The sequence below is a fragment of the Heterocephalus glaber genome, unplaced genomic scaffold (genome assembly GCF_053883595.1).
Source record: "Heterocephalus glaber isolate CG9 unplaced genomic scaffold, H.glaber_assembly_v1.0 deba00000546, whole genome shotgun sequence".
In the NCBI taxonomy this organism is placed as follows: domain Eukaryota; kingdom Metazoa; phylum Chordata; class Mammalia; order Rodentia; family Bathyergidae; genus Heterocephalus; species Heterocephalus glaber.
The window spans coordinates 26,182,140-26,254,228 of record NW_028258147.1 but is presented as its reverse complement, the minus strand read 5'-3'; positions in this window follow the sequence as shown (position 1 = coordinate 26,254,228).

Here is a 72,089-nt window from a genome sequence, read left to right as displayed (position 1 = left end):
TAAAGATACAGACACTAAGTTTTGCTAAATTTTGCAATAAACAGATAAGAACTTAAATTGCTACAAGTATGTTCATGGAAATAAAATTGGACATAATAAGAAAATGGAAATCTCAGAGGAATGAATAACACAAAGTACAGGTAAAATCAGAATTAAAAGTAGGGTCATAATGAAAAATTTGCTAGATGTATTTAAGAGTAGATTGGCTACTACAGAAATAAATATATTTAATTTGGAATAATATGAAAAATGAGAAAAAAGATTGGAAACAATTGGTACTTCAGTGACATCTGGAATAATATTAATTTTTCTAATACATGAATCACTGTAAATGTAGAAAGAAAAATAGAATGTGGCAGAAAAAAGCATTTAAAATGGGAAAGTAGTTCCTCATTTTTGTGAAAATTATCAACTTACAAACTGCTATCCCCAACTATATGTAATCTTGCCTCAGTTTCCAGAGGGATTGTTAAGAAACCCCAAGAACCCCAAACTCTAGGCATGCTCAAGGCCCTTATATAAAATCACACAGTACTTACATATAACCTGTGCACATCTTCTCATATATTTGTTTTTGTTTGTTTGTTTTCAAAAGAGGAAAGGTTTATTTTGATTCAAGTTTTGGCAGTTCCAGCTGTGATGAAGCAGACCATCACTGTTAGGCCTCAGTTTGGGTGCCAGAGAGGCTCAGTGAAGAATAAATGGTGCAGAAAATTCTCTCATAGGTTTTAAAACATTCTTAAATTAGCTGTAATACTTAACAAAATGTAAATGCTATATACATAGGTGCTATTATCTATTGTTTAGGAAACAATAACAGAAAAAAACCGTACATGTTTGGTGCGTACACAACTTTTGTAAGTCTGCTTGCATGGGACACAATGAGACAGGAGGTGAGCCATTATCAACAACAGGTGCAGGAGAACAAAGATCTGTGAACACCATGCTGTGCTTATCCATCACCTCATCCACATGGATTAAGATAGTTCTGAGTGTCCAACAAATGCAAGCTTTGCTTCTTGGAATTTTTAGTAATTTTGTATATTCAATCCATGGACTTGTCGAATGTCCAATTGTGGAATTGACATCTATGGAGGACTGAGTATATACATGGGAGGAAACAATAAACATGACATACTGAAAAAAAGAGAGAGCAAAATCTTAAAAGCACCCAGAGTAAAAAGATGCCTTATGCTTTGTCTGTGGGGAGATGCTAACCAAAATTATAAATGTTTGATGTCTCATCAGAAACAATGTAGACAGGGACAAAGCAGAACTAAATGTTTAAAATGATAGAATGAAAAAATTCCCTGTCAATTCACTTCTATACCAAATTTAAAAGAAATTCTTTAGAAATGAAAATGAATTATATAGAAATTTATATAAATTAAAACTGATGGCATTTCTGCACGTTCTATACTAACAAAAAATAGTAAAGGAAGTTCTTTAGCCTGAAGAAAATTAATATCTAAAAGAAAACTGAATCTACAGAAAAGAATGAAGATGAGTGATAATGGTAAATGTGTAGATAAATAAACCAGTATTTGGTATTCTAACCTTAGTACTTTAATAAAGAATTATTTTAGGGCCGGAGATTTAGCTCAGCGGTTTCGCCGCCTGCCTGTCTAGCGCAAAGACCCGAGTTCGATCCCCGGTACCAAAAAAAAAAAAAAGAATTATTTTAATAAAAAATGCTTTGCAGCTTTCAAAACACTTTAGAATAAAATTAATAACAAAATAATACTCATAAATTTCTTACCATTTATCTGAACTATTATTACACAATTTACATATAGAGTGGACTTACGAACTCAATTCATTCATGAGGGCTGGTTGTAACTCAAGTTGGTCAATTGAAGGCTCAGGCTTTTCTACACAGCCTTCAAAGTCTCTCTCCTATATGCAGGCAGATTCCAGTGTCCTTAGACATTGACCCAGGATTTCTCAATTAACTCCATACAGGAAAGGATATTATAATGCTCCTTCTAGAACTCATTCGGGTTCAATTGGTATCTGAGATCATCTGCAAGCACAATTGGCTGACGACATTTGGGTCATAACTCGAGACTTTGTTTCTAAGTTAAAACTAAAATTCTGGTCATAACTCAACTTGTTTGTATGTCAGGCCTGTCACGCCTTGAGGGTCCAATGTAATCTGTGACATTTTAAACTGACATATGGTAATTTCTATAAGAAATTCTTATAATAGATGAAAGAATAGAATAGAATGTCTAAAAATATTTGTTTTAACTGAAGGAAGGTGGAAAAAGTACAAAAAGTAATAAATGCAAATCTAATGGCCAGATGATAGATAAACATCAATTAAAAGAAAATTGTCACACTGATGAGGAATGGATCATGCATTTGCAATCTTTAAGAAGTGTTTTTTAGATATGAATACACAGGCAGATGGAATGTAAACATGGAGAGAAAGTATTCTAGTAAAATACATACATAAAAATATAAGGAAAAGCAGAGTCAGGACAAAATATATTACAGGGATAAGATGGAAAATTTCATAATTACAAATGCATCAATTCATAAGAAAGAAATAAAAATTATATAAGTAGTTTAGAATTTCAAAGTAGATGAAGGAAAAACTGACATAACTAAGAGGAAATTAGTTAAATTCACAAACATGTAGTTAAATTTTAATATCTATCTCTCAGTTGTAACCTTTGTTGTAGATTGGAACCCCCACCTCGAAGTAATACAGATCCACTTCATCTTTAACTTCAATAGCTCAAACAACAATACTGAAATGGTTAGACATTGTATTAGCCTTTAAGAAAATTGTAGTCTTCTTTTATCTACTCTTTGATTCCTAAAAAACCCTGTTGAGATATGGCTCGGACACAATGAACATAGTCATTTAGATTTTCTGGTGGTATGAGAATCAAATGTTCTGCTGGACTGAATATTCTGGGTATTTGAGAAACAGAACACTCATGTACTTTTCCGTGGGTACTGATAAATAGTGTGTGTGTGTGTGTGTGTGTGTGTGTGTGTTTGTCTGTGTGGTGAAGGGCTTTAGTAAGAAAATTGGGGGAAATTTTTACTTGGTTTAGAAATTTTCCTACTCAAACCCAGTAGTGCATGTAATTCAGTTTAATCAGCTAGGGTTAAAATTACAATCATAAATAAAAAATAAATCTTTTTATTAGGTAAAATACATAAAATACAAAAACAGTTGGTAATGCTTTCCTTGACTGATACAGTAACAGTCATCAAGGCTATAGAGAAAAGCTAAAGTATTTATTTGACATTTATTAAACAGAGTTTAATGGAAGTGACATTTTAATCTAATTCATCAATTTAATAGTTTTCATGAAAATGCTCCATTTACTTAGATGCTCTCACTAATCATTTTTGTTCATTTGCTATTGAAGTAAGTTGTCTTGAAATACTGCATTACAATCAGAAGAATATAGCTTCATAAAACATCATCATTAACAAACTATCTAGATTAAGAAGTAGTAAGTAATTACAATTTTACAGGATTATTTTTTCATTTGTCTCAACGATGGTAAATCATTAAGCTTGTGAAACCTTCTGTATGGATCTATAAATACATGCCAGAGGTCATCTTTGGAAACATTATCATACATTATTATGAAGTCCCAATTTATAACTAGTTTGCTTCTTTTAAAAATCTTTAATAGTAATCTCTTCTAATGAACATGATTAATTTGGTAATAATCAAGGGATTTTTAGCTTCAAATTTCTTTACCAAATCAGTAGAACCTCTAAGAGGAAACAGCAAGTAGACAAATGATGTTATTCTGATCCTTAGAGTCAATATTTTGTACTTAATGTGTTTCTGATGTTGACCTTACAAATTTAAGTATCCAAGTTTATATGTAATTAATCAGTAAGGTGGTGGCACTTTGCAGCTTTGAGCCTATGTGGATTGTTTTGGCTGATTGTTTTCACTGCCTGAGTAGAGACTGGGTAAAAGTATAAAGCCATGTTTCTTTAAGCTCTTCAGGGCCTCATCAGTGGTCATATTAAAAAGAGATGATTTTAAAATATGGGTTTCACTACTGTGACTGTCATATGCTACAAGAAAAATTTGTAGTATTATTCATTTCTGTCAACTTTGTTGAAATTGGAAGACCTTTTAGTACAATTGGGTTGGTCTGAGGAAATACTGCTTCCTGATCATCCTAGATTAAAGGCTTCTGAAGGATCTTAGGTGTTTTGGTCAGAAGAGTAAAGACCAACCACCTGGTTCTGAACTTCAACACATGACAGGCTTCTTTGCTGAGGCTCCTGTATAAATGTAAGATTCTTAGTTTCTAGGATATCTTGGACTTAAGAATTGATAATAATCATTATTAAATTATCATAAATTAGAATAACATTTTAATCACTTAAACTAAGGAGTCTTGCCACCTGGTAGAATGAATATTAGGTGGTCCACTATCATTCTCTTATTTTTAAAAAAACCTTATGAAGCTCAAATATCAGAATTTTAAAACAAAGCAAAAGGAATGAATATATGAAAATTTTCAGAGTTGTATGCATAAATTTACATCAATTAACCTCCACAACAAAGATAGAAGGCCCAAGCAGATACTGAATTTTTCTATGTTGCCTGTTGGGAAAATTCCTTCTGGTCATGTTTTGTTGAGGTTTCCCAGCATCCAGGGGATTGTGGATAAATATTTAACAAGCAGCCCTTTAAAAATCCTAATTTGTAGTATTTGCCAACATATATTGTATAAATATTACCCCCATGGTGAAATTCAAGCTACAATATTACTAAAGAGGAAGCTGGGTTACATACAAAGTCATCCCTGCCAGGGATATAGCTTAGTGATGGAGCACTTGCCAAGCACACAATGTCATGGTCTAAACCAGCCTCATGATGCCATTACAATGCCTACACTCTATATACTATTTTATGTGTTTACACTATTCAAAAACTATTATTTCTTTTTATATATTTTCTTTAAACCTAGTAATACATCAGATTATAATGTCAGTTTTTGAAATATGAAATGAATTTTAGTTTGAATTATGATATATCATATCCTAATCCAATTTTGTAGCTTAATTTTCTTAAGTATTTCTTATTTCCAAGTTCTTGGGAAGGTTGTTGGTCAGTCTTTCACGTATTTTGTATTCCAGACATTTTTGCATTGTCTACATCAGAATCTCTGAAAAAAAGAATTGGGAATCAGTCTTTTAATACACTTCACTGGAAAGAGATAGTTAATTGAAAATTCTTTTCTAAAACACCCGTCTTTTACCTTAAAATAAAAATTTCTCTTTATAAAATATTGAATTTTTCATTTTGACACAATGTAGTCAAAAGTTTGGGATTAGGAAGTAAGAAATGGTAAGAAATTAGTTATAAAAATTCATTAAATGTTTTATCCTCTGGTAACTAGTTTATATATGGTGGTAGTTGTCAATCTTCAGGTGTAGTGCAATCTCCTGGTAAGGTTAAATTTGTATTTAATTACTCCATATGATGCTAATAGCAACTAAAATTGAGAAACAGTTCTAGGAGGAATCCCAAATTGTCTTGGCTCATAACATCCACAGTGAGGTTTTTTTGTTTTGTTTTGTTTTTTAAGGAGAACTCCCAGGTCAACAAATCAAACAAAAATTCTATGAGTTCTCTTTGTGCATTAATTTGAAATGTATTAGCATTATGTTATGTCTTAACAAGTTAGTAGCAGTTTGAAAATTAATATTTATAATATGAAAGTATAATAACAGTATTTTAATTTCTTTCTTAAATAACTGAAATTATTGACTTATGAAATGTGTATAGCTACTTATGAGCAAGTTATGTGGGAGTAGTACAAAACATCTAAAACTGTGCAATCCATCCTTCTTTTCTTTTCAACAATAATTTCCTCATTTTACTTGCCTTTCTGGGAAATAACTGTTAAAACACAAGCTTTGAAGAGATGATATCACTGAAAAATGTCTTATTTATTTTCTCCTTGCTGAGGCATAATATCCAAAAGCCCCAATTTAAAAGAAGAAAGGTTTATTTTTGTTCCCAGTTTGTAGAGGTTTCAGTTCATAGTTGGCTGGCTGCAAGACAAGAAGACATGGCAGAGGAAGAAGTGCTCATTGCATGGTGAGTAGGAAGCAGCACTGAGATCAAGGAATAGTAGGGATATTGGAGTACATACTGAGGAAACTCTAACTCTCCAAGCCATGCCCACAGTGACCCACCTCTTCCCACTAGGCTTCACCTCCCAACATCATATGCAGCTATAAACCTGTAAATGAAAATCCAGTATCACACACCCATGATTCAGGCCCCTCCCAAAAGCCCCACCTATGAGTGCCTGAGGCTTTAGAGGGACATCCAGACCTAGGGTGTAACAGGTGTAGTGTGATCCTGAGCTAGCAGAGCCTTTTTATTTTGAAATCTTGAAATATTTCATTGTGTTCTTGTCTCTACAACAATCCAGCATATTTTTATACCTGACTTAAAGACCATGGACTTCTAGAACAAATGTTGCATGAGAGACAGCAGCAATGAAAAAATTTCCAAAATAGAGTGCTAAGGACAAAAAGAAATCATTTTAAAAATTTTCTCACTATTTTAGTGATTATTTTTATGGATGAAAATGATGACGGAAATAATAAAACTAACTAGCATTTCATAGATTAGATATGTATTACTCCTTGCTGACAGTGCATTTTATACATTATTCAATTAATTTTAATAAAAAAATCAGGCAAATATTATAATGCTTCCGTGCGTGTGTGTGTGTGTGTGTGTATGTGTGTGTGTGTGTGCGCGTGTGTTATTAGGGCTTGAATTTAGGCTGTTTACACCTTGGTACATTCATTAAATTTTTTTGGCAGCATCTCACTAACTCACTAATTTGCCCATGCTGAGCTCAAACTTGCCATCCTCCTGCCTCAGACTCCCAGAGTGCAAGGATTACAGGTGTACACTACTACACCTTACTTATTATGTCCAATTTTGGGGTGTGGAAATGAAATTCTTATAACTCAGTTAATTCTTTAGCTATTACATGGCACAAATGGACAAAAAAAGGTGTTTTACTTTACTGTATAGGTTATGATTGATTGACAAAAGGAACCTGAATATTCAGGAATGAAAATTGGTAGGAAAAGTGGTGCTATGAGAAAACAAAGAACTTATGGCACAGACACGTCTTATAAAACTCAGTGAGATTAAAAAAAAAATGCCAAATCCCAGGAATTTAAGTAGTGGAAGCCTGGTGTGTGTGTGTGTGTGTGCATATGTGTGTGTACATACAAGCACTCATAATTCCTGAACAGCATTTGGCTATCATGCTATTATCTGAATACTTTAGTGTCTCCGAGATGAAACCTATCTAGCCAAGAATGTTTAGGTCAAATTTGTTCTGCTTAAGGAAAATTAACTAATGATTATTGAAAGAACCATCTTTGAACTCTACTTCTTGTACTTCTACTATATCAGCCATTCTGACCTACATGCTTGTAGCAACTTACCTTCAAGCTGAGGATGGGATTTTCCATAAGAGTTACAATTTGTGGCAAATATATGAAAGTTCTGTTGCTCACTATGAAGTAGAGCTTGCTAAAGTGTATCTCACCATGTGACACTCAAAATTTACTTCATAGTCTACAGATAGATACATATTTTAAGTTATTACTCTTTAAAGTAACTCTTTGGGGTAGGATATTACTTTTCTCTTAGAGGCTAATCAGATTACTTTTTGGAAAGGTAATTACTATTTTTCTCTTGTGTGTATATATACATGTGTGTATATATACGTATATGTAAATGCCCTAAAAAAGTATAATTTAAAAATATACATCTATGGGGCCGGGGATTTAGCTCAGTGGTTCCACCACCTGTCTTGCAAGCAGAAGGACTCGAGTTTGATCCCTGGTACAAAAAAAAAAATACATCTATTTATAAATGTTATGGCTTATAGCTAAATGTTCCCCCAATCCTCATCCTGGATCATTGAATAAAAAGGGAAAGAAGAAAGAAATCTGTTTGCCTTCTGCAGCCATGCCATGGACTGTTTCTTCTGTCCCATTTGCCTCTGTCATTTCTGTCCTGCTTTCAAGCCGACTATGGACTGAATCCTCTACAAACTGAAAGCCAAAATAAACATTTCCTCCTTTAAATTGTGGGTGCTGGGTATTACACCCCAGGAGCAAGAATGTAGCAGTGTGAAAATCTCTGATTTTCTTTAATCTTTTTTATTTCCTTTCAATTTAATCCTTGCTCCTACTAACACTGCTTTCTTCAGATGTTATTTCTCATGGTCGGTGAAGTTTGTAAAATCAGCAGGCTACCAGGTTTGTTGAATATATAGTCTCTATTTCTTTAAAAAAATACATAGTTTTAGAGATCTTGCTTTGTAAATAAGAGAAAATTGGCAGGGGAAGTTCAATTTATTGCTGTATGCAGCCCAACTGATAACAATGTGTTTTAATGTAGCTTGAAGACAATTGTCCTCCCTGATGTATATTTCTGCACATTTCTTTTGTGTATGATAATGTCACTCTTGGGTAGTGGAGGCAGCGAGGGTAACTGAATAGCTAATGATGCTAATTTACCTCTTTGAGGAATAGCACACAAATGCCCTCTGCATTTACTGCGTTAAAAGAGGAAAGTGATGTGGGAGTTTGCTTTAGAAATAAATGGTAAGAAAGAAAATTGATCTTTGTCTGTATTTGTCCTCTTTTGTTGATGTGGGAACAATATTGAATGGTTTCTGGCAACTACTAATCAATTGCTATCTTCATCCTAACAATCTTTGCTGTCATTGTTTGATACTCTTTTATCTCTTTTCTCAGAACATCCTATATTATTAGTACTATTCATTCCCTCAAACATTTGAGTGCTTACCTGTAGTTCACATTTTACTAGGTATTACAGGCAGTAAATATAAGTACAGAAGAAGAAAAAACTGTGGTTTCTGTCCTAAAGAATATATAAATTCTTTGTACTCAAAAAATGACCTGTTGAAAGTGCTTCAATGTCCATATATAGGATGAAAATAATATATTAATTTCCATCTAAAGAGAAATGAATATAGCATTTTTATGCAGAAATCTTTCTATAAAATATCTGCCATCACTTCCCAAGTTTTGGACAAACTGTTCCTTATTTCTTTAAACTAGAAGACTAAAATTTAACATTCCTTAAGGTAATGAAGTATTTTTAATTCTATTATTATTTGTTCATCTTAAAGTGTTTCATTAAAATTAACTTCTTATCCTCTATTGTAAAGCATCATCCATTTTATGAATCATGACACTTGTTTTTATGGTGGGATTTTAAATGCATTTTCACTCCCTTTGATGACAGAATATCAGGTGATGTTAAAGTTTTTGTTGCTTTTTGGAATTTATGGGTTCATGAGAGAATTAGAAGGAATCTCTGGCAGTGAGTGAGCCTTGTACCAAAGAAACAGACTACTGGAAAAGAGCAGGGCAAAAATATGTATTGGTTCGAATTTGAATATGATGTTTTACAAAGTAAAGTACAAAAAAGCAAAGAATTAAAGGCAACCGATGCACAAACTGAAGAAGTAGATGGGGTAAGAATTATGTTTAGAACTGCCTAGGAGTATATTAGCACTAATCCTTCTTCATTCCATCCTGACTTCAACACTGGAGCAGCATCAGAAAATATTTAAATTATTTTTCATTGAATTTCAGAAGAAAATTAGGGTGAATAGTTATAAGGTAGTATCACAATGTTTGAGAGATATTTGGATACCAAAATATAGAAAATCGTGCCAGGAATGTGATACAAATTAGGCACCTATATCTCTCTGTGGCTACTTATTTGGCAACAAACTGTCAACCTCTTATTTCTAAAAAAAAAAGTTTAGAGAAAGAGCAACCATTCATTAAAACTCTCTTATTTTAAACAAATATAAAAAATAACTAGATCTCAACTGCAAACATGTTAATTTAATACCCTTGGATGTGGCCCAAGCAGTTCTTTTTTCAAAGGTCCTCAGGTGATTATAGCAACATTGCCAAATCACTGCTCAGTAGCTTTATGGCGGATTCCACATCTGGGAGTAATTTTGGCAAAGATACTGTAATGACAGGTTAGCAACTATGCTTGATATCAAATGGCAGTGGAAGAGGTGTAGATGTGCCTATTAAAAAATAAACACTCTAAACATATTAAAAAATATGCTCTCTAAAACAAATATTTTAGGAGTTGTCATCTGTCTCTTAATTAATTACATTACACATGCACTTTCTTTTACTTGTAAAGACTAAAAATGACCTTATAATTTCTGTCTTTAAGAACGTCTTTAATCACATTACTTATTTCAAAAATTATATAGGTATTTATTTGTACTTCTTTATGACATTTTTCTATATATCCATTGGCCTTTGACTTTGTGCAAGTTGGGAAGAGTTGTATGAGCTGAGAGAAAGGAGGGCTAATTATTATTAGATTGTAATATTAATATTATTCTACCTTTAGGAAATGAACTCACATGCTTTGCAAATATTTATGTGTGCTAGAATAACAAAAATATATATTTTTTAGAAAGATTCAATTAAATATCTAGTAAGCCAATACAACTCTTTTGTGGTATCTTTCTATAACCATTTTTCAAGTTTCAATTCTCATAGTATTCAAATATTCTCACTATTAATCAATTGAATTAACTGCATTTTACCATACCATACATATTTTCAAATATTATAATTTTTAGCCAATAGCAAATAGGAAATCATAAGCACCGTGTGATTTTAACATTATGCATTTTTATTTTCATTCTTTCTCTTATTTTCATGTTTTTTTGCTTTAATGTTTGTCTCTAAGATTTTAATTTTTATTTTACTACAGGACATATTGGCAGGAAATGAAATGTGCATTCATCTTGGGGACTGGGTACACATACATCAAACACCTTTTTATTTTTTTAATCTCCTTCTGCATCCTACCCACATCTGTCCCTCCATCTCTAAATCCTCTTTCCCTATTTACATTCTTGCTATTTTTCTTATATTTAGCTCATGTTTAACACGTGTAGTGTTTGCATTCACTGTGGGTGTTTGGTACCTTTATATAGTGTATATCAGCTGTTTGCTTTTCATTTTATTGATCTTGTTAGAGAACTATATTTTAGTTACTGTTTACTGCATTTCTTCTATACAGTAATTCATTAAAAATCCTGCATCTTAACAGTATTTTTACTTCTACAAACTTCTCTTTTTGGTACTCGGGATTGAACTCTGGTCCTTGTGCTTGTAAGGCAGGCATGGTGCCACTGAGCTAAATGCCTGGACCATCCACAAACTATTAATAGGTATTGTCCCCATGTTTATAAATTCTTTGGCAATTTTAGTAGTTTTTTTGATTAGTTATATATAAACTGATTTAATCTTAATGGTTTTTATTACTCAAATGTATTTTATATTTTGATATATGCATATGTGAATATGCACATAAAATGAATTAACTTTTTAGGTGATACATTCAAATAAGGATTATTTTGTGGTTTGACTGAACTTACTATGAAGTTACAATTGATATTTTCTGACCACAAACAATAGACTATGAAATTGGAAAGCATAAAGATCAATTTTTATCTTTCATATTTGTATTTGTGTAAGTGCTTTATAAACACCTCTTAATAGTTTGTTTGTTTATACTTGTGTTCATTTCTTGCTACCAAATAATGTTCATTCCTTCCACCATTTTCGTCTTTTTGTACTACTCTGATTTGTTAGTTAATTTCTTAGTTAATGATATGTTACTCTAAATCAGTTCTTCTAAACCCAGTAACTCACAAGCATGTTACATATATGCACAAAAATGTGCAACGTTAAAACAGTGATGTTCCATCTTGGTGTAGTTTCCAAATACCAGCAGTCCACAAAAAAAAAGGTATAGTTCAATGTTTTGTTTAGCTCTGAAAATGTTAAGAGTCAAAAACTTTGATTTACTCACCCAGTATTATACTCTGTGTGGTCTGAGTACCAGAATAAAGTCTCTCTGGTTTTTAAAAAATATGTTTTTTAAAAGTAGGAGAAATGTATTGAGAGAAAGGAAGCTTCTGTCTAAGAGAGACAGAAGGGGGACCAGAAAGTGGGTTGCCTGCTCACCCAACTTCTCAACAGTGTTTTTTTCTTCTTTTTTTTTTGTATTAAATTCTTTTATTGGTACATTGTAGGTATACAACACAATTACATTTCTCAATGGGAATTGTATCTTTATATAATGCATCTTGGTTCTTATTTTTTCCCCATTCCTAGCCCTCCCTTCACGCCCTCCACCCTTCCCTATTTACAAAGACTTTATTTCTATTTTTTCCATTTCTCATCATTTTTTCCTTTCCCTTCTTTCCTTTCCCCTGCCCCTCCACTACCCCTACCCCTTTGGACCTTTTCTTCCTATTTTACAATTTTGATTATTCATTCTAATCATTGGTACCTTTTAGGTATACAATATAATGACATTCTTCATTGGAAATTTGCACCTTTACATAGTCTCTCTTGGTTCTTATTTTTCACCTTTGCCCAGCCCTCCCTTCAACCCCTCCAGTCCTCCCTATTGACAAAGATTTTGTTCCTATTTTTCCATTTTCTCTTATTAATCACATTCCCTTCTATCCTTTCCCCTAGCCCTCCCACTTCCTTCCCCTTTGCCCCTTTGCTTCCTATTTCACATTACCTATTATACATTTAGTCCTTATTTACACTTTCAGTTTCTCACACCAGAGACACATGTGTGTCCTATTTATTTCACTTAAGATTATTGCCTCAATGTGCATCCACTTAGCTATAAATGTCTCTAATTTCTCATTTTTTATGGCTGAGTAGTACTCCATTTTATAAAAAAACCACATTTTCTTTATCCAGTCTCCAGTTGATGGGCATTTGGGCTGTTTCCAAGTTTTAGCTATTATAAACTGCGCTGCTATGAACATGGGGTCAACAGTGTTTTATGGGACAAAGCCATGAGGTGAGGTAGGTTCAAGGGAGGACAAAATTATAGTCAATCTAGTAAGATTACAAATACACTCACTTAGGTAATATTGATCCAAAGAGAAATCTCAAGGTGAACAATTAGAAATGAAACTTTATGTAAAATTTTCTTTTTATATTCAAATAATATCCCTGTATTTCCAATCAAATGAATTTCAACCACAATGCCTTCAGATTTCTTTTTGCTTGTTATCATCTTGGAATTTCATTGACTTCTATTTTCTGAGTTTGGCCCTTGACATGCAATTTTTAATCCAGTTGATAATTATATTCCTCAATCTGAATACTCATTTAACATTTTGATATCAATAAACTGAAAAGGGCACAGCTTTGTATCATGACATGAGGCTTATGTCTTTGGCTTCCATCAGTATTATTAAGATTCACTTAAGACAACTGAACTTTGTTTCCATAAACAGAATCAAACCTCTTTATCTGGTTTCTGCACCCAATCTTTGATCAAAAATATTGCAAGCAATTATTTCATCTGCCTTGAACATACACAGACATTTTTCTTGTCACTCTGTAAACCATACAGCATAATAACTATTTATATAATGTTTACATTTTATTAAATATTATATGAAATCTATTGATAATTTAAATTATACAGGAGGATTTGACTAGATTAAAAGCAAATACTTTTTAATATAGTTTTATATTTTTTAAATGAGCATTTTCAGATTTGGGGATCCACAGATGTCTTGGAACAAATTTTTCACAGATTTTGAGGGATCATTTTACAAATATTCTAAGTAAGAACATGCGAGAGAAGGTTAGAATATATTACACTTACATGTGTGTTTATTTATATATGTTCCTAAAACTCTTTTTGGTATTCACACTTTTTTCTAAAAATTATCATGGAAAAGACAGAAAGAGAGGAGATTCTTTTCTAATCATCAAGGCTGCAGAGTGTAAAACTTTTAAAAGGAGAAAAAAGAACACAAGATCCATTTTGGAAAATTAAGTAGTCAACTCTACCAATATTTTCTTGTCTGTCAAAATAGCCCTGTTTTTCTGTGGTTTGTTCACTTCAGATTCAACCAGTCTCTGATTGCAATAGGTTCCCCTTAACACAGCACATAAAGTTTAGAATTGTCTGGTGTTCATGTAATTTCCATTATTATTATCAGCAATTTAAAAATACTATATCATACCATACATTTTATTTGCATATCAATGGTAGTCGGATAATTAGAGGACACAGTCATGTGTGTGACTCACTTATTACCAAATCTAAGTTTCAAAATAGTTTTCTTAAGTCACATTCCCCAATTTAAAAAAAAAAATGTGTGTACATGTACACTTTGGAAAATAGACTATACTGCCTAATTGCCAAGGTTATTTACTGTAAATAATCTGACCCACAAAGACATAATAAAAAGACATAATAAATAAATTAAGAATTCAAGTTCATAAAATCACTTATTACTTGATTTTGAACCCTTTAGTAGTCAGCCTATTTTTGTCAGAGATAACAAGTTTGAATAGGGCTACAATGAGGCTAGTTAAACTTGGATAATTGCACAAATACATTTAAACAGTACATCAGGCCTAAATGTCTGCCATTATGTGGGTGTATTCTGATTTAGCTTTAGAGTCATCATTTTCAGATGCAAAATAATTGTAGGATTTCAAACTTTTGACCTTTGGAAAATATCAAAAGAGAGGAAAATGCCTTGTATAATGTCAGTCCTCTCCAAATTATGTAATGATTTGTTTCTTTACCTTAGTTCAGGATGTATTTTTTGATAACTAACTAGATTCCCTTAAAACCAAGGTGACAGAGAGAGAGAGAGAGAGAGAGAGAGAGAGAGAGGGAGAGAGGGAGAGAGATATCCTGTTTTCTGCACTAGCACTCATGATAGTCCTAAATGGGTGAGATTAATTTTATCTAGGCATACACTTTATCATGGTTTGGCGGACATAGGTCTGCTTAATGCTAGTTTGCTGACATAATTATTATTTCCAATTCTATCAGTCAGAGATCCACAGAGAAACAGAACAAAAGGGAAGGAGGAAGGGATGGATACTAAAATTACTACCAGAATGAAACAGTCTAACTCTAAGACCTGGATTATTTCTCCTAGAACTGTACCCAGTTTGTCTTCTTTTTATATTGAATATGTCTACTTGTTTCTATCTTTTTTTAAATTTTGGTTATAGTTCTTTTTTCCTGTTGGTGTGTAAACCCCCAGCCCTAATAACTGGCTAATAACAGCCCTAATAATAATATAATGTACATTTTTTGCCAAATCTTCCTTTATATTTTTATTTTTATTATTACCCACTGGAAATACATAATGATTTCCTTCATCATGGGGAGCTGATACATGGGGAGTTGATTGAGATGGAATTTTTGCTATCACAAATACTGATTTCTGAGGCTCCAGAAGACAGAATTTAAGTCTTTGAGAGTTCAAGGAAACTCAATTAGCCACATGAATTAACTTTATGGCAGCTTTTGTTGTAGTTTTATCGTAAGTCTTTCTTTGATAAATCTAAGAATTAAAAGCAAAATTTACTGTTGCAGTCAAAGATTTATGCATGAAAAGAAATAGTTGTGAAATTTTAGAATTCTGGCTCTCCCATTCATCTGGTGTATGAATTCCATTAAATTAAAGGCTCTTTAACTTAGATTTCTTTTGAAGAGACAGAAAAGTGCTACATAATGCCTAGAATTTTAAGTTGTATTAAATGAGATGATTCACAAAGTTATTTTAGCTCAGTGCCTGACACATGCTTGCCATTTTTCATATAATTATTAATATGAACCCACTAATAAAAATGTTTTTCCAACCATAAATATAATTGCAAACTGCAAATTCAAAACCCCAATGCACTTTAGAGCCTTAAAGCATAGAAATAAATTGATACCAATAAAATGTTGGAGTTAGCATTTTGTTGTTGTTGTTACCAGGAATTGAACTCGGGATCTTGGAGCTTGTGCGGCAGGAACCAGAATTATTGAGCTAAATCCCTGGCTCCTGGAGTTAGCTTTTTAAAGAACAGGGCTAAAGATAGGCAAAATGTGGTCAATGGAAATGAATAATTATTATTAAGTAAATTGACTGATTTGTACCCCTAGATGAAGCTAATTATAATTTTAATTACATGTGCAGGCAATTATTTGATTAATAGGTTGGAAATACGAGAGTGTGGAATTTAGCCCCTGTCTATCATTATATTTATCTTTTCACCTTCTTTTATTGCCCATATTATGTGTCTGTTTCCACAGTTTACTAAACTCCCCAGAAAATTGCTCACTACATCAAATTGTTTTAAATAAAAAGGGAAATTTTTTTTTATTTTGCTATTTCTCTTCTGTTCTGAAATTGTTGCTCCTTTACCATGTCTCAACAACAACAACGAAATCATCTAAAGAAAATCTTAACATTATTTAAAAGCTCATTTTTATTGCAAATATAATATCAAATTTGAGATTATCAGATTAAGACAAACCACAGTGGCCACTGACCTTGTGAGATATGCCTAATTTCCCCTCAATGCTTTCTCTTTGACTTTCTGTTAATATTTGTATTCACTATAGATCCATCCTTTTTTTTTTTTTTTTTTTTTTTTTTTTGGTACCGGGGATTGAACTCGGGTCCTTGCGCTTGCATAGCAGGGAGTGAAACCACTCAGCTAAATCCCCAGCCCAACCCATCCTTTTACGTAACCTTCTACTTTATCTAGACAGCAATGAAAAAGTCTTTCCTTAAGGACTATTTCTCCAACTTACATGTATTACATTCTAAATATTATACTGCTTTTCTAAAAGGCATTCTAATTTTATGTGTGCTTGAATTTTATAGAAACCATAGTAATAGTCATTGTTCTGTTAGGAAGGCAGTGCAGTTTAAGCTACCTCGTGTTTTCTACACTTGTGATATAGCTCTTGCTGAGTGATGTCTAATTTACATTCATTTTATACTGTCATATAAATAAGATGCTTTTATAAATCTCCATTTCTTTTATCACATTTGTTCAGAAAAATATCACAAGGGAAAGTTAAGGGTTTTCTCTGTAAACCCTGAAACTGAACTGATATACAACCAAGGATCCAAATCAGTGCTCTGAATCTCAGGAATTCTGAAGAAAAAGAAATATATAAGCACTTGACCAGAAAATAATAACTTGTGTGGCTCTTTCAATTTATACAGGAAAATAAAATGGACTCTCATTATTGTTTTTAAATATAGTGTTTTAGAATTCATGGAAAACCTTTCTAAAGTATAATAAAAAATAGTGTAATCTCTAAGTTTTGCTCTTTGGAGGTTAGTTTTCCCTTGTAGTTACAGTTCTTTTTTGATGAAATAAAGTGTTACTTGAAAACTCTGTAGAAAAAGAGAAAAGAGAAAATAGGGATAAAATGACACAGAGAGAGCAGCAGTATAAACAAAGTGAATAATGTAGAATTTATAATTTGAAGGCTTAATAGAAAACCTCTAAAGCATGTTAAGTCATTTAATATTTATAATTCAAACCACAACTACAAACCACAGTATTATAGTCTAGGAACTTCAATAATCATTATTCACAATATATAAGAAAAAGTAAGGAAAATTATGTAACAGCCTGAGAGGTCTTGGTATTTATTTCTGAAACAGATTATTTTTTTCTAGTTCTCTTGCAACTGATGCATTGTTCATAGTCTTTCCCTACGCCAATATCCTCAAGAGTTCTGACTAACCTATCTTTCAACAGGTTTAGTGTTTCTGTTTTAATATCTTAAATATCTTCCATCCATTTTGATTTTAGTTTGGTTCATAGTGAGAGGCCTGGGTCTAGTTTTAATCGTTGGCAAGTTAAAAGCCAGTTTTTCTAATACCATTTATTAAGGAGGCTATCTTTCCTCCAGTGAGAGTGTTTTGCTCCTTTGTCAAAATGAAGTGGCTGAGTATATCTCTGGAGCTGTTTCTACTACATCTTCTAATCTGTTCCATTGATCTTTGAGTCTGTTTCTTTGCCAGTATCATGCTGTTTTTATCATAGTAGCTTTGAACTATAGTTTCAATTTGGGGATTGTGATGCCCCCTGCCTTGTCTTTGTTGCCTAGAATTGCTTTTGTTATTCTAGATCTCTTTTGTTTCCAGATGATTTTTTGATTGTTTTCTTTAGTTCTGTGAAATATGCTGTTGGAATTGAATTGAATCTACATAGCAGTTTTGGAAGTATGGCCATTTTCACTATATTGGTTCTTCCTACCCAAGAACAAGGGATATGTTTTTATTTTCTGATATCCTCTTCCATCTCTTTTTTCAGAATGCTGCAGTTTTTACAGTAGAGATCCTTTATTTTCTTCATTTGATTGATTCCTAGGTATTTCATTTCTTGGGATGCTATTGTGAAAGGAGTTGTTTATTCAGTTCCTCTCATGAGTTTGCTGTTCATGTACAGGAAGGCCATTGACTTTTGAGTGTTGACTTTGAGTCCAGCTACTCTATTGAATTTGGTTATTAATCAACAACTGGCATCTCATTTTATAAAAAGCTTCTGCACAGCAAGAGAAACCACCAACAGAGTGAAGAGACACCTCACAATATGGGAAAAATTTTTTTACCAGCTTTTGCTCAGCAAAGGTCTATTATCTAGAATATATAAAGAACTTAAAATAATAAGACCCCCTAAATTTAAAGACCCAATCCAAAAATGGGCATCTTATGGACATATCTCAGATGAAGAAGTAGAAACAGCATATAAACTATATGAATAAATGTTCAACATCACTAGTCATTCCAGAGATGAAAATATAAACAATGCTGAGATTCTACCTCATTCTAGAAAGAATGGCTGCTATCAAGAAATCAACCAATAACAAACACTGGTGGGGCTGTGGGGAAAAAAGGAACCCTTCCCCACTGTTGCAGAGAGTGCAGACTGGTGCAACCACTGTGGAAATCAGTGTGGAGATTCCTCAAAAAGCTAGGAATCTAGGTCCAATTTGACTGAGCTATTCCCCTGCTGGGTATCTTTCCAAAGGAATTAAAAGCATCATACCACAAAGATATATGCACACCCATGTATACAGCAGCAGTTTGTAATAGCTAAATCTTGGAAACACCCAAATGTCCATCAACTGGTGACTGGATAAAGATGTGGGTTTTTTGTTAATAGAATGGAGTACTACTCAGCCATAAAGAATGATAAACTTGAGACACTTATAGCTAAATGGATACACATACTATAGGCCATACTATTAAGTGAAATAAATACAACACACATGGGTAAATACTAAGTAGTTTCTCTGGTATGAGAAACTGAAAGTGTAAATGAGGACCAAAATGTATAGCAGAAAATGTGAAATAGGAAGAAAAGGGCCAAAGGCAAAGAAGAAGTAGAGAGGGGGTGTGGGGGAAAGGAAAGCAAAAAATATGAAAAAAGGAATTAAAAATCAGAAACACAGTTCTTGTAAATAGGGATGGGTGAAGGAGTGGATGAGAGGGAAGGGGAATGGGAAAAAGACAAGAACCAAGATATATCATGCACAGGTACAAATTCCCAGTGATGAATGTGATCATAATGTATCTAAAATGTACCAATAAACTTAATGAGTAAAGAAAAGTTTATTTTTTAAGAAATGGAGAGAAAGATGCAAGGAACATGGAAATACAAAAAAAAGGGAAAGAAAAAGAAAGCAAAACAGGAGCTGGAAGATGTAAATCTCCATTCCCCAATTCTGTTCTGTTATCAGGATATTTCTTTTTTAATTAGGATTGGTGGGTTCTGTTTCTAAAGCAAATACTTTTCCACCACATTCAGTTTTCATGTCCAGTCCACAATGTTTCCATAATTTTGCTTTCAATATGTTTAGCTTGATAGAGAAAAATTTAAACTATAGGTTAGTTATTAAGGTAGCTGAAGTAGAATAAGTAATGCATTCCTTTAAGATTTACCTTTCCTTTTACTCTTGTTGCTCAAGGTGATGGCTAAGTGACCCTTTGACCTGTAACCTACCTGTAGATAACATTTAACCTGGAGAAAAATAAAGTAGAAATGTTTAGGTAGTTTATAATGTATGTGTTTTAAGTCCCATCTGTTTGTTATATGTCTGTGACTATAACCATTAACAGGAACTAGTTGTAAAAGGGAAACAGAAATTTTACTAAGACCATTAGGAATGAGGTAATGGCTAAAAGAAGATATAAAAGTAAATGGTAAAACAAAGGACAGTGCAGACATTGATCAGGGGAGTTTCTAGCGGTCCCGCCCACTTACAAGTAAAGGTTTTGTTTTTTTACCCAAATTCTGTGTCTCTGTGCATTTCTTTCCTCGATTCTGGAACAAGCTTAACTATCACTAAATTGTTCTTTGTGCACTGTTAATCTGTGGCCTTGGTCTCAAAAACCTATCAAGGTTTCACACTGCCTATAAAATAAAGACTCCTAAGCCAGTTTCTTTCTCCATTTGAATACCTTCTTTCAAGGTCCGGTATTCAACATAAACTCTAACATATACTCAAGTGGTTTTCAAAGCTAGACTAATGGCTTAGGGATTTTATTAGAAATGGAAATTCTGAGACCCAACTCCAGACCTATTGAGTCAGAAACTCTGGGGATAACACGTACCAATCAGTGTTGAACAATTTTTCTCAGTGATTCTAATGTGTGCTAGTGCACACTAAACTTTAAGAACCACCATTTTATGCCTGGACTCTCCAGCCTAAGTAGCTTTTCTCAACCTAGTTCATTCATCATCCCCTTGTAACCAATAGCAACACTTCCTAAATTCCAATTATGGTTCAAATACTCATAATACCTGTACTGTAATTTTCATTACATGCTTCTTAAATCTTTACATATTTTATGCTAATTTATGATAATATATCTTAAAAATCTATACAGCAACTATTAAAATTAGTAGCTCTGGTCTTAAACAACAGATGATCAAAAAATTAAATATCTCTCAATTCATTAATTTATACCCTAATCTTTATAATTTCCTTCTTTAAATTAGCTTTGAGTTAGACTGTTCTTGTTTGACTAGGACTATGTGATATATCATTAGGTTATTTGTGTGTTCTGTTTTTCTGATGTGAAAATTCACTGCTATAAAAAATAAATAAATATGATAGTTGGAGATTCCAGTATGTGTAGGTTGGGTGCATAAGGGAGGAGGTGATAGTTTGTAAAGGACATAAGAAGCATTCTTGTTTGGATAGAACTATTCTGTCCCAGGTTGTGATGATATATATGAAAATCTGCATATCTGGTAACATTGAATAGAACTAAATATTCACATACACCCACATACAAGAGCAAGTGAAACTGGAAAAATCTAACTGTGATAAGTGGACTGCAATTTCAGTATCCTATTGATGGTATTCTACTGTAATTTTGCAAAATATTACCATTGGGGAAAATGGGTAACTGGTACAAAAGATCTCTGTATTATTAACATTACAATAGCAGACTATTTCAAAAATAATACTTCTATGCCAATGACAGCCAAATGAAGTAAAAATGTAAAAATAATGATAACGATTGTGCTGTTAATCCATAATAGTGTAGATGGTCAAATGAAGTGAGATGTCTGAGTAGATATGAGATTGTGTAGCAATTTCCAACACATCTGCAGGTACAGTATATGCACACAATAGCATATTTTTATTACAGACAGAAAACAAAACAAGAACGGATGGTATAATTGAAAATGACAGTGTTTTCTACAGTTATCTCTCCCTCTAGTACATGAACAGACACCAACTGAGCCAAAATCTTGTGTCATATGGATATAAGCTAATAAAAAGAGAAAGCAAAATTTTGTTCACTTGACCTAGAAGATACTCCCTTCACTATTTAAAATCCGATGGGACAGCATTCATTGATTTCTGCTCTTTGGAATGTTTATGGATATGGCAAGCAAGGGGTCTGAGACAATTATTCAAAGCAAAGAATATCTGTGTGTTTTCTGCATTTGGTTGCCTGTGAGAACTTTCTGGTTGGAGCCCTCACAAATGCTGCCAGGAAAGAAAGCAGCATAGATTTTCTAATTAAAAGAGCCCCTTGTTATAGGAAGGATATCAATGAAGCCCTTGGTTTAAATTCTATTTGAACAACTACCTTGTAATTTGGAATGCTCATCAGGATCTATGTGTCATTAAGCAGCACAATGTAACTTTGTAAAAGATCCATTTTAGAAATTACGTTTTATTCTCTACTTATCCTTTCCAGAGGAGAACTCCATATTTAGAGATAAATTTCTCTACTCTTTGGATTCTGCTCCTATATTTATCATGAGGTGTAGGAACAAGTTTCCTGTTTTTGCCTTTATAGGATGATTTAGAAATGCATTGCATTCCAAAGTCTGCTAATTAAAATTATAAGCCTATACTGTGAACATATTTTAATTTGTGGAAAGAGAATTGGCTTAACAGAACCAGGAATTTGGAGAAATTCTGTATTAATTCATTTTTTCTTAGCTTAGGGAAAATATGAAAAAAGGGACATACTCATGTTTTTGATATACACACATTACACACTAATAATCAGGTTATACCTATGTTTTTGTCCTCATGTGCAAAATTAGATCTTTATTTCTCTATTCCTTTTTTTTAGTCAAGGTTAACAAATAGTGTTGTCCCATGCAAATCTTTTCAGAGTCCACAAAAATTTGCAAAACTACAGTGTTGTCAACCAGTCATTTCAAACACTTTTTGACCAGATAACAACTTCTGATTGTTTGTTTACACCTCTCCTTCAGTATTACATATTTAAAATCAGAATGTAGTATGCATATTCAGCAATTCAGTATTATTGAACATATATCATATTTAAGACTGATTAAGACAGTACTAGAGCCGGGGATTTAGCTCAGTGGTTCTACTGCCTGCCTCACAAGCATAAGGTCCTGAGTTTGATCCCTGGTACCAAAAACAAAAAAACAAACAAAAAAACCCCAAAAGACAGGACTAGAATAGTATGCACATAGAAGTATATTATTGTTATCAAAATAGACTTCAATCTCAGAAAAAATTTCAAATTCCTTGTCTTATAGCAATAACTAATAGCTGGGAGATGAAATGTCCAGACACTTACGACTTCTGTTTTCCTTGGTTGCAGCCCCCCATCAACAAACACCCTGACATCACACAGGAACTAGTAGCTCCACCTCTGCTGAAATTATTAGATCCCCATGAATACAATAATTGGTAAATTACCCCCAATATTACTAGTCTTAGAAATACTGATTCTACTATTTTGAAGGACAAGAAATCTATTTCACCTGAAACAAATTCCAAGAAATTATTTTCAAGACTTGCTATCAATTAAATATATTAAGAAAAGATATCTATTGCTGATTGTGTTGTAAATAGCCACATTTAACATCATTCACAATACAACTTCTCTGGAAATTCTCAAATTTGTCTGGCTTCTGGAATAACTAATGGTATACTGCCTGTATATAAAATGCAGAGATCAGGAGAAAAAGTGATGCACTTATTATGAAGTTAGATTATTTTGATAATATTAACAACTATTTTATTATCCCTTAAGCTCTATGAAAAGCTTGTGGGAAAACATAGAGTAGGGATAAGTGAGTCTTGACTAACTCAATAAAACTCCCTCTAAGATTGTAGTTATGATGTGATTTTTTACTCTGGTTATTTCCACCTAAGAAAGAATCCTCATAATCCTTTCAGAGAGTAAAATGAACTGAAGCTATTTTACAGCCATTGAGGTAATTAGTTAATGTGAGATCATACTGCATTATTGTGACACCACCTGGTCCAATGGCTCATTTCTTGATTAAAACAGAAGACAGAGACACATGCACACCCAAGGAAGATGGGCATGTGATGATGCATGTTCAAAGAGAGGAGATTCCATTTACTTATGGAGGCAGAAATTGGAGTAGTAGGTTCAGAACTTCACAGATTGGGAAAAGTTACCAAAAGCTACAAGAGAAGCACTGAACAGAGATCCTCCTTGGCAAAAATGATTCCAGATTTCTACCCTCAAGAATGAGAGAACAAATTTCTTCTGTTTTAAGCCACCAGAGCATGATAATTTGTTATGGCAACAGAAGGTAATTAGCACACAGAGTAAAAGACACGTCTCAGGGATGATTACTTTAAGAATCATGAGATCATGTGATTAAGGTGAATTAGAGGAGATTTGTTGATGAAAGCAGAGATTGATATGATGGGCCATAGCCAAAAATTTAGGTGGGCCCTCATAATGCATAAAAGTTAAGTAGGTTTCACCTTAGAAGTATTATAACTCCATCAACACCATTTTTTTCCCCAAGTTATATTCACTTTGGTTTTTTATTTTTTTGTAATTAATTATTTTTTAAACATTTTTATTTTTATTTGAACATTCTCACTGTACATGATGATTACATTTCTCATGGGAAATTATTATGTATACATAACACAAATCAATTCTTTTTTTCCATTAAGGTTATTGGTATATTTTAGGTATACAATAGAGTTACACTCATCATTGGGATCCTGTACCTTTATGTGATGTACCTTGGTTCTTATTTTTTCCCTATTCCCCTGCCCTCCCTTCACCCCCTCCACCCTCCCCTATTTACAAAGATATTGTTTCCAAGTTCTTTCTCTACTCATATTTTTTCTTTTCCCTTCTTTCTTTTCCCCTAACCCTCCCACTTCCTGTACTTCTTTAGACATTTTCTTCCTATTTCACAATATCAGTCATACATCTTGATTCTTATTTACACCTTTAGTTTTTCACACTAGAGAAACTATTCTGTATTTACACATGTGTGTCCTATTTATTTCACTTAAGAGTATGGCCTCAATGTGCATCCACTTAGCTATAAATGTCTCTAATTTCTCATTCTTTATGACTGTATATTACTCCATTTTATAAAAAAACAAACCCCACATCTTCTTTATCCAGTCTCCAGTTGATGGGCAATTGGGCTGTTTCCAAGTTTTAGCTATTACAAACTGTGACTCTATAAACATGAGTGAGCATATATCACTGTGGTATGATATTTTTAATTCTTTTGGGAAGATGTCCAGGAGAGGAATAGCTGGGTCAAACGGGACTTCCAATCCTAGATGTTTGTGGTATCTCCATATTGACTTCTACAGTGGTTGAATCAGTCTGCACTCCCACCAACAATGAAGAATGGTTTCTCTCTCCCCGTAACCCCACCAGCATTTGTTGTTGGTTGATTTCATGTCAGCAGCCATTCTTTATGGGGTGAGGTGAAATCTCAGCATTGTTTTCATCTGCATCTCTCCAATGACCAGTGATGTTGAACATTTTTTCATATGTTTATATGCTGCTTTTACTTCTGTGTTTGAGAAATGCCCAATTTTAAATTGAGTCTTTATTTGGGGGGTTCTGACTTTTTTTAGTTCTTTATATATTCTACATAGCAGACCTTTGTCTGAGGAACAGCTGGTAAAAATTTTATCCCATGTTGTAGGTTGTCTCTTAGCTCTGTTAGTGGTTTCTCTTGCAGTTCAGAGGCTTTTTAATAAAATGAGATCCCAGTTGTTGATTCTTTTTGCTAGTTCCCATGCTACTGATGATTTGTTCATAAAATCCTTGCCTATGCCAATGTCTTTGAAAGTTCCACCTAACTTATCTTCCAGCAAATTTAGTGTTTCTGTTTTAATATTTAGATCTTTAATCCACTTTGATCTTAATTTAGTGCTTGGTGAAAGATAGGGGTCTAGGTTTAATCTTTGGCACATTGAAATCAGGTTTTTCCAGCACCATTTACTAAACAGGCTATTTTTCCACCATTGAGGATGGTTGGCTCCTTTGTCCAAGATGAGGTAGCTGAGTATGTCTAGAGTTGTTTCTGCATCTTCTAATCTATTCCACTGATCCTCAGATCTGTTTCTTTGCCAGTACCATGCTGGTTTTTTTTTACACAGTGGCTTTGTAGTATAGTTTGAAGTTGGCGATTGTGATACCCCTCCCATATCTCTGTTATCTAGAATTACTTTTGCTATTCTAGGTTTCTTCTGGTTCCCATTGATTTTTTGGCTTGTTTCCTCTAGTTCTGTGAAATATACTGTTGGGATTTCAATTGGGATTGCATTGTATCTGTATAACAGTTTTGTATGTATGGTCATTTTCACTATATTGGCTTTTCCTACCTAGGAACAGGGGATTTCTTTCCATTTTCTTATATCCTCTTTGATCTCTTTTTGCAGAGTGCTGTACTTCTCAATGTAGAGGTCTTTTGCTCCCTTCATTGGATTGATTCCTAGATGTTGCATTTTTTTGGATACTATTATGAAAGTCTGTATTTGTTTATGAGAAGGCTATTGATTTTTGAGGGTTTACCTTGTATCCAGCTACTCTACTGAATCTGTCAATTAAGTCTAGAAATCTTTTAGCAGAGTTTTTTGGGTCTTCTATGTATAATATCATGTCATCAGCAAATAATGTCAGTTTAACTTCTTCATTTCCTATCTTTATTCCTTTTATTTCTTTGTCTTCTCTAAATGCTGTGGTTAATGTTTCCAGAACTTTATTGAAAAGGAGTGGTGATAGTGGACATCCTTGTGTTGCTCCTGAATTTAGCATGAAAGCTTTAAATTTTTGACCATTTAGTATGATGTTGGCTGTTGGTTTTTCACAGATAGCCTTTATCAGGTTGAGATAAAGATCACCTATTTCAATTTTCTGTAGTGTTTTTATCATGAATGGGTGTTGGATTTTGTCAAACACTTTTTCTTCATCTATTGAAATGATGATATGGTTTTTTTTCCTTGATTATGTTAATAGAGTATATTACATTTATTGATTTGTATATGTTGAACCATCCCTGCATCCCTGGGATGAATCCCACTTGGTCAGGGTGTATGATCTTCTTGATGATCCTCTGTATTCTGTTTGCCAGTATCTTACTGAGAATTTTTGCTTCTATGTTCACTAGGGAAATTGGCCTTTTTTGGTTGGGTCTTTCTCTGCTTTTGGAATCAAAATAATGCTTGCTTCCAGGAATAAATTTAGGAGTATTGCTTCCTTTTCAAATTCATTAAAGAATTTGAGAAGAAGTGGCATTTGGTCTTCCCTAAATTTCCTGTAGAATTCAGCAGTGAAGCTAGAAGAACTTGGGCTTTTCTTTGTTGGTAAATTTTAATTATATTTTGAATTTCACTGATTGGAATTCAGGTGTTTAGAATTTTTATATCTTCTTCATTTAAGCTTTGGTAATTTATATGTATCTAGGAATCTGTCCATTTCTTCTGTGTTTCCCATTTTATTGCAGTATAGTTTATCCAAGTAGGTATTGTTGATATTCTGGATTTCTGCTAGATCTGTTGTGATTTCACCCCTTACATTTCTAATTACCTGGATTGGAGACTTTTCTTCCCTTTTTTTGATAAGGTTAGCTAAGGGTTTATCAATTTTATTCTTCTTCTTTTTTTTCTTTTTGTACTGGGGATCAAATGTGGGACCTTGTCCCTGTGAGGGAGGTGCTGTAACCACTGAGCTAAATCTCCAGCCCTTTATTCATTCTTTTAAAGAACAATTTCTTAAATTTGTTGATGTTTTGTATTATTCTCTTAGTCTCTGTTGCATTGAGTTCTGCTCTGATCTTTATAATTTCCCCCCTTGTAAGAGCTTTGGGTTTGTTTTGCTCTTTTTCTAAGAACTTGAGGTTTAGCATTAGATTGTTTATTTATGCTTACTCTGTTTTCCTAGTATAGGCATCCACTTCTATGAATTTTCCTCATAGAATTGTTTTCATTGTGTCCCATAGGTTACTGTATGTTGTATTGGCACTATCATTTAATTGTTTAAACTGTCTAATTTCTATTTTAATTTCCTCTGTGACCCATTGGTTGTTCAGGAGAGTGTTAATCAATTTCATGATTTTGTGAAGTTCTTGTGGTTTCTTATGCTATTGATCTCCAGTTTAATTGCACTATGATAAGATAATATACATGTGATAACTTCAATTCCTTTGCATTTACTTAAACGTGTTCTATGAGCTAGCATGTGATCTATTTTGGAGAATGACCCATGTGCAGCTGAAAAGAATATATATTCTGATTTGGTGGGGTGGAAGACTCTGTAGACATCTATTAAGTCCATTTGTTCAAAAGTTTGGTTCAGTTGTAATATTTCATTGTTGATTTTCCGTCTAGATGATTTGTCTATTTGTGACAGTATGGTATTGAGGTCCCCCACTACAATTGTATTAGTGATTATTTGGTTTTTCATGTCCATTAATGTTTGTTTTATATAGTTGTGATCACTAGTATTTGGTGGATATATATTTATGATTGTCATCTCTTCTTCTTGGATTGTTCCCTTTACAAGGATGTAGTGACCTTCTTTGTCTCTTTTAATTAGTTTTGTTTTGAAAGCTACCTTTTCTGCAAATAAAATAGCTACCCCTACTTTTTTCTGGGTTCCTGTTGTATGCAGAATTGTTTTTATCCTTTTACTTTCAGTCTATGAGTTTCTTTTCGAATTAAGTGTGTTTCTTGTCTACAACACATTTTTGGATTTTGCTTCTTAATCCATTCTGATAGTCCATTTCTTTTGATTGGTGAACTAAGGCCATTAACTTTAATGGATATAATTGATACATATTGACTTATCATTGTCATGATATTTTCCTGTTGTTGGATCTTTTATTTTTTATTTTCCTCCTTTCCCTTTAATTTCTTGCCTTGCCTAATGGCTTCACTCTGTTGCTTCTCATGGAGTTGTGACCTTCATTGTCTTTTTCTAGGATATTGTTTAAAGTTGTTTGCAGTGTGGGTTTGGTATTCATGAAGTTTCTCTGGTGTTTTTTGTCATGGAAGTATCTAATTTCTCCATAAAATTTGAAAGAGAATTTTGCAGGATACAACAATTTAGGTTGGATGTTATTTTTTTTTAAGGCTTCAAATACTTCACCTGAGACTCTACTTGACTTGAGGGTTTGTGTTCAAAAGTCTGCTGTGATTCTAATGGGCTTTCCTTTGTATGTGATATGTTTCTTTTCTCTAATTGCTTGTCGGATTTTGTTCTTCTGTTGGGTTTCTAGGATTCTATTATATGTCTGGGTGTAGATTTTCCTCAGTCATGGCCAGTTGGAGTCCTATATGCCTCACTTATCTGTATGTCAAATTCTTTTCCTCTGCTTGGGAGGTTTTCTGCCATTACTTCTGTGAACAGCTTTTTTAAGGTCATTTGTACTTTCTTCTGCTTTTTCATGGACTCCTATCAGTCTTATACTCATTTGCATTATCCAGCAGCTGCTGGATTGATTTCTTGTGGTCCTTTACTATTTTTAAGAAACCTCTGTTTTCATGTTCACTAACCACAATCCTGTCCTCTATATCTGGTATTAAATCTTCACATTGGCTCAATCTGGTGTGAATACTTTCAATGGAGTTTTAAATCTTGATATCTGTTTGAATCTGTTGCATGGATTCAATTTCTTTCCTATTTTGGGTGTTCATGGTTTTCATTTCTTTCCTATGCTGGGCATTCATGGCTTTCATCATGGTCCTGAGCTCATGTCTCTCTATTTTTTTTTTTTAACCTGTTTCTGTTCTAGAGTCTTTAATCATGTCTTTCGTTCTGCTCACCATCTCTGTAGTTATCTGGGAAATTATTATTGTTTTGTATTTTTCTGGAGCCTCATTTATCTGTTTTGTTACTTCCCATGCTATCAGTTCAGAGTGTACAGGTGGTTCACTATCAGATTTATCCACTTTGTTGCCCCAGATTTTACCTGTGGTGAGCTGGAAGTCTGGGTTTGCACCTTCTTTAGGTGTCTTCTCATTTCTATTTTTGTTGTTGGTGCTATTTTTGGTTTAATTCCTGGGCTGATACTTCAATATTGCTTATTGTGAGTATTTTCATTGCTTGTATTTAGAGCCCTTATGGAATGATTGCTTCTCAGAGGTGCCTTCCAAATATAGCTGGTCTTTAGCTTTTGAGTCTCTAATGACTCTGAAGCAATTTCATTTTCATTATTCCTAGAAGAACAACTGATTAGATCAATTACAACACCTAAGCCCAAGTGGTACAATCAGCAACACAATACCACCAAGCACAGCTTAGAAAATGACAATTTGTGGTAGTTATTAATCTATCACTTTTAACTGTGTGAATTAAATCAAAATGGAGGACCAGCCCAAAATATGTTTATAGTGAATAAAGTCTTCAATATAGCAACTCTAACCTTTGGGATTCAGACTTAGAAGGAGTTGAGGAGGGAGAGATAGGTAGAAGGATAGGGAAATGTTAGCAGTGAGGTGAGGGGACACAGGAAGATCACACAAACTCTAGGAAACTGTTGAAGACTAGAGGAAAAGACAGAATGGAAGAACAAAGATGAGAACACAACAACCTAATAGCAATAGGGAGACTAGAAACTGTGTTCACTTTTCTTTGAAAGTAATGACAATCAAAAGAAGGAAAAGGAGAAGAAAAGAAAAAGAAAGTAGAAATCCAAATTAGGGCAGGACATATTAGGAGAACAGAGAACTCATATAAGCAACCTAATGCAGAACCTCAAGCTCCTAGTAAAAGAAGAGATTAATAAACCCGAAGCTCATACAAGAGAGGAAATTATAATGATCAGAGCAAAAATCAATGCAATGGAAACTAACAGAATGATACAAAAAGTAAATCAATGAAAGAATTGGTTCTTTGAAATAATAAATAAAATTAATAAACCTTTAGGCAACCTTATCAGAAAAAGGAAAGAATAGGCTCAAATCCATTCAATTAAGAATGAAAAAGGTGAAGTTACAACAGATCTGGCAGAAATCCAAAGGATCATCAATACCTACTTTGAGAACCTGTACTCTAATACAATGGAAAACACAGAAGAAATGGACAGATTCTTAGATAAGTACAAACTGCCAAACTTAAACAAAGAACACATAGAAATTCTAAACACCCCAATTACAGTTAGTGAAATTGAAAATGTAATAAAAAATTTACCAAAAAAAGAAAAGCCCAGGTCCTGATGGCTTCACTGCTGAATTCTACAAGACATTTAAAGAAGAAATATTGCCATTACTCTTTAAACTCATCAATAAAATTGAAAGGGAAGCAATACTTCCAAATTTATTCCTAGAAGCAAGTGCTGCTTTGATTCCAAAACCAAGGAAAGACCCAGCCAAAAGAGAACTACAGACCAATCTGCCTAATGAACATAGATGCAAAAATCCTCAACAAGATACTGGCAAACAGAATCAAAGGGTCATCAAGAAGATCATGCACCCTGACCAAGTCAAATTTATCCCTGGGATGCAAGGATGGTTCAACATACATAAATCAATAAATGTAATACACTATATTAACAGAGTCAAGGACAAAAGCCAAACGATTATCTCAATATATGCACAAAAAGTATTTGACAAAATCCAACAACAATTCATGATAAAAATCCTACAGAAATTTGGAATAGAAGGTCTTTATCTCAACTTGATTAAGCCTATCTATGAAAAAACAACAGCCAACATCACACTAAATGGTAAAAAAATGAAAACTTTCACACTAAAATCAGGAAAAGACAAGGATGTCCTCTATCATCACTCCTGTTGAATTCTGGAAACATTAGCCACAGCAATTAGACAAGATAAAGAAATAAAATGAATAAAGATAGAAAAGGAAGAAATTAAACTGTCACTGTTTGCTGACGATATGATGCTTTACATAAAAGACCCAAAAATCTCTAAAAAAAGACTTCTAGACTTAATTGCCAGATTCAGTAGAGTAGCTGGATATAAGGTTAACACTGAAAACACAATAGCCTTCTTATACACAAATAAGAGACTCACTGAGAAAAAAATTAGGGAAACAATTCCTTTTACAATAGCATCCAAAAAAAGAAATATCTAGGAATCAATCTAACAAAGGAAACAAAAGACCTCTACATTGAAAACTACAGCACTCTGCAAAAAGATATCAAAGAGGATATAAGAAAATGGGAAGACATCCCTTGCTCCGGGGTAGGAAGAACCAATATAGTGAAAATGGCCATACTTTCAAAACTACTATATAGATTCAGTGCAATCCCAATTGAAATTCCAATAATATACTTCACAGAACTAGAGAAAACAATCCAAAAATTCATTTGGAACCAGGAGAGACTTAGAATAGCTAAAACAATTCTAAGCAACAGAGACATGGCAGGGAGTATCACAATCCCCAACATGAGACTATACTATAAAGCTACTGTGATAAAAACATGGTACTCACAAAGAAACAGACCCGAGGATCACTGGAACAGATTAGAAGATGCAAAAACAACTCCAGACATACTCAGCCACCTCATCTTTGATAAAGGAGCCAACCACCTGCATCGGAGGAAAGATGTCCTATTTAATAAATGGTGTTGGAAAAACTGGATTTTAACATGCCAAAGAATAAAACTAGAGCCATATCTATCACCATGCACTAAACTAAAATCAAAGTGGATTAAAAACCTAAAATTAAAACAGAAACACCAAACTTGCTGGAAGATAAGTTAGGTAGAACTCTTGAAGACATTAACATAGGAAAAGACTTTATGAACAAAACCTCAGTAGCATGGGAACTAGCACAAAAATCAACAACTGGGATCTTATCTTATTAAAAAGACTCTGCACTTCAAGAGAAGCCACCAGCAGAGCTAAGAGACAACCTACAATATGGGAAAATATTTTTAGCAGCTGTACCTCAGACAAAGGACTACTATCTAGAATATATAAAGAACTGGAAAAAGTCACCCCCCCCATATTTTAAAAACTCAATTCAAAAATGCCCATCTGAAATGAATAGGCATTTCTCAGACAAAGAAGTTAAAGCAGCAAATAAACATATGAAAAAATGTTCAACATCACTGGTCCATCGAGAGATTCAGATGAATACAAGGCTGAGATTCCACCTCACCCCAGTAAGAATGACTGCTATCAAGAAATGGACCATTAACAAATGCTGGCTGGGGTGTGGGGAGAAATGAACCCTTCTCCATTGTTGGAGGGAGTGCCGACTGGTGCAACCACTATGGAAATCAGTATGGCGATACCTCAAAGAACTAGGACTAGAGGTCCTATTTGACCTGGTTATTCCCCTGCTGAGTATCTTCCCAAAAGAATTAAAAGAATTGTACCACAACTATATATATACACCCATGTTTATAGCAGCACAGTTTGTAATAGCTAAAACTTGGAAACAGCCCAAGTGCCCATAGGAGACTGGATAAAGAAGATGTGGGTTTTTTTTTATAATATGCAGTATTACTCAGCCATAAAGAACAAGAAATTAGAGACATTTATAGCTAAATTGATGCATATTGAGGCTACAATCTTAAGTGAAATAAATAGGACACACATGTGTAAATACCAAATAGTTTTTCTAGTGTGAGAAACTGAAAGTGTAAATAAGTATTAAAATTATTAAAATGAATAATTGATAATTTGAAATTGGAAGAAAAGGTCCAAAGTGGTAGTCGAAGTGGGAGGGGAAGGGGAATTTAAAGAAGGGAAAGGAAAAATTATCAGAAAAGGAAAAAATTGAAACAAAGTCTTGGCAAATAAAGAAGGGTGGAGTGGGTGAAGGAGGCACCTGGAATGGGGAAAAAAAATAAGAACCAAGATACATCATGTACATTTACAAGCACCCAATGATTAATGTAAATGTATTGTATACATAAAATGTACCAATAAAAGAATTTAAGCAAAGAAATAAAAAGGAAAAACAAATTAAGGCAGGAGCAGGAATAAAAAGGGAGATAAAGAGCAATGTGGGAGAGTGAGAGAGCTAGAGTGACAGAGAGAAAGAAAAGAAAAAGAAGAAAAAGAAGAAAAAAAAAGTTTGAAAAGAGTAGAAAAAAATTAAAAAGAAAAGAAAAGAATTTTAAATAGCAACAAAAAATGAAGGACCTCCTTCAGTGAATGTTTCTGCTGTCACAATAGACAACACTGGCAGCAGTGTGCAGACCTAATTCATTAAGTACCAGCAAGCCAGCAGCAGACCCCTGAGATTCAGGCAGATTTCTGGCTTCAAGTCCCAAGTTGAGCTCCTGACCTCCTGCAGGGTTGAACTCTGTAAGGTTCTACTGCAGGTTCCAGCTGCCCTTCCCCTGAAAATAGTCCAGGTTCCAATGGGAGGAGGTGATCCCTTCAACTTACCAACTAAGGTGGTCTGGTGTGAATTTATTGCAGATTCTCTTCACTTTTCATCAAGGGGCCTGAGAGAGGCCCTCTTTCTGTTGTTCACTTCTGCTCTATCTTCTGGGGTTCAGAACAATTCCCTTTATGATCCCCTGTGCCTGGGCGGTGCAGATCCAGGTACCAGGGCAGCCAGGAGGCCAAAGGGCGGGGTTGGGGGGATGGAGTGGTGCTGAAGACACCTGTGCAGCTCCACTCCTCACTCTGATGCTGGAGTGGGAGCAGGGTGGCAGTCCAGCTCCACATGGCTGAGCTCCTCACCAGTCCGCTGGTTGCTAGGAGCTCAATTTGTTTTTTTATCTTCCTTCCTTCCTTTACCTTCCATTCTCTTTCTTTTCCTTCCCTTTCCTTCCCTTCACTTTCTCCTTTCTCCAAATCTTGGTCCCCTTTCCTTTTGTAGAAGATTTATCTCCCTATTTCTTGTTATTTGTCTTTTATGCTATCAGGTAATCCAAAAAAAATACATGGATAATTGTTTAAATTACCAAGTTTATAGACATTTACAACTGCAAAAAAGGAACCAAAGATGTGTAGCATTTTCCTTGTAGCCCTATTGTTTCTATTGCCACCTATGACTCCCCAATTTCTACTACACAATAATCACTGGGTACAAAATTGGTAATTCATCAATACTAAACTGAATTGGATATAAAGTGATCATTTAAACTGTAAATTTCATTCATAGGACCACAGAAAAATTATGAATTTAAGTCATTCCTCCAGATGTAAATATTAGCAAATTATTTTACTTTTAGAGAAAAAGATGAAATGGAAAAGTGGTAGCAACATTTCCTTCTCTCTTTCTGCAAAGTCACTCATGTTGACTAGACACTCATTAATAATTAATTAACTAATAATCTAGTAAGTAATTAACTATTATAATGCCTACAATATAGTAAGAAGTATGAGGAATCAAAAACAATTAGTGCCATTTCTTCTTGTACTCAAGAATTATGATGTAACTGTGGGATTAGGTAGAAGTTTCCAAAGCTTGGTAGGCTACAGGTACAAGATGATGTAGAGGATAACGTGATAGAAAAGTCACCAATGGTAAGAAACACAGGACACTCCATGTGACTCAAGTGCACTGGGGTGTAATGAAGAAATCTTACATAAATATTGGGCATTTGAAGTAAATTATAAAACAATGATAGATATTAGCTATGTGTAAAGTAAAGGGAAAGTCAGCACATGAAAATTTTATATAAAGAAAGCCTGGCATGATAGGAGGACTTCATAACTTACAGCAAAAGAAATTTGAATCTATGAGGAAGGTAAACAAAGAACTTGGGGATGTAAGTAGGAAGAAGGGTGTGAAGGTATTTCTGAAGGAAATGCAAAAATTTTGAGTAATTTAAATTTAGAGACAGGTTTTAGAAAGATTAGTTTAGTTAATTCTAACTTACATTTTCTGGCTCAATCTATCCCCAGTCTATCTCAGTAACTTCACTTATAGAGTTTTTCTATTATTCTCATCTGAAACTGGCTCTGCCATTTTTTTTTCCTTTGGAGACAAAGTCTCTCTTTGTAATTCAGGCTGGCCTTGAACTCACTATATAGCCCAGGTTGGCCTTGAACTTGAAGCAATCTTCCTGTCTCAACCTCCTGAGTACTGAGATTACAGGTGTGCACCACCAGGCCTGGCCACCTCTGTCAGTTTTTAAGCTGCTGAGTTGAATTAAACTCTTATTGCTTTAAGATCTGTGCCTCTATATTCCCTTTTAATAACCATCTAGTCTCATCTTGTCTCATCTCTAAGGCCTTGGCCTGGGAGACTCCTGCTTGTCACTTGTATTCAATGTCTACAAGTCCCAGACTGTCCATATCCATCCTTCCATTTAGCTGAGGTATTGATGTGAGCCAGATAATCTGTGAACATTGAGTTACGGACTATAGGTAGGGGAAAAACTGCACATGAGTAAATATAAATCCATATGCATTTATCTCTCATAACAAGCAATGTGAAGATAAAGAAAAGATTATAAATGGCCACCTAAAGAAGAGGTGTCTGAAGTGACGCTGGTGATAAATGAAGCCATCCATGTGAGAAGACATCCGGGTTGTTTCTTCCCTAACTGTCAGATTAAACACTGAATTGCATAAAGTTAAACTGTCAGTGAAGACTTTATTCAAGAAGGGAGAAAAGAAAAATACAAGCTGTACTCAAGTTTCTAGGAACAAGGGTCAGAAGAGCTTTTAAGAGCTGGGATGAAGTAAGGGGACCATAGGTTTCTCTATGCTTGCTGATTGGTCTTAAGTAAAAAGCAAACTTTCTCCCTTTTTTCTGACTCAAAGTAGTTTTATAACTTGGAGCAGCAAGGTGCCCACAAAAGTCAGGCTGTTACTCTTCCACAGAACTGGAAGAACAAGGCTCTACCTTATGCTTACATTTTCAAAAGATGGCTCCAAGAACCATGAGAAAGACATCACTATTTTGTAAAACTGCTAAATTACTTTTTAAAATTCAGTGATCATTTACAATTATGAATTTTCTGAAATAACTGCAATAAGCACTGCTATGACAATGAAAAACAGATTTATCAAAATAAACAAACTTCAAATTTCATGGTAATAAGAGTTTCTGCTTGTATGTCTTAGGAAACTAAAGAGTTCTCTGGAATAATATTATTGGCATCATTTTGTTTGCATTTAATTTATGAAATTGTTCCTCTTTTACTTTGAAACCGTTTGAGTCAGTCCCCAAACTTGTGTTTTTAGGAGTGTATGATTGAGGTTTTCTTTAAATCAAGTCTGCAAAGTTTCTTGCTTCTTTTTCTTAGGCGAACTCATTCTGTTTGCATTTACTGAACGGTAATTGTAACTTACTTTACCCTAACATAGTCTTCTTATTTTATGGGTTTTTTTGACTTATCATTGACATTTCCTTTCTTTCATTTTCCCATGTGATATACAAGATTTCTGTTGTTCTCTCTTAATTCCTTAGTAGTTTCGAAAACAGTATAAAATTTATTTTTACTAATTTTATTCTGTTCAGTTTAAAATAAAGTGCTTGTATCTCTGTTTGCAACTTTCAAAATGTGAAACAAGAAAGTAATATGACAGAGTGAAATGGACCTCAAACATTTCATCTTTATGTCTGGGTACAAATTCCACCTATGTATAATTATTTAAATGATTTAAGGCAGATCGTTAAACTGTGACTTTATGATCTCATGTTTCAAATGGAGATAATAGTATTCAACAACATTTAAAAATTTTTATTAATAACATTCAATACCTCATTGGCATTTGTCTTCAGTACACAATACTGTGCACATGGAGTTCATGGATAGATAAAATAACATTATAATATGAGATGCTTTTACCTCCTTTTTCAGTCAATTTTAAATTTTTTATTTCATTCATGTAATTCATGTAGCTATACTTCTTGTTGTAATGGAATATTCCTTAATTAACATGTATTAAAATTTTATCTTTACTTTTACAATGATACTGGAGGTTATTTTTCATTATTCTTAGTTTATGAATTTGAAGACCAAGGCTTATTAGTTAAGTTAGTTATAGATACTTATACAGCTGATAAGTGAAAGATTATTAAAACAGATACTCTTGCAATAAACTTTTGATTACTATACTTATTACTTATTTGTAACTAGTTGACTTCTAATGGATTAGACTTTCTCTGTAAGTGTATTATAAATTAAGTGAAAGTAGGAAACTCTTCTCTGATTCTTAATCTCCTGCTTTTGTACCATGCTATTCCTACAGGGAGATGACCCATAAGTCAAAAAATAAAGTTGCAAAATATTTGTGAATACTATTCATTATAAAACGTAATGATATTTTTACTTTTTGGAAAGAGGTCTGTCCTTGTAAATAACTTCTAAAAGAAATACTGTGTGGACAATTTTATTTCCTACATGTTTTAACTTGAAACTGAGTATTATTTTCAAATGTTTTTATAAAAAGGTCAAGATTGGCATTTGACACAATGGTAACTTGGAAATAATTGAGGTGCTGAAGTGTGCATATCAGTACTCACTTTGCCAAAATATCAGTGATCCCTAGAGTTTTATTCCTGACTTTGCAAATATTCTTTTATTTTTGATCATTTAATTTTTTTCTAGTTTAGAAATAAATCATGCTGTTTCCAACAACAAGCTGTTGTGACTACATGTAATAAACAGATTAATGACTTCTCTCTCCTGTTGATCAAATCTCTTACTAAAATAGAATTCAAATATTATTTTCATTTTTATGCTAAACTAAACCCTGGTTTTGCAACAAAAACATGATAATAACACAAATATCTTTGTACATAATATGAAATCTTAAAACCATTAATTGAAAACCAAAATCACTTGAAGAAGAGATTTAAGGATTAAAGTTTAAATCAGTTTTTAATCTTCTTTTCATTTTTCATTATACTGCAATGGCAATTTATAATGAAAAATATAGTCCTTAACCTTTAATAATTTTTCTTACCTCAAAAATTGAATTATAAGAATTCTGAGAATCAATTCACCAGAGCAACAAATTAGAATACAGAAATTTATGGCAAACACATTTTTAAAACCTGTATTATACAATTAAACTTTTAAACTTCATGAAGTTCAAGTCAATGGTGGTTACATTAATAGTTGTACCAAGGTACATCATGGTAGAAACTACATTGAATATGGAATGAGAAGATTTAGTTTGAAACTGAACTTGGATGAGTCACTTTGTATATATGTAAAATTTATGAGTCAAACTACATTTTTAATAATGACACTTAGTACTCTTTAATTCTTACTGTAATTAGAAAAATATCTTACAGAGAATATGCCTATGTTTATTTGAAAGTACCTAAATTATCTCTCTCCAGCTAATAATGTTAGAAAATATTTAACTGAATGTATAGAAGTAATTCATATAAATTCAGGCATCTAAACTTGATATGTCTACATTAAGTTTGAAACTGGTAATTTAAAAATACCACATTGATATTACAGCCAAAGTGAACTGCTTGCAATTCTGAAATAATGCACTCCTTAGCAAAATGACAGCTGGAAAAGGAAATAATCCAGTTTCCTGAACCTTTTCAAGGTTTTCTGCTAAGATTATCTGTCAGGCCATGAGAGCCTGGCCACCAACAGAATCAAATTAGAGAGTGGCTTTCCCAATCAAGGCTTTTATTTCAAATGATCTCATGGTGCCATCACTGACTTAAGACATAAGTGAGAAGACAAAAATGCTAGTAAATAAAGAAACATTGTCTTAGCCTGAAAAAAAAATTCTGAATGAGAGCATTGAGCACTAGCACTTGCACATGAATTTGACGGGGAAAAGAATCTTACTTTCAAAAAATTATTTTTTAAATTTCACAAGCCTGGCCTCTAAAAACCTATGGAAATTTAACCCTTAATGCTCCACTCTCTCCTCAAATTTTCTCCATTATGAATCAGTTAGAGAGTTATGTAGGCCCTCAAACAGTTTTTCTCAAAAGCTTACTTTTGCTATAATTAGTGAAGATAAGTGACATGAGAAAACAGTGCAGAAATCCAAACCAAGGGTACAGATGGCAATGAGTAAGGGAATTGTAGGAGACCAGATAATGAGGATCAAGGCCTATTTGACCTTCTCTGCAAGCACAGAAGAGAAAACCACCAAGTTGTGCCTCCTTTGGCAACATACAGTCATGCTAGCATGTTGCAGGTTCCAGAGAAGAGTCAATACAGCTGAGATCTCGATGTTTACTTGGGTACACCTTGTAGATAACAAGAGAAAGATGAATCTTCTCTTAACTTAATTGCTTGCTCCCATGTCTAAGTGAATAAATGTGAGGTGACCCAAATAGTCAGGGCTGTTTGTCCACTAGAGACAAGAGACCCCAGCCCCCTCATTCTAAATTACCTCTGTGTCTGTCTTTAATCTCTGTTCACTCCCTCCAGTTAGTCATTTGTAGCAGGACAATTCCTACAAGTAGTGGCCAAACAAGGACCGGACCAGGAAAGTTTAGCTCGAGTGGAAGATGAAGGAATAAGAAATGAGGAGTTCTGGGGAGGGTGAAGTGCATGCAGAAAGCTTTCTGTTTCTTTTGTCTCTCATCTTCATTCACTCCCCAGTCAGGGAACAGGGACCTGTCCAGGGAAGTTTAAGTCCAGCAGAAGTTGTAAAAAATAAGTGATGGAGAGTTCTGCAGAGGGTTAAGTACACACAGAAAACTTTTCCTCAATCAGGGTTATGGAGCAGAATCCATCAACTGAAGTACAGCATTATGTCCATTTATTTGAAATTATGTTGTGTTGATCTGACATTCAAGTCAATATCCAGTTACTTTCTCACATATTAGAAGATATTATCAAATGTAACCCTTGGTTTCCTCAGACTGGCCCATTTAATGTAGAAAGTTGAGATCCAGTGGGAAAACGTTTGGAGCATGCTCATGGCCAAGGCTCTGTTATAGTCCCTGAAACTTTCTCTGTATGGAGCTTGGTCCATGAAGTTCTTTGTCCTCTAACTGCAGGAAAGCATCCCACACCTGGTGCCCCTTTGAGAGAAGATAAAAATGAGGATAAAGAGCCCTAGTTCCCTTCTCTTCCTCTTCTTCCACCTTCCCCTCCACCTATGGTCCCCAAAATACAATGTTTCAATTGTGGTAAGACAGGGCATATCTGTAAACAGTGTACTCAACCCTGGACAAAGAAAGGTATGGCTATCCCTCCCCGAGAAGAGAAAGTTCTTAGTCTCTGCCCTAGATATGAGAAGGAAAATCACTGGGCTAATTGATGTTGCTCTAAATATCATGAAGATGATACCCCACTGACAAGAAATGAAATGTGGGCCTGGCTTAGGCCCAACAAACAATGGAGTCCATACCACAAGAAGCAATTAAAGTGACCACACTCTGTATTAGAGTTAATGCCAGTGGCTGCAGACTGCAGTATCCATGGGTCAAAACAAAGCACAAGTATTGTGGCAGTTCCTGGAGGTAGGACAATGGGAGGAACTGGTTACTCTGTTGGCATTGGATCAGCTTGGGCCTTGGAGAGTCATTTCAGTATGTATGAAGTATTGCTAGGAGTCTTAATTATTTGTCTTAATGTTTTGTTCATAGTCTGTTACCTTGGAAGAGGAACACAGTATATGAAACAAGTGCAACTGCACTTTGCTTTGCTTCAACCATGCTATTAAAAAAACAAAAAGAGGGAGATGTAGGAGACCAGATAATGAGGATCAAGGCCTAATCGACCTTCTCTGCAAGCACAGAAGAAAAAGCCTGTAAGCTGTGCCTCCTTTGGCAACATGTAGGTATGCTAGCATGTTGTAAATTCCAGAGAAGAGTCAATACAGCTGAGATCTGAATGTTTACCTGTGGACATGTTGTAGATAACAGGAGGCAGATGAATTTTCTCTTAACCTAATTTCTTGCTCCTGTGTCTAAGTGAATGGAAATGAGGTGAGCCAAATGTTCTGGGCCCTTTGTCCTCTGGAGGCAAGAATCCCCAGTTCCCTCATCTAAATTATTTCTGTATCTGAGTCTTTAATCTCTGTTTGTCCCCTCCAGTTAGTCATTCCTAGCAGGATGGTTCCTACAGGGAATTCCTTTCATTCAAAAAGGCTGAACCAGAGACAGCCAGATCCATTCACTAAAGAATTCATTCTACTCTCAGAAGAGAAATTTACTTAATCACTATACAGTAGTTTTCATTATTGCTTATCACTTATTTCTTTGTTTGTAGATTTCCTTTCTCTGAATCTGAATTTTTCATTATGCTTAACTTATTCCTATTATATTACTTATATTTCACAGTTTTCCATATCATGAGACCTATACCTAATGGAAAGGGTTGAACATCATGCTAAACTTTAAGGTAGTTGCAGTGCAGTCACTGAAGCTGCTTGGGTCATAGTCCCCTGGTAAGAATGAGTGTGATGTGTGTTTCTCTAATGGCATGGCTTTGGAAATTTGAATATTCAAAGGGGACATAAGAATGACATATATATGGCATTTGCTACATGCGTAGACTTTAGGTACTCCTATCAAAAAAGATGATGACTATAAAAATGTGTTTTATTTTTGCTTTTTGAAGCAAGGTTTTGCAATGAACTGATTATATAGCTCAACCTGGCCCTGAACTTGTAGAAATTCTCCTGCCTTGCTTCCCAAGTGCTGATTGCTGGGATTACAGGTGTGTCCTACCAGGCCTCATTGTATAGAATACTTTCTGCAGTCCTTATACAGTGTGTCACATCTCTACTTAACTGCACATTTGTGTTCTCTGATCTACTTTCTATTTTCTTTTCCTCCCATTTCTTGTCCTTGTTTTCCTTTTGGTTTCTATTAATATGAATTTTCTTCAAGTTTTTGACTATGAGTGAGATCACAGTATTTGTGTTTCCATGTTGATTAATCTCATTTAGAATAGTATATTTCAAATTCATTCATATTACTGCACATGGCAATTATTTTGCTCTTTTAGGTTAAATAATACTGTGTATGTGTTCATACACACAAATATACCACAGTTTCATTATTCATTCATCCATCCAGTTGATACTTAGATTTTTTTCCCACAGGTTGGGTTTTGTGAATAATTAGTTGATTTCACGTTTTATCATTACTTCTACTCTTGTGGGAAATTCTGTCTTATTTAATAAATTTGATAGAAGAGTAGTAACTGGAGAAGATGAAAATAATGTAAGACAAAAAGATGGCAATTGTGCAGTTCCAGAAATAATGGATGGGTCTTTTGAGTAAATTTGGAGTAAATTATTATTTTTTTAATTAAATTCTTTTATTGGTACATTGTAGGTATACAACACAATTACATTTCTCATTGGGAATATACCTTTACATAATGCATCTTGGTTCTTATTTTTTCCCCATTGCTAGCCCTCCCTTCACCCCCTCCATCCTTCCCTATTTACAAAGACTTTATTTCCATTTTTTCCATTTCTCATCATTTTTACTTTCCCTTCTTTCCTTTCCCCTGCCCTTCCAACTACTTCTACCCCTTTGTACCTTTTCTTCCTATTTTACATTTTTGATTATTCATTCTAATCATTGGTACATTTTAGGTATACAATATAATGACATTCATCATTGGAAATTTGCACCTTTACATAGTCTCTCTTGGTTCTTATTTTTCACCCTTGCCCAGCCCTCCCCTCAACCCCTCGATTCCTCCCTATTTACAAAGATTTTTTTCCTATTTTTCCATTTTCTCATATTAATCCCATTCCCTTCTATCCTTTCCCCTAGCCCTCCCACTTCCTTTCCCTTTGCCCCTTTGCTTCCTATTTCATATTACCTATTATACATTTTAGTCCTTATTTACACTTTCAGTTTCTCACACCAGAGAAACTATTCAGAATCTATTCATGTGTGTCCTATTTATTTCACTTAAGAGTATTACCTCAATGTGCATCCACTTAGCTATAAATGTCTCTAATTTCTCATTTTTTATGGCTGAGTAGTACTCCATTTTATAAAAAAAACACATATTCTTTATCCAGTCTCCAGTTGATGGGCATTTGGGCTGTTTCCAAGTTTTAGCTATTAACGAACTGTGCTGCTATGAACATGGGTGAAGATATATCACTATGGTATGATTCTTTTAATTCTTTGCAAAAGATCCCTAGCAGGGGAATAGTGGGGTCAAATGGGACTTCCAGTCCTAGTTCTTTGATGTATCTCCATACTGATTTCCTCAGTGGTTGCACCAGCCTACACTCCCACCAGCAATGGAGCAGGGTTCCTCTTTCCACATAGCCCCACCAGCATTTGTTATTGGTTGATTTCATGGTAGCAGCCATTCTTTCTGGAGTGAAGTGGAATCTCAGTGTTGTTTTCATTTGCATCTCTCAAAAGACCAGTGATGTTGAACATTTTTTCATGTATTTATTTGCTATTTCTACTTCTTTTTATGAGAAATGTCTGTTCATTTCAGATGCCCATTTTTGGATTGGGTCTTTAAATTTGGGAGGTCTGATCTTTTTAAGTTCTTTATAGATTCGAGATAGTAGATCTTTGTCTGAGGAAAAGCAGGGGAAGATTTTTTTCCCACATTGTGGGTTGACTCTTCACACTGTTGGTGGTTTCTCTTGCTGTTCAGAAGCCTTTTAATAAGAAGAGATCCTACTTGTTGATTGTGGTAGTTCATGGGCAACTGAGGTTTCGTTCATAAAATATTTTCCAACACCAATGACTTCAAGAGTTCTACCTAATTTCTCTTCCAGCACGTTTAGTGTTTCTGTTTTTATATTTAGATCTTTAAACAATTTCAATTTTAGTTTAGTGCATGGTGAGAGATATAGGTCTAGTTTAAATCTTCAGCAAGTTGAAAGCCAATTTTTCCAGCACCATTTATTAAAGAGGCTATCTTTCCTCCAGTGAGGGTGTTTGGCTCCTTTATCGAAGATGAGATGGTTGAGTGTGTCTGGCGTTGTTTCTGCATCTTCTAATCTGTTCCACTGGTCCTCAGGTCTGTTTCTTTGCCAGTACCATGCTGTTTTTATCACAGTAGCTTTGTAGTATAGTTGCAGGTTGGGAATAGTGATACCTCCTGCCATGTCTCTGTTACCTAGAATTGCTTTTGGTATTCTGGGTCTCTTCTTGTTCCAAATGAATTTTTGGATTGTTTTCTCAAGGTCTATGAAGGATGCTGCTGGGATCTCAATTGGAATTGCATTAAATCTATATAGCAGTTTTGGAAGTATGACCATTTTCACTATATTGATCCTTCCTACCCAGGAGCAGGGGATGTCTGTCCATTTTCTGATATCATCTTCAATCTCTCTTTTCAGAGTGCCATAGTTTTCAGAGAAGAGGTCTTCGATTTCTTTCGTTAGGATGATTCCTAGGTATTTCAGTTTTTTGGATGCTATTGTGAAAGGAATTATTTGCCCTATTTCTCTCTCAATGAGTCTGTCATTGGTGTAGAGGAAAGCTCTTGATTTTATTGTGTTGACCTTGTAACCAGCTACTTGACTGAATCTGGTTATTAAGTCTAGAAGATTTTGGTGGAGTTCTTGGGGTCTTCTATATAGAGTATCATGTCATCTGCAAATAATGACAATTTGACTTCTTCATTATCTATCTTTATTGCTTTTATTTCTTTCTCTTGTCTAATTGCCATGGCTAATGTTTCCAAGCTGTATTGAACAAGAGTGGTGATAGTGGACATCCTTGTCTTGTTCCTGATTTGAGTGTGAAGGATTTCAGTTTTTGACCATTTAGTATGGTATTGGCTGTTGGTTTTTCATAGATGGCTTCTATCAGTTTGAGGTAGAGACCATCTATTCCAATTTTTGTAGGGTTTTTGTCATAAATGCATGTGGGATTTTGTCAAATGCTTTTTCTCTGTCTATGGAGATAATCATATGGCTTTTGTCCTTGGCTCTATTGATATAGTGTATTACATTGATTGATTTGCGTATGTGGAACCTTCCCTGCATCCCTGGGATGAATCCCACTTGATCAGGTGTATGATCTTCTTGATGATTTTCTGCATTCTGTTTGCCATTATCTTATTAAAAATTTTTGCATGTTCATTAGTGAGATTGACCTGTAGTTCTCCTTTTGGGTTGGGTCTTTCTCTGCTTTGGGGATCAAGGTGATGCTTGCTTCCAGGAATGAATTTGGGAGTATTGCTTCCCTTTCAATTTCATTGAAGGGTTTAAACAGTAGTGGCAGTAGTTCCTCTCCAAATGTCTTGTAGAATTCAACAGTGAAGCCACCAGGGCCTGGGTTTTTCTTAGTTGATAAGTTTTTATTTACGTTTTTAATTTCATTGGTTGATATTGGGTTGTTCAGAGTTTTTAGGTCTTCTTCGTTCAACTTTGGTAATTCATATGTATCTAGGAATCTGTCCATTTCTTCTGTGTTGTCCATCTTATTGACATATAGGTTCTGGAAGTAGGTATTGATGATCCTCTGGATTTCTGCTGGGTCTGTTGTAATTTCACCCTTTCATTCCCAATTGCATGGATTTGGGCCTTTTCTTTCCTTTTTCTGACAAGGTTGGATAAGGGTTTTTCAATTTTGTTGATTCTTTCAAAGAACCAACTCTTGGCTTCATTGATATTTTGTATTGTTCTGTTAGTCTCCATTGCATTGATTTCTCCTCTGATCTTTATAATTTCCTCCCTTGTATGAGCTTTGGGATTGTCCTGCTCTTCTTTTTCTAGAAGCTTGAGGTTCAGCATCAGGTTGTTTAGTTGGGCTCATTCAGTTTTCCTAATATGAGTATTCACTGCTATGAGTTTCCCTCGTAAGACTGCTTTTATTGTGTCCCATAGATTCCAATATGTTGTATTGTCATTGTCATTTAATTGAAGGAACTGTCTGATTTCTTCTTTAATTTCCTCTGTGACCCATTGGTTATTCAGAAGTGTGTTGTTCAATTTCCACGTGTTTATGAAATTTTTTGTTTCTTTTGCTATGGATCTCCAATTTCAACTCACTATGGCCTGATAATATACAGGGGATAACTTCAATTCCTTTGCACTTACTTAAACATGTTCTATGTGTGAGTATGTGCTCTATTTTTGAGAATGACCCATGTGCAGCTGAGAAGAATGTGCATTCTGATTTTGTGTGGTGAAACACTCTGTAAACATCTGTTAAATTCATTTGTTCAAGAGTTCGATTGAGTTCTAGTATTTCATTACTTATTTTTAGTCTAGTTGATCTATCGATATGTGACAGTGGGGTGTTGAGGTCCCCCACTACAATTGTATTAGTGCATATATGACTTTTCATGTCTGTTAGTATTTGTTTTATATAGTTGGGCACACTAGTGTTTGGTGCATAGATATTTATGACTGTCATCTCTTCCTCTTGGATTGTTCCCTTTACAAGGATGTAGTGTCCTTCTTCATCTCTCTTAATCAGTGTTGGTTTGAAATCTAATTGATCTGCCAAGATAATAGCTACTCCTGCTTTTTTTCGGGTTCCCTTCACATGAAGTCTTGTTTTCCACCCTTTAACTTTCAGTCTATGAGTTTCCTTTTGAATTAAGTGTGTTTCTTGTATGCAGCATATTGTTGGATTTTGCTTCTTGACCCATTCTGCCAGTCTATTTCTTTTGATTGGTGAATTGAGTCCATTAACATTGATGGTTATAACTGAAATGTATTGACTTGTCATTGGCAAGACTTTTTCTTTTTGTTGGGTTCTCCTCCTTTACATTTTATTTCTTGTCATGCCAGATGGGTTCATTCTGCTTTGCTTCCTGGAGTTGTGATCCTCAATCTCTGTTTTTAGGCTATTGTGTAAAACTCTTTGGAGTGCTGGTTTGGTATTCATGAAGTTCCTAAGGTGCTCTTTGTCATGAAAGTATCTTATTTCTCCATCCATTTTGAAAGATAGTTTTGCAGGATACATCAGTCTGGGTTGGAGGCTGTTTTCTTTTAGGGCTTGGAATATGTCACTCCAAGCTCTTCTTGCCTTGATGGTTTGTGTTGAGAAGTCTGCTGTGATTCTGATGGGCTTTCCTTTGTATATGATTTGTTTCTTTTCTCTGACTGCTTGGAGAACTTTGTTCTTCTGTTGTGTTTCTGGAATCTTAACAATTATATGCCTATGTGTAGATTTTTTTTTTGATCAAGGCTATTTGGAGTCCTCTATGCCTCACTTTTCTGTATGTCAAGCTCTTTTCCCCTGCTTGGGAAGTTTTCTGCCATTATTTCTGTGAAGAGATTTTTTTGTGTCATCTCCACTCTCTCCTGTTTCTTCACTGAGTCCAATCAGTCTTATGTTGTTCTTCTTTGCATCATCTAGCAGCTGCTGGATTGATTTCTCATGTTCCCTTATAATTTTGAAGCAATTTTTCTTTTCCTGGTCAGTAATTGCAATCTTATCTTCTATATCTGAAATTCTGTCCTCACATTGGCTCATTCTGCTGTGTAGACTTTCAATAGAGTTTTTCATGTCCTGGAAATCTATTTGCATCTGTTTTATGGATTCCATTTGTTTCCTCTGTTGGGTTTCCATCATGGTCCTGAGCTCCTCTCTAGATTTATTAATCATGTCTTGCACTAGGGGCACAATTTCTCCTGTTATCTGAGAAATTATTTCTGATTTCATTTTTTCTAGATCCCCTTTTATTGTTAGTTCAGTGGGTACAGGTGGTTGAGTGTCAGAGTGTTCCATCTCATTTCCCTTTGGGGTTGCTGTAGGTGATCTGGAATTCTGGTTTTGAGACTTGTTTACGTGTTTTCTCATTTTGACTGTGGCAGGGGGCTGTTAGGGCCTGCATAGATTACCTCCTCTGAGCTGGGTGCGGTGGGACAGGGGCTGGGAGCAGTGGTAGAGATGGTGACCCAAAAGCCTTTTCCTGTGGGCTGGGAGCGGCAGGAGGAATGGTGACCTGGAAGCCCCTTCCTCTGGACCAGGAACAGTGGGATGGAGGCTCAGAAGCCCCTACCTCTCCTGGGAGCAGCGTGACTCAGTACCTTAGTCTGGTGGTTTGGTGTCCTCTGCGTCTTTGTAGTGTGGAACCAGGTGGCTGCCTGTCTGCAGGAGGGTGATTCGGTGTCTTGCGCATGACTCGGGACCTCGGTAGGGCGTGCACAGACCTGCCTGTCTGCAGTGGGCTCTGGAGTAAATTATTGTAACTATCAAAGTTGAAAGCAAGTCCAGTTTGTGTAAATTAACCTCTAAGGCTTGGGTTTTTGGAGGATAGAGGTTATAATTACTCCACTTTGGAAAAATAACTGTGCATTAAATTTTATGCTGAACTGGAAAATAAATGAAATGATAAAAAATGATATAATTACTGAGGATCTCAGCATGACTACCATTTTCATTGTTAATTGAAACATCTTTTTACAAATTGTAAAAATTAAAATGTCTGTTAATATATTTTCTCCTTCTTTAAAACATTTACTGTTCCCTTATTTGGAGGAATAGATTCTCATAGTGGGCTTTTGGACTTAGCTAGGTGTTTGGGATTTCCCTGTTGTATGCCAACTTTCCTTCTTGGGATCCATTTTGACTCTTTCAACCCACAAACATGTCTGAATACTCATTTTCGAATATTTTTATGAGGTACTGAATACTGTAGCTAGTTCTCTGAGAATCATGCAAACACTTAAGACATAAAATTGTGTATATTTAAAAAATTTTTGTCTCTGAAAAATCCTAAAAGCAACGACAGTGTATAATTATTTGCCAATTCAGTGTCACCTAGGAAAGTAGTAAATATATAGCATAGTAATTATAACTATGCAAATAGGTTTTATAGACTAGTTTATTTTCTTAAAGTGATCCTGCTGTTGCTATAAATTTCTAGTTTATTGTAAGAATTTCTTCAGTTGTTTAAAATATACATCTCCCAAACTAATTGTAATATTACAGTAGTATTTGTTAGAAAACATATCTGAATATTAGTTGGGAAAATACAATTTTGCTTTCTGTATAGTGTACCTAATATTTTCAAATAATGAATGAATGGCCAATAGGCTATGGAAGTGTTTCCTTGACTTCTCTTTTTTTATATATTTAAACTAAAAAATGCACTTCCTGAAATTGTATTATATATAATTTTTCTATTACCCATCTACTCATTAATTAAGTTTTCATAATTTTATGTCTATTTTTTATTATTCTTCTGACACTTTTTCTGTAGGTCAACTACAATTTGGTAAATACTATCATTCATGAACATTTTAAAATATTTTTCATGAACACTCCTCATTCTCTTTCCTTACCTCCAGACTGATTGCCAAACTCTGGGAGTATATTATGAATTATTGTGGTAGTTATGATTAATGTGTCAACTTGATTATCCTACATGTTGTATAGGTATTAGTAAAGAATGCTTCTGGGTGTGTTTGGGTGTGTCATGGAGATATGACCTTGGTTACTATGGATATGTAGTTAGGCCCTTTCCTCTCTAGCACTGTTTCTGTGCTCTGCTTTCCAGACAACATGAACTAAGCATCTTTACACTGTCACACAATTCTGCAATCTCATTTCTGCCTTGAAGCCAGACAACTATGGATTGAATTCCCTGAAATCGTGAGCCCAGTTAAAACTTTCCTTTTGTGGCAGATATTGTGTCTTTGCAAATGGAAAGCTGAATAATTGGTACCAGAAAAGTTACTGTACTTGCTCTTGTAGTTCCAAAGCACTTATGGGTGGATTTCAGGAAGAGTTTTGAATGTTTTGGAATAGCCAGGTAGTAAATGCCTAGAATGTTAAAAGGGGAATCTAATGGATAGTTCTGGTCAGAGCTCAAAAGACCAGAATGTTGATTTAAAAAAAAATAATAGACAGAAAAGCTCAAGATCATTACTTTTCAGATGGGGAGTCTACTGGGTTTAGACTAGAGGCCATGCTTGCTACATTGTGGCAAACAATTTGTTTACATTTTACCTATGTCCTAAGATTTTTTTCAGTTGACTTATTTTGGAATTGACTGAGTTAAAGCCTATAGACTAATTGATCTGGGGGAAGAAATTTCAGGACAGCCCAATGTGCAGGCTGTGGCATGGGTTCTGATTTCTGATTTTAGCCAGATTAATAGAGTTCATAGACAAGTGGGATGAGAAGAAAAATTTGAAAAGTAAATTTTTGTCTGAAAGAACCACGTGTAAAGTTAGAAGCAAGGGAGTTGTAGTTATTGAAGAAACTAAACAATTAAAAAGAAATCAAGAACTTTGTAGTGGTACAAGAAAAATCATGCCTGGGGCATTACAGAAATCAGAAAGAACTTATCCATCATAGTCTTAAGGGTGAAAAAGTGTAAAACTTTTATTTGAGAATGCTCCATTCTTGAGAAGAGCCTCTAGGAAATTGATTCCCTGAGGTTCACTTCACCATGCTTATCCATCAAAGCACTCATGATGTGGTATAGCAATGGTCCAAGGGATTTCTGCTACTGTTCCTAATAACAGCAGACCTAGGGATCACCCATATAATACAGTTTTTACCAGCATACAGAATGTAAGATCGTAGAGACATGGAGTTTGCACCAAGCCTTGAAAGGAAAGACTAGAAAGTCAAGGAAGAAGGCTCTGTGAGTGCAATTGAGGAAACTGTGGAAATGAACCCAAAGATGCAGTGGAGATCCCAGAAAATTGAAGATGCCAAGAATGTGAAACATCTGCCAAAGAAGCTACAATCTGTGAATATAGCCAGCCCAAAGAAAGGATGTGTAGGCATCAACCAGCAAGGCCATAGGAATGGGGATGCCTAAGCCCTCTGAAATGCATAGCTTACCTCCATATGCCTCAATTTCAGATATGAAGTTGTAAGTTTTAACATTTGTACTGCTGGTATTTGGTCTTCCTTTGGCCCAAATCTTTTTAAGCCTGCTATTCTTCCCTTTTGTAAAGGGAATATTTGCCCTGTGCCTTTTACCTTGGGATTATATAACATGTGTTTGTTATTACAGTGGTTCACTGCTAAGAGTTGCCTTGAGTATCAAAAGAGACTCTGACTTGGACTTGTGAAAAATACTGAAAGTTCTGGAATTATAGAGAAGGGATTATTTTGGTTTTGGTTTTAGGAGGGATTGTTATATCACATTAAATGAAATTATACACATTATTTCCCTTACTTGGAGAGTGGCTGTGTTTAACACATTCATGACAGGGCTCTATATGTATGTCTTTCCCATTGGGTGGCTTATACCACCTGATGGGACTGTTCCATGCTACAAGATGGGACAGTCATGCATGTACTACCTGTGCTTCAAGACAACCAACAGGACAGTCATGAGTGTACCACTACTGTTTCAAGATGGCAGGTATGTGTTTAAGAGAAGAAGTATCTGAGTGACAATTTGACAACAGGTTGAATGTGGTAATTAAGTTTAATTGTGTCAACTTAACTGTATTGGGGTCTGCCTAGAACATTAGCAAAGCGAATTTATGGGTTTGCCTCTTGGAGTCACAGAAGGATAACCCCTGGGTACTATATATAATCTCTGGCACTGTTCCCCTGCTCTGCTTTCTGGCCTCCATGAACAAAATATCTTTGCTCCATTATGTCTTTCCACCATGATGTTTCTTCCTTGAAGCCAGTTGACTATGAATGTAATACCCTGAAAACATGAGCCAAATTAAACCTCTCCTCCTTTAAGATGTTGTTATGGCTTGTGTCTAAATATCTCCCCAAAGTTTCATGCAGTCATAGGTGAAGTTTTTTCAGAGGTGGCTGGATCTATAATGTGTGATACTGGGATTAAGGCTGTGTCATTACTGAATTAGTCATTGATAGGATTGGGAACATTTTGGGTAACTGCAGAAAATATAAGGTACAGACAGAAAAATAATGTGTTCCTGCCTGCCTGCTTGCCATGGACTATTTCTCCTCTGTAATGCTCCTCTGCCATAGCATTCAAATCCTGCCTCCCCCAAGGATTCATGCACATCCCTTTACACAAAAAGCATTTAGTTAATCTCTAAAGTTGCCAAAGTCTTAACAGATTCAGTACTGCTGAAAAATCTAAGTCCAAATTCTCTTCTCATATTTAAGGCAAACTCTTAGCTGCAATCCCCTGCACAAATGAAAAAAAAGTTAAATACTTCCAACATTCAATGGCACAAGAGAGGTATTTCCATTCCAAATGGTACAATTAAGGGGATACAAAGGAATAGGACCAAAGCAATTCCAAAATCCAGCAGAGCAAACATTAAATCCTGTAATTCCATGTGCAGTATCCAAGGCAATCTGTGACAAGATGTGAACTCCAAAGGGCTTGGGTGGCTCTGCCTCTATGGCACTGCTGGTGGTTTAGCTCCCAGAGCTTCTTTGGGGCCAGCTTTGCTTCCTCCTTGCAGTCTTCCTCAGATGACCCATGTTACTGACTTCTCCAAAGTTCTGGGGTCTCCACTACTCCTTCAGCTTCACACTCACAGCTTCACACAATGCCCTCTTGTTGGGAGCAATACTACATAATTTTAAGGAAAAATCATTTGATTAGGTGTAGTTCTCCTGCCTATAGGCCAGCTATGGCATTTCCAGACATGATTTCACCTTGGCCTCCAGTGAGTCCCAACTGAGACTTCAGTGATCCCATGATGCTGTAATGCTCCAGGGCAAGATCACACCTGTGGGAGACATGCAGGGAGGAACCAAAGTTCCACGTTGATCTAGGGATTCCACCACTCCTCAGTTATCTGTTACATTTGTTTCTCCCTATGTACTGAATAAAAAGTGCAGCAAACTGGGGGAGAGGGGATGTTTTTGTCTTTGTTGCCCAGAGGAGCAGTGATCAGGCCCAAAGCTCAGCTTCTCCAACTATCATTTTTCTACCTTTCCTGTTTAATAAGTTAATTCACCTTGTGCTGCCATGGCTTGCAGGAGACTAGTACTTACTGCAGAGGTTCTAGTAACGTCCCCTTTCCCTGTTCCCTACACCCTCGTAGGGATACATTGCCTGGCCTCTCAGGCCTTCTGAAATCTGTGTGGAAGCCCCCCTGCCCCCTCCCACTCTTTCATTCTTCATGCACCTAAAAGCAGGAACTCATGAATTATGCCAAGATATGCTGCCAGCTGGAGCAATATCCAGGCCTTTTCTTCACTTGGTTGTAGTGGTCCAAATCTGAAGAAACAATTTCCCTAGTCTGGTGTCATTCTGGAACATGGTGCTTTGGGACTTTCTTCTCAAATCAGTCTTTCACTTTTGCAATTTTGAGGCTGCAAAGTGTGGAGTTCTGCTGGTTCTTTTGATATCAACAGGTGATCTTTTCTATTGTCCTCTTCCTTCTCAGCAATCACATTTTCCTCTGCTCTCTTTGCAGTCCACAGTTTTACTGGCACCTCCTTTTTCACCAAACTCACAACATTTTAAATTAATCTGTTGGCTTCTTTGCTCTTGATTTTCAACATAAATCTGGCTAAAATCCCCCAACAGTAGCCATGGCCCTGTCCCAACATTACAGTGTCTTGAAATTTCTTCTGCAAGATTAGTTTGCCACCATTAATCTGTGTCTCAGGCAAAGTCTCTGGATATGAGTAAAGTGTAGAGCAAAATTTTCTGCCAAGGCAACGCGCATATTCTGGAGTCCAACAGCCAATGCAGTTCTTATTCTACTGGCATTCTAGTGTTCTGAACTTTGATCAGACTCTCCCATCACGTACAGTCTAAGGCTTTCCAGGGCTCCTTTTTCAGCTGGCATCTCTAAACCTTTCCAAACTCTTCCCACAAGCCATTTGCAAAGGCTCCTAAATCACATGGTCAGGTAATGTCACAACAATCGACCTCACATCTCTGGTACCAAATTTTTTCTTAGTTACTTTTCTTATTTCTGAAAGAAAATACCCGACACCCAAAGTTAAAGGAGGACAGCTTTATTTGGCTCACAGTTTGTAGAGGTTTCAGTCTATAATCACCTGGTCCCAAGGCAGGGTGACATGGCAGAGGGGCATCACAGAGGAGAACTAGTCCAAGGCAAATAGGAAGGTGAGAGGACATTAGCTCTCTTTCTGTCTCATATTTTATGCAGGCTACCTGGCCTAGGGTGGATATAGCACTCACACCCTTAATCTTAGCCAGAACTGAAGCATTCCAATCAGTGAACTGTGATTACTGATTCAGTAATCACATGCCCTGGATTCCAGTACCACATATTCTAGATCCAGTCACCTCTGAACCCCACCTGCATGACTGCATGAGGCTTGGGTTCTTTATATAATTTGTGATTCTACTAATAATTTTATTCTATTTTCTTTTTTGTGGGTAGAAGTTTGGCTACATGTTGTCTCAGCTAATGAGGGAAATTATAGGTGAATAAAAAGAGCACTGCTCCATTCTCAGTTGGACAATTCTGGATATTTCTGCATAGTACTCACAGATTTTCTCAAAATATTGAACTCAGCTTTCCAATTCTATTAATGTATTTTTTATTGGCTTTTCTTTCCTCTCATTTTCTCCAGTATATTTTTGATGCTTATTGGTGTTATAATTTTGGTGTTACAGTTTTGATCTGGAATGTTACCAAAGACTTATATGTTAGTGGTTTGGTCTACAGCTAGTGGAAGTGGTAGAAACTTTAGGAGACAGGGACTAGTTAGAGGAAGTAAGTTGTTAAGGTTCTGTGTTTGAAGGACATATTGTAACACTTTCCCCTTTCTGATTCCTTTCTCTGATTCTCACCAGCTATGAGGGGGATCTCCTTTACTCTGATACACATTCTCCACCAGGATGCTCTGCCTTGCCACTGGCCCAGTATGATTGGGCCAAGAGACCATGGACCAAAACTTCTGAAACTATATTCCAAAATAAATACTTTCTCCTTTTGTTGTTTTCTCAGATATTGTGTCAGAGCAAAGGAAATCTGATTAATACAGTTGGCATTTAAAGAATCCAAAGTGAGACAAAATTTCACAATCATAGTACAAGAGAATTTGGGTATGAAATATTATTTAGTGGAAAAAAGTTCAAAAAATCCAAAATTAACAAAACACTTTTATACAATCCTTGCTATGTTTTATAACAAATGTTTCAAGAATTATACTAATGACCCTTCAGAATAAACATTTTGCACAATACAAATAAAATATATTAAGTAGAAATAATAAGATTATTTTAATCTCAAAAAAGGATTTTTCTATGCAGTAGAGTGTGGGATTTATTGATCTTTGCATTACAAAACACTTATTGCCAAAGTGATTGTCTGTAGGTCATATAATTCACTATGAAAATTTGTATTATATGGAATTTAATTATTATATAATTTATCGTCATTTAAATCTTGCTTCATTCACTTTACTTCTCAGGATCCTGTGTCTGGGGACATTTTGCTGAAATATATTTTAAATATTTAATATATTATATGCATATATTCATGTGTTGTAATTTCAAAGTCAAATTCTCCATATGTCATCACAGTACTTCTCACCTAGTGGTCAATATAGTTTAATATTTTATCCTATGGCATGAATAGATGAACATGTAGTATTTTTGAGACTATGAGAATTTTACATTGGTTATATGTACAAAGCACAGTGGTAGAATCTAGGAATATGCATTGACTTTCAAAGGAATAACACACATAATTGGAACATGAGCAACTGATTCATCAAATCTTTGCTTCTTCATTTTTTTCTCCTTTCATTTAATGAAAGGTAAATTTTAGAATTCAAAGCATGTTGAGATAAATTAAATGAGTGCAACAAGGGCAAAGTGCATAAAATGGGCAGCAATGTGAAAAAATTTAGTAGGAGAAAAAACTACAAAATATGATAATTCAAAAAGAAACTATGCTCTTCAGTGAGACACAAAGTCATATCAAAAATGATTTAAGGATATATTTACTTCTATTTTTCATGGAATGTATAATATTTTTCCCTGCAGATATTGCCCTGTATGATTTTTCAGTGTTTCTTGAAATGTTAGAAAGAAAATATATCAGTAAGGTAAATATTTATAGGGATCTACAGCTTACTATGTACAAAATAACAAAATATATATTTAATTTTTGCTTCTGCTTGTGGGAATTTATAGTCTGTTTTATTCTGGATTTTTTTTATTTTCAGAGGAAACAATATTGATTTTAAATTTCACTTCAAAATATTTTGATAACTTGTAGGACTCATTTATATTTTTGAAGTGAGATCTACTGAGTTCCTAAAGACAATCTCAAGGGGAAAAACACATGGTTATAGAACAAAGTGAACTGTTCCAGTTCCCTGTTAGTCTGCTTTATTTATCAAAGAAACCCTTAGCTTTTCTTTCTTCAGAATGCATTTTCTTTCTTCAAAATGAAAGCATCTTAAAAAGACAAATTCAGGTTTATAAAGTGTGACATATACAGAGGCCAAAGTCCCCAATTTAGATGTTGATACATTATTTAAAATAGCAAAGAAGGCACGAACATGACTATATGTATTTCCTGTTATTGCAGATTACAATACTGCATCAGAAAAATAAAGGGAGCAATTAACAGCTGATTTTAAATATTTAAGATCACTTGATAGAATCAGTGCAGTCTGATTTCTAAGAAGGAATTGTAGTTCACAGTCACTTCTGTTTAATATATATATATATATATATATATATATATATATATATGGGATGTAGTAACAAATGGGGTGAAAGCTTAAACTAAAAAAAAAAATTACAGCTGCAAAGCAAGAGAAACCACCAACACAATGAAGAGACAATCCACTATGTGGGAAAAAATTTTTTTACCAGCTGTTCCTCAGACAAAGGTCTACTATCCAGAATATATAAAGAAATTTAAAAAATCAGACCTCCCAAATTTAAACACCTAATCCAAAAATGGGCATCTGAAGCGAACAGACATTCCTCAGACAAAGAAGTAGAAATAGCAAACAAACATATGGAAAAATTTTCAACATCACTGGTCATTTGAGAGATGCAAATAAAGATAATGCTGAGGTTCCATCTCACTCCACATAGAATGGCTGCTATCAGTAAATCAAGTAGCAACAAATGCTGGCAGGGCTGTGGGGAAAAAGGAACACTTCACTGTTGGTAGGAGTGCAGATTGGTGCAACCACTGTGGAAATCAGTATAGAGATATCTCAAAGAACTAGGACTAGAGGTCCCATTTGACCCAGATATTCCCCTGCTGGGTATCTAGCCAAAAGAATTAAAAGAATCAAATCACAGTGATATATGTGCACCCATATTTATAGCACCACAGTTTTTAATAGCTAAAACTTTGAAACAGCCCAATTACCCATCAACTGGAGACTGGATAAAGAAGATGTGGGGGGTTTTTGTTTTGTTTTGTTTTGTTTTTAGAAATGAAGTAGTACTCTGCCATAAAGAATTTGAAACTAGAGACATTTATAGCTAAATGGATGCACATGGAGGCTACACACTTAAGTGAAAAAAAGTCACACATGTGTAAATACTGAATAGTTTCTCTGATGTGAGAAACTGAAAGTGTAAATAAGGACCAATACAGATAATAGATAATGCGAAATAGGAAGAGAAGGTCCAAAGAGGAAGGGGAAGTGGAAATGGGAGGGGTAGGAGAAAGGAAAGAAGGGAAAGGAATAAGTATGAGAAAAGGAAAAAATGGAAAAAAAGTCTTTGTAAATAGGGAGGGATGGAGGGGTTGAAGGGAGGGCAGGAGAATGGGGAAAAAATAAGAACCAAGATATATTATGTAAAGGTACAAACTCCCAATAATGAATGTCATTGTGTTGTATTCCTAAAATTTACCAATAAAATTAATGAAAAAAAATTACATATTATCATTGATCACCCTCAAAATTCTCACCTTCCCTTTGAAAACATTTGTTTTATTGTTCTTGCTACTTTCTGAAGCAGTTTTAGAAGACTTCCTGGTGAGTGTATTTAGTTGTGCAGTCCTGGTTGCCTTGATGTTCTGAATTGATGCATATCATTTATTTTCCATGGTTCTTTTAACTTTGAGGAAGGGCTAGGAGTTGTACGGTGACAGATCTGTTGACCAAGGTGGTTGAAGATACACTGTAATAGGTTTACAAGATTGGCTTTCGGTTGGATGGACACTGAGCAGCAGCCTTCATCATTAATTTTATCAAACCTCATAAAGACACAAAAGACAATTCCAGAGCTGCTTCAAAAAGGGAATGAACCATGGGATGAGTATTTTTGAAGTGAAGTGGAGTGTTTTTAGGAGGATTAATGACAATATTTCTTGCTGTAATGATTTTAAAATTTAAATATTTACTATATTTTTGTTCAGATGTGTATACACGTATTTCTTAATCCATATATACTTAATCCAATGGTAATGAATAATACACCAAGCTTATAGATTATAATATTTAAATATTATTTTTACTAAAATATTTCATATCTCTTTAGAAATATAAACATCATCTTATGTTAAAATAATTAAAAAAGTTAATTCTGAGGTGAGAAATACATGAGGTGAATCTCAGAAATTTGTAGCCACCAGAAAATTTAAAAAGCCCTGACCCAAACTAGTAAGCATATGCCAGAAGACATAGTCCCCAGTGAGATAGGATTTCCTGGGGACAATCTGATCATCACGGAGAATGATGAACACAACTGATTTTCCAAGCACATATATAAAAGACTTAGAAGTTTCATTGTCCCTAAAAAAAGAAAAGGTAACTATGTCGGTGTGGTGACCACAGGACATAGGCAAAATTCTAAGTTCTTTCTATGAACATTTGCAATTAAAAGGCAAAGTTAGAAGTGTGTTTTTATTTCTCTATGAAGTCCACTTCAATGTACACAAATAGTCACTCCTAAGAGGAACAGCTTTATATTTTTGGAATCCACTTAAAAATAAAACCCAGGACCCCGGTGCCAAAATTATTAAGGATTTTAAAATGGCAACATCAGAGAATTAAATCCAGTCTCAGGGATTACAGAATAAAGCCTTGTATGACTGTACAGCCATATGCTCATAAAACAAGACATACTAGTTGATTTAAAAAATAGATTAAAACAGAATAACTTCTGCAACTAAATATAATAAAGTGATAGAATAAATTGTGATTTGGTGTTTCAAAATAATATAAAATAAAATTAGGACTCAATTTTAAACATGGCCTTCATCCACTCATTTGTTCTCTTAGTTGTCCATATAATAATCAAAAATTAGTGTCATCCCTCACAAGCACAAGGCCCAAGTTTGATCCCCAGTACAAAAAAAAAACTCAGTATCTTCTACTATACACTCTGAGCATTATTTTTACTTATTTAAGCAGATGAAAAGTAAGAAAATAAATAGGATGACAAATCAACAACATAAACAACTGCAGTTAAATATGAAGTACTTCATATAAAAATAGAAAAATAAAATCATTTTTTTCTGGATTAAAATATGTTTCAGAGATATATCAACCATGTACAATACATAAATCTTTTTGTTACTTATTAGAAACAAATCATTAAAAGATAGGGTAAACTTTTAGATCTAGCACTAGTAGATCTAACACTAGTTAATTCCAAGTGATTGTTATAAATATCATTAGGCAAGATAATGTTGTAAATGAAATAGACATGGTGATATCTTGATAATTATAAAATTGAACAGGAGAGCATGTAATTTTATTTGTAGCTACTAAATTATCCTTCCTCATTTTAATAACATTTTTCTAAAGTTTGTAGAGGGAGAATGCATGATAAAAGCTCATATGCTTACAGTCTCTTTAGTAATAATACAGAAAAGGATAATTAATTTGTGATAAGTGGTGTTATTTTCATAATGTCTTTCTAGGATATCTAAAATCTTCTCTATTCTGGGAAAAACAACTTTCACTACTGGTTAGTGTTCATCCTCACCCTAGAATGGTGGGCATGCTCCCTGGCTGCATGACAAGTTGTTAGGTCCTCCACAGAGGAAACCTGGCAGAAATTTGGTTGTACTCTGATATATAAAGGTAGACAAGTTAAAGAATAGAAAATGACAGAATCTACAAATGAATATACTAAATGAAGTTTATTTTAATTGTCATCAATACCAAGTGGTTATGTATGCATGTAGATTTGTTTCACCAAGTGGAATCATTCTGTCCTGAAGAAAGAATAAGCCCAAGGATCTTTATTTTAAATTGGTCACCTAAAACATGTAAGAGTCATGACAAGTGAGAGATATTCAATGTAAACAATCTGAAAACTTTGGCTTTAAATTTAAGAGAGTGGCTGGTGAAACACTATGAATCTGAATTTAAGATGTTTCCCAAATAGTTGTTAAGGTACTTCGTTACCTTGTTAAGGTAATTCTTGTTTCTTCACAATTTTATATCATGTGTAATTGAGAAATGACTCAAACGTGAAAAAACAGGTTTCCTAAACTAATGCTATTTGTAAGCATCAAGGAACAGAATTGTTTGTTTTTGTTTTTCTTTTATTTTTCTCAAGTCATGGTCTCACTCTGTAATTCAAGTTGGCCTTAAACTCACTATGTAGCTTGGGCTGGCCTCAAACTTGTGGCAATCCTCCTGCCTCAGCCTCCCAAGTGCTGGGATTACAGGCATGCACCACTGCATCTGAGAAGAAACAAAATTGTAAATTGTGGCATTTGCAAGAAGATGTCTTAGAATTGCTTTTTGCATTGCCTCCTTAATCTATGTATGTTATAAATTATTTCTCAATAGAGTACTCATGAAATCAGAGAAACTCAAATACATTAGATTATAAATTTTTCATTTTCAAAGGCAATTGGGATTTTCTGTAGGAAGAACAGTGCTTGAGGAGGAAAGGCAACTTGCACAGCTGAAGCCTGGTCTCTCTGTACACATTGGTGCATCATCAGGTGGGGGCCAAAGCTCTGCAGCTGTGCATGTGACACTTGTCAGAGGTACTCTGAGGCAAGACTTTGAAATCCCTGTTTTTCTATTGCTGTGGCTCTAAACCTAATGGCAGCTTTTCTGAAGATTCTGTGAGATACAGAAAATATTTTTAATGATTCCTTGCCTGTTAAAATCAGGAAGATATAGTTTCTGCTTTGGGACACTCAGGGTGCTGAAACAGAAATGCATTCCAGAGGTAAATTACAGCCTCTGGGACATCAAAAAAATGTGGAATCAGATATCTGACCATAATTATATAAATCAAATATAAACAGACATGAAAAATCAATTACTAATACAATTGTAATGGGGGACCTCAATACCACAGTTGCAAATAGACAGATGAACTAGACAAAAAAATCAATTAAAAAATCAGAACTGAAAGAAACTTTTGAACAAATGGACTTCGTAGATAACTACAGACTGTTCCACCTCACAACATCAGAATACACATTCTTCTCAGCTGTACAGAAGACATTCTCCAAAATAGACCACATACTACCTCATAGAACATACTTAAGTAAAGGCAAAGGAATTGAAATTATCCTGTATGTATTATCAAACCATACTGCAATGAAATTGGAAATCAATGGAAAAGAAACACACATAAACACATGGAAATTAGATAATATCCTCCTGAACAACCAATGGGAGACAGGTGAAATTAAAAAATAAATTATACAGTTTCTTCAATTAAAGGATAATGCCAATACAACATAATTGAATTTATAAGACATAACAAAAGCAGTACTATGAGGGAAATTTATAGCAGCAAATTCCCATATCAACAAAACAGAGTGAGTTCAAATAAGCTACCTAATGTTGAACCTCAGATGACTAAATAAAATGAGCAAGTTAAACCCAAGTGAAACACACATATTGAAGAGGAAATTATAAAATAGCAAAAATTAATGCAATTAATTCAATTGAAACTAAGAAAAAAAAGCAGACTCAATGAATAAAAAAGTTTTTTTAAAGAGTGAATATAATAGACAAACCCTTAAAAAACCTTGTCCCATCAAAAATTAAAAAAAAAAAAAGGAAAAAACTACTCAAATCCATGAAATTAGGAATGAAAAGGATGAAATCACACCAGATCCTGTGGAAATCCAGAAGATCATCAATATCTACTTTGAAAACCTCTACTACAATAAGATGAAAAACACAGAAGAAATAGACAGATTCCTAGATACATATGGATTAATAAAGTTGAATCAAGATGATATAAAAATTTGATTTAACCTACTATTAGTAAAGGAAATTGGAGATGTAATTTAAAAACTACCAACAAAGAAAAGCCCAGATACTGATATATTTATTGCTGAATTCTACAAGAAATTCAGGGAAGATTTTAGAAGAAATGTCACTACTCCTCAAACTCTTTGATGAAATTGAAAGGAAGCAATACTCCTAAACTCATTCCTGGAAGTAATCATTACCCTGATACCAAAACTAGAGAAGGATCCAGCCAAAAAAGAAAAATACAGGCTAACCTCCCTAATAAACATAGATACAAAAATCCTCAGTAAGATACTGGGAGACAGAATGCAACAAATCATCAATACACACCATGACAAAGTAGAATTCATCCCAATGATGCAAGGCTTGTTCAAAATACAAAATCAATAAATATAAATACACCATATTAACAGAACCAGGGCAAAACCCAATAAGATCATCTCAATAGAAGTAGAAAAAGGATTTAATAAAGTCCAACACTCATTCATGATAAAAACCCTAAAGAAAATTAGAATAGATGGTCTTTATCTCAATCTGATAAAAACCGTCTATGACAGAACAACAGCCAAGATCATACCAAATGGTCAAAAACTGAAAATTTTCAACTCAAATATCAGAAGCAAGACAAGAATGTGCACTATCACCATTCCTATTCAATACAATTCTGGAAAGATTAGCCAGAACAATTAGATGAGAGAAAGAAATGAAAAGAATAAGGATAGAAAAGATTTTATCATTACTTGTGGAGGACATGATACTCTACATAGATGATCCCCAAAACTCCACTAAAAGACTTCTAGATTTAATTAACAAATTCAGTAGCATAGCAGGATACGAAGTCAGCACTCAAAAATTAATAGTATTCCTGTACACAAATAACAAACACATGGAGATAGAAATTAGAGAAACCACATCTTTCACAATAGCATAAAAAATGAAATACTTGGAAATCGATCTAAAGAAGGAAGGGAAAAACCTTGACACTGAAAATTATAGTATTATAATTCGAATAAGGAGATTTAAGATGATATTAGAAAATGAAAAGATATCCTTTGTTCTTGGGGAAGAAAAACCAATACAGTGAAAATGGCCATATTTCCAAAATTGTTACACAGATTTAATGTAATCCTGATAAAAATATCAATAATATACTTCACAGAATTAGAGGAAACAATTCAAAAATTCATTTGGACCAGAAGAGACCCAGAATAGCAAAAGCAATTCTGGGCAACAGAGGGAAGGCAGGGGGTAGACCTGACCTGAAGTTAAACTACATAGCTAGTGTGATTAAAAAAATAATAGCATGGTACTGGCAATAAATAAATAAGTAAACAAACTGGGGAATCAGTTGAACAGATTCAAAGAACCCCAAACACACTCAGCCACTTTATCTTTGACAAAGGGGCCAAACAGTTTCATTAAAAGAAAGACAGCTTCTTTAATAAATGGTGCTGGAAAAATAGGCTTTCCACATGACAGAGACTAAACCTAGACCTATATCTCTCACCATGCACTAAACTGAAATGTAAAAAGGATCAAAGATCTAAATATTAAAACAGAAACAATCTGCTGGAAGGGAGAATAGTTAGAACTTTTGAAGACATATGTGTACGCAAACACTTTAAGAACAAAATCCAGAACACACAGACAATACTACAAAGAATCAACAACTGAGATCTCATCTTATTAAAAAGGTTTTGGACAGCAAAAGAAACCACAAACAGTATGAAGAGACAGCTCACAGAGTGGGAAAGATATTTTGCCAGGTGTTCCTCAGACAAAGGACTAATATGTAGAAAATATAAAAGACTCAATAAAATTCAGACACTCAAATTTAAGCACCCAATCCAAACATGGGCATCTGAAATGAATAAGCACTTCTCAAATAAAGAAGTACATACAGCAAATAAATATATTTAAAAATGATCAACATCACTGATCATTTGAAAGATGCAAATTAGAACAATACTGAGATTCCATCTTAGTAAAATGATGGCTATTTCGACTCCAGAAAGAATGACTGTTATCAAGAAATCAACTAATAACAAATGCTGGCAGGGTTGTAGGGAAAAATGAACACTTCATTGTTTTGGGGAGTGTAGACCACTCCTACTTTCCAAACACTATGGAAATCAGTATGGAGATTCCTCACCACTCCTGTTCAATATAGTTTTGGAAATATTAGCCACAGCAGTTACACAAGAGAAAGAAATAAAAGCAATAAAGATTAGAAAGGAAGAAGTTAAAACTGTCATTATTGTTGATGATATGGTACTCTACATAGAAGATCCAAAAAACTCCTCCAAAAGACTTCTAGACTTAATTGACAGCTGGATACAAGGTCAACACTCAAAAATCAATACCCTTCTTGTATACAAATAACAGACTCACTGAGAGAAAAATTAGGGAAACAATCCCTTTCACAATAGCATCCAAAATGAAATATCTAGGAATCAATCTAACGAAGGAAGCAAAAGACCTCTCCATTGAGAACTACAGCATTGTGAAAAAAGAGATTGAAGAGGATATAAGAAAATGGAAAGAAATCCCCGTTCCTGGGTAGGAAAAACCAATATAGTGAAAATGACCATACTTGCAAAACTGTTATACAGATACAATGCAATCCCGATTGAAATCCCAACAGTATATTTCACAGAACTAGAGAAAGCAAGCCAAAAACTCATTGAGAACCAGAAGAGACCTAGAATAGTAAAAGCAATTCTAGGCAACAGAGACATGGCAGGGGGTATTACAATCCCCAACTTGAAACTATACTACAAAGCTATGGTGATAAAAATGACATGGTACTGGCAAAGAAACAGACCTGAGGATCAGTGGAATAGATGAGAAGATGCAGAAACAACTCTAGTCAAAGTCAACTACCTCATCTTGGACAAAGGAGCCAACCATCCTCAATGGAGGAAAGATAGCCTCTTTAATAAATGGTGCTGGAAAAAGTTTATTTCAACTTGCCAAAGATTAAAACTAGATCCCTATCTTTCACCATGCACTGAACTAAGATCGAAGTAGATTAAAGATCTAAATATGAAAACAGAAACACTAAACTTAATGGAAGATAAGCTAGGTAGAACTCTTGGAGACATTGGCATAGGAAAAGACTTTAGGAACAAAACTTCAGTAGCATGGGAACTAGCACAAAGAATCAACAACTGGGATCTCATATGAAAAAGCTTCTACACTGCAAGAGAAACCACCAACAGAGCTAAGAGACAACCTACAATGTGGAATAAATTTTTAGCAGCTGTACCTCAGCAAAGGACTACTATCTAGTATATATAAACAACTGAAAAAAATCAGATCCCCTAAATATAAAGACTCAATTCAAAAACGGGCATTTCTCAGACAAAGAAGTAAAAGCAGCAAATAAACACAGGAAAAAAAGTTTAACATCACTGGTTATTTGAGAGATACAGATGAAAGCAACATTGATATTACTCCTCAATCTAGAAAAAAATGGCTGATATCATGAAATCAACCAATAACAAATGCTGGCAGGGTTGTGGGGGAAAGGATTACTTTTTCATTATTGATGGGAGTGCAGACTGGGACAACCACTGTGGAAATCAATATGGAAATACCACAAACAACTAGGACTAGAAGTCCCATCTGACTCAGCTATTCCCCTGCTAGGTATCTTACCAAAAGAATTAAAAGAATCATACCACAGTAATATATGCTCACCCATGTTTATAGGGGCACAGTTTGTAATAGCTAAATCTTGGAAACAGCCCAATTGCCCATTAACTGGAGACTGGATAAAGAGCATGTGTTTTGTTTTGTTTTTTTTTTTTTTTATACAATGGAGTACTACTCAGCCATAAGGAATGGGAAGCTAGAGACATTTATAGCTAAGTGGATGCACATTGAGACCATATGCTTAAGTGAAATTAATAGGACACGTGTAGATACCAAATAGTTTCTCTGGTATGAAAAACTAAATGTGTAAATAAGGATCAAAATATATAATTGATATTGTGTGATAGGAAGAAAAGGTCTAAAGTAGTAGGGCAAGTGGGAGGGGAAGGGGAAAGGAAAGAAGGGAAAAGAAAAACTATGAGAAAAGGAAAAAAATGGAAACAAAGTATTTGTAAATAGGGAATGGTGGATGGAGTGAAAGGAGGACAGGGAAATGGGCAAAAATAAGAACAAAGATACATCATGTAAAGGTACAAGATCCCAATGATGAATGTAACTGTATTGTATACCTAAAATTTACCAATAAACTTAATGGAAAATAACCCTAAAAGTAGAGGTTCCATTGGACCCAGCTATTCCCCTTCTTGATATCTTCCCAAAATAATTAAAAGCATCATGCCATGGTGATATATGCATATCCATGTTTATTGCAGCACAATTTGTAATAGCTAAATCTTGGCAACGGCCAAATTACCCATCAATGGATGAATGGATAAAAGATATTTTTTTAATACAATGCAGTACTACTCTGCCATAAAGAAGGATAAACTTGAGACATTTATAGCGAAATTGATGCATCTTGAAACCATATCATTAAGTGAAATAAATAGGGCACAGATTTGTAAATATTGCATTGTTTCTCTGGTATAGGCAAATTAAAGGGTAAATAAGTACCAAAATGTGTAATAGATATTGGCAAATAGGAACAAAGTTTTCAAACCGGAAGGAAACAAGGGAGGGGGGCAAATGGAAGGAAGAGAAAAGAAAAAGAGAGTAGAAGGAAAATATAGAAATGAAGCTTTTATAAAATAGGAGTCAAAGAGTGATTCAAGGGAGGGAAGGGAATTGGGAGAAAAGAAGAAGCAAGATATATGATGGACAGGTACAAATTTCCTGAATGTGATCATAATGAATGTGATCATTATGTGTATGTAAAATAATAATAATTTCAGTAAAAAATAAATAAGTAAATTAAAGAAACTTTTTATTCACCACTAGTCACTTTATTTTCTTATCCTAATCCTATGCAGCCACTGATACCATCTCTATAGATTTGCTTATTCATGATATTTCTCCAGTTGCAGTCACCAGACATATCATCTTCAGTGCCTGTCATAATCATTTTGAGACTCATCCATGTTGTAGAATGTATTTGCATTTCAATCTTTTGTATTGCTCAAGTACTCTTCCATTATGTGGATAAAGGACATTTCACTTCCTCGTTCAGTCAAAAAATGAAAATACTTAGTTTAGAGTTTCCTGTAACTTTTCCTGATGCACACATCATGCTTCTCTAGAACTAACTATTGTCTCAGTTTATCATAATCATTTCCTTGTATGCATTATATATTCACACCTTAAGCAGACATATGATGTCTTAATTTTGCATATTTTCATATAGTCGGAATAAGAGCAAAAGTGTGATTTTTCATTATACTTTTCCACCAAACAATACATTTATAAGATTTGTCATGTTTTTGCTATAGATTTGTAACAGAGAAACTTCAGTAGTCTTCTCACTGGATTGAGAGACGCCTGGACAGGTGATGAAATTGAGGGGCGCTACTGCACCGTGGGATTAGTCCACTAATGTGCTTAGTTGAACCTTCTGTTAGGATTGGGCTCAGTTGGAGGTGAGTCACTGAGGCATCTGTTTGGAATATTTGTGTCTTGTTGATGTTTCTGCTTTGGGGCCAGCCCACTGTGGACTGAAATTTATAAAATACTTAGCCAAATAAGCCTCTTCTTTAAGTGGTAGGTGTCAAGCATTTTATTTTTGCAAGGTAAAGCTGAACAAAACAAAATTGCATACTCCTGTAAATACTCATTTTATTCAAGAAAATGTTAATTTATTTATACTACAACTATGGATATTTGACCTGATAGTATTTTTTACATATTTTAACCACATTACTATACACATTCATGTATAAACTACCTCATACGTATATGCATATATAATTTAAGGTGTGTAATTTAGGAATAAAGTTTTTGACTCTTTAACTGAAAAGGATGTTTTAATAAATTGTGCTAATTTAAAGTCTACTCAACAGTGTATGAACTTTCTATGATTTCTACATCCTAACATAGACTTGGTGTCATCCCACTATTTTCATTACATTAGTCTTTTATTGAGTTTCATACTTCCCATACAGTTTAATGCATAGGATTTTACTGAACAGTTTGATGAGTTTTGACAAATGCATACACTTGTGTATCCTCTGTCTCCATTACTCCAGAGAGACATCATCAGTCAATCCCTACCTCCCTCTCCTTAGAGACAGTCACTGTTTGCAATTTTTTACATAGATCATTTTTTCTTCTTTTGAACTAGTTAGACCCATAAAATGTGCATTCTTTTGTGTCTAGCTTATTTCATTTTACATAATGCCTGAGGCCTTCTCCCATGTTTTTGCATATATTCATTGCTTATTTTTATTGACAAGTAGAATTTCATTGTAAAATATTCTAAATCGTTATTTTTTTGGAAAACCTTGAGATATTTTATCCCAATTGTCTGATAAGACTGACGCTTCTATGAATATTGCCTGTTAGGTACTCGTGAAGTTTTAATTTACCTTTGGTAGATTCTAAGGAGTTGCATTGGGCATATGCATGTGTGGGCATATGCATGTGTGTGCATATGTGTGTGTGTGTCTGTGTGTGTGTGTGTTTATGTATTTTGAGAATGGAAAACGTTCTGATGAAGCAAGACTTATAAAAGCTGTACAGTTTACCTGGCAAAAGATTTTTTAGACATATTTTTCACAAATATCGCAGAGGCTTTTTCATCTGTATAAGTCAGCTAGGCAAAGATGACATCTGAATTCTTATGACCTGAATAACAGATTCTGACTTACTGTGAGTCATCACAGCACTCTCACAAGCATTTAGACAGGACAGGGTAGGAATCTAATATACTCAAGTTGCCTCAGGAACACCTTTGAAAATGGGCATAGTGAATACTATGTGTAAAAATATGTTTTCCATTGGGTTAATCAATATTGTTCACTTTAGCCAGATTGTGTTAAATCTATGTGATTACTCCATTTGAATAGATTGCACCAGACAAGATCTACTCAAACAAACATAAAATAAAAGCCAAAGATTTTTAATGAAAAGCTCCCAACCTCTTATCCTCCTTCGAAGTATCTTCTAAGCCTAAGGGGTAAAAATGAGCATATTTTCCACAATTGATAGTTTTAAACAGAAACCTTGTTTCTGTGTCTTACTTGTTCTAATACCCAATCTCATCCCATCCTTCACAGTGGTCAGGTTCTAGGATAAATGGTATGAGATACTTTCTGAGGCAATTGTTGGTGCCATTCACTATAATCAGTAAATCATAAGGGCCTCTGTCTTCTCTCTTTTTCTTTCATATTTCTTTTTTTCTCTCTTCCTGAATCATTCCTTTGCCATTCTACTTGCTGGTTATTTATTTATTTATTTATTTATTTATTTATTTATTTATTTATTTTGCCCTTTATCAAATTCTTTTATTGGTACATTGTAGGTATACATCACAACTACATTTCTCATTGGGAATTGTACCTTTACATAATGCATCTTTGTTCTTATTTTTTCCCCATTCCTAGCTCTCCTTTCACCCCCTCCACCCTTCCCTATTTACAAAGACTTTATTTTCATTTTTTCCATTTCTCATTTTTCCTTTCATTTCTTTCCTTTACCCTGCCCCTCCCACTACCCCTACCCCTTTGGACCTTTTACCTATTTTGCATTATCGATTATTCATTCTAATCATTGGTACATTTGAGGTATACAATATGATGACATTCATCATTGGAAATTTGCACCTTTATATAACCTCTCTTGGTTCTTATTTTTCACCCTTGCCCAGCCCTCCCTTCAACCCCTCCATTCCTCCCTATTCAAAGATTTTGTTCCTATTTTTGCATTTTCTCATATTAATCCCTTTCCCTTCTATCCTTTCCCCTAGCCCTCCCACTTCCTTCCCCTTTGCCCCTTTGCTTCCTATTTCACATTACCTATTATACATTTAGTCCTTATTTACACTTTCAGTTTCTCACACCAGAGAAACTATTTGGTATTTATACATATGTGTCCTATTTATTTCACTTAAGAGTATTGCCTCAATGTGGATCCACTTAGCTACAAATGTCTCTAATTTCTCATTTTTTATGGCTGAGTAGTACTCCATTTTATTAATAAAGCCCACATTTTCTTTACCCAGTCACCAGTTGATAGGTATTTGGGCTGTTACCAAGTTTTAGCTATCACAAACTGTGCTGCTATGAACATGGGTGAACATATATCACTGTGGTATGATTCTTTTAATTCTTTGGGGAAGATCCCCAGCAGTGGAATAGCAGGGTCAAATGGGACTTCCAGTCCTAGTTCTTTGAGGTATCTTCATACTGATTTCCATAGTGGTGGCACCAGTCTACACTCCCACTAGCAGTGGAGCAGGGTTCCTCTTTCCCCACAGCCCCACAAGCATTTGTTATTGGTTGATTTCATGATAGTCATTCTTTCTGGAGTGAAGTGGAATCTCAGCCTTTTTTTTCATTTGCATCTCTCGAATGACCAGTGATGTTGAACATTTTTTCATGTATTTATTTGCTATTTTTACTTCCTTGTCTGAGAAATGTCTGTTCATTTCAGATGCCAATTTTTGGATTGGGTCTTAAATTTGGGAGGTCTGATCTTTTTAAATTCTTTATAGATTCGAGATAGTAGACCTTTGTCTGAGGAAGAACAGGTGAAGATTTTTTCCCACATTGTGGGTTGTCTCTTCCCACTGCTGGTGATTTCTCTGTGCAGAAGCCATTTAATAAGAAGAGATCCCACTTGCTGATTGTTTGTGCTAGTTCATGGGCAACTGAGGTTTTGTTCATAAAATCTTTTCCTGCACCGATGCCTTCAAGGGTTCTACTTAACCTCTGTTCCAACTGGTTCAGAGTTTCTATTTTAATATTTAGATCTTTAATCCATTTTGATTTTAGTTTAGTTCATGGCAAGAGAGAGATATAGGTATAGTTTTAATCTTTGGCAAGGTGAAGCCCAATTTTTCCAGCTCCATTTATTAAAGTGGCTATCTTTCCTCCAGTGAGGGTGTTTAGCTCCTTTATCGAAGATGAGATGACTGAGTGTGTCTGGCTTGGTTTCTGCATCTTCTAATCTGTTCCACTGATCCTCAGGTCTGTCTCTTTTCCAGTACCATGCTGTTTTTATCACAGTAGCTTTGTAGTATAGTTGCAGGTTGGGGATTGTGATACTCCCTGCCATGTCTCTGTTACCTCGAATTGCTTTTGCTATTCTGGGTCTCTTCTTGTTCCAAATGAATTTTTGGATTGTTTCCTCAAGTTCCATGAAGTGTGCTGCTGGAATCTCAATTGAAATTGCATTAAATCTATATAGCAGTTTTGGAAGTATGACCATTTTCACTATATTGATCCTTCCTACCCAGGAGCAGGGGATGTCTGTCCATTTTCTGATATCATCTTCAATCTCTCTTTTTAGAGAGCCATAGTTTTCAGAGAAGAGGTCTTTGATTTCTTTCATTAGGTTGATTCCTAGGTATTTCGGTTATTTGGATGCTATTGTGAAAGGAATATTTGCCCTATTTCTCTCTCAGTGAGTCTGTCATTTGTGTAG